The 72,089-nt window shown below is 44.5% G+C and overlaps 1 protein-coding gene across 1 annotated transcript; it reads left to right on the forward strand.

The window, feature by feature from the left end:
• The first annotated feature begins 23,803 nt into the window (after positions 1–23,803).
• TFAP2B (transcription factor AP-2 beta) lies at positions 23,804–51,066 on the forward strand. Its single transcript, XM_059834220.1, is given in 10 exon segments — positions 23,804–23,884; positions 28,687–28,779; positions 28,781–28,979; positions 28,982–29,125; positions 29,128–29,141; positions 34,198–34,258; positions 42,351–42,570; positions 45,162–45,280; positions 47,789–47,930; positions 50,766–51,066. Coding segments are annotated over 10 exon segments (1,374 nt in total).
• Positions 51,067–72,089: the final 21,023 nt, after the last annotated feature.

Genomic DNA, 72,089 nt, shown 5'->3' on the forward strand with positions numbered 1-72,089 from the left:
CCATGTGGGAATGTACAATAAAGCTGCACTGGAATGAGGCCAGAACCTGTTGGGAATCTATCCTGACCATTCAAGCAGCAGCCATGGTGTCTCTTGTGAAAAGAGCATGGCAGACTAAAATGAAAAAAAACCTTGATAGTTTCAATAAGAGCCCTGATCCCTCTGTGAACTTCAGATTAAATGACAGCACGGGCTTCTGTCCTCTATCTTCTCAGCCCCTGGTACCGCAACACTGCAGTCTGCCATACCTGGGTCTCTGTTCAACAGGATCAATGCAGGCAGTTGGAGTCACCTTTTGTGTTGCCTTGATTTTATGATGCTTTCTTTTCTTCAACAGCTTGTTTCTGCAGCTTTATTGTCTTTAGAAATCCAGCTGAGGTGCAGAGGTCTAACAGAATCCACTCACTTACCGAAAAGAAAAGAAAATAAAACCAAAATGACAAATAAGGCAGATTGGCTTGGTCCACAGCAGCTAAGTGGTAATAACCTTGCTAATGTACTTTTGAAACATTACTTTACCACCTTCCACACATCCTCACACAGAAAACATTGGAGGCATAGTTTGAGCTCAAGCCTCTTTGAATCAAGAGGCTTTTTCCAGACTCAACAAGACTTTTATTCCATTCCTTTCCTTGTTTCTCTGACATCACTTTATTGAGACAGTTAGGAAGGATTGGTATTACAGGGTGGGGTTATACTGGCCATCTAAACTCCTTTTAAGATCAGCAGAACCAGACCTTTTCTTCCAAGGGACAATTCATCTCTTTCTATAGTAGCAAATAATATAGTTGTCCCCGTGTAAGTGTTTAGAGCCATTTGAGATGTTTTAGAATATCTAAGACAGCCACAGATTTTTGATAGATAAGACATGAAACCTATAGGAGAACTGGACTCACCTGGAGGAGCTGGAGGATCCCACAAGACAGCACTAGATATCTGTGGGTGGCCACTTGACTTGCACACCAAATGTCTAGGACAGGTAGAAGGCATCATCTGGAAGTGCCTGTCATTCTCCACAGATAATAGTTGGAATGTAACGGTGGCATTTTGCATTGTACATGACTACAACTGGACTAATCACCCTCCTCTCCCTATAATCAGTGGAGAGAAAAAGGCACTGAGAGTAGGCAGTTTATCTCACCTCAAAGTAATGACAAATCATGTCCTGAAAGTGAGTGCTTTTCTCAACTAGGTATAAAGGAAGCCAAGGATAAAAGTGCTCATACACGGGTCTACATCGTAGCTTTCTAGAACTAGTTAGCATGCATTACAACGTGGATGACCAGCTTTAGACTTCTAAACCTAGGGACTATGAAAACTTGCCAAGGGCATTTACATCTATGATATAGGGAGTCAAACCGAATTAACAACATAAGCCTCACCTTCCAAATGCATGGAAGGAAATAGAGCGCTTATGGCATGATGCTGTTCCTTTTGAGGTCAGTGGGGACATTGCCATCATGGTGAGAAAACACGGTAGGAACTAATGAGTCCCTATTTGCTTGCATAAGGAAATCTACCAAAAAAAAAAACCAACCCAGAAAACCTATGATTTTGCTCAGATTTGTCCTTGCTCACAGTAGGAATATAACTTAGATGCCTACTTTAGGCACCCTCTATGCATTGAGGAAAATAGATGTATCTCCATGGGACTCCACCTCCTTAACACACTAAGATCTGCTGAGTGCCTAACAGAACTTTACTGGATGGGTTTTTCACTCCAGCACCTCTGGAGAAATGCTAAAATCAAGTGAATGATTCTCAGAGGTGTCTTCAACAGAAACATCGTGGAACTGTTCTAGAACATGAAGTACTTGAGTGTGAAAGTAGGTAACCACAATTAAAAGTGAAAAGGAAACTCATTGTGCTTTTTCTATTGCCCAAACTGAGGGAGAGAAAAGGAGAGAGGGGGGGGAAAAAGTTTGACTGTGTCAGATACGCAGATTTGAAACACAAAAATGTACTGTAAAGGAATTGAATTGTGGGCCTCTACTTCAAAATGTGAATAACTTTAAATCAGGATTTGATGGAGGTAAAAAAGAGAAGAAAAACCGTTTTTAAATACTTTTCCATTTTTTTCCCAAAAATATCTGTCTTCTGGAGAAGGAGGAATGACTGGCTGTGGAGATTATTCCGTAAAACTGTTAAGAAAGCAGCATTTTATTATAATCAAATTCAAATGTGCGATATTGGTAATCATATGCATACAGCATTATTTGAAATATTCACCTATTCAGGATAAGGTCCAAGGTCCCAACAATAATTTTCTTAAAATTCTTGCAGCTTTTATTATTACAAAATCACTATAAGGCTCTGCTCTGCAAGCAACAAATTATTTTTTACTTGGATTACCATTTGATCTATTAATATTAATAAACCTGAGCCCTCTTGAAGCCCCAGAACTTCCAGGTTTTGATTTAATGACCCCTACATATTTTTGGTAAGGTTCAGTAGAGCTCTGACTCAACTTGATTGAGCTGCCATATAGTCTTACCATTTAGAGACTACCTGCATTTATAACCCCATCTTTCTGGCTTTTCCTTTAGTATGTTAGCATATTTTGAAAGCAAAATTGTTTTTAAAAGGTAGCTGTGAGGTTTGTTGACATTCACAGGTTCTCTGTTATTTATTTTTATTTGTACTTAATAATTTTATTGAGAGAAAAAATAATTATTACTGCCTTTTCTGCTGAACTAGCTATTAGAGCAATTTGGTGTCAGAATGCTTTGGGTTTTTAAATTGGAACTTTCAGTGTCGTTTTAAGCAATGAATTCACTGACATTCCTGTTAAAATCTCAGCCTAAATTCTCACCCACTTATAACTGTACAATGTTCCCATGTTGTCTTTTTTTAAATTTTCTTAGTCCTTGGCTCTATGGAAATGTTGCCACCTCAAAACACACTCATGAATTAGATCAGCCTGAAGGAAGGGCATGGTTTGAAGTTAGTGGGTGCTCACTGATAGCAAATTCAAGTATATTTGTACCTTTTTGACTTTGAAATTAATCTGATCAAAAAAAAAAAAAGTTCTCCCTTTGAGAGATCATGGAATTGTTTATTCCATTCAGATCAAAAACATCAAAGGCGTACAGTAAAGTGTCCGAACTTCCGTGGCCAGGGCAATGAACCATTATGATTTTTGACACCCCAGCAATAGATTCATAGCTCAAATGCTGTCTGAGTATTTGGATCCTGTTGTACTTCAGCCCATTGCTCAGCTTTGTATGCATTACACCTTTCCCACCACGAATCTCAAAACACTTTAAGTAGGTCTCTGAACTTACTTTTTATACTAAGTCCTGACACATTTGACTCACAAAGACCAGCTGTCGGTACTTGGATTTATTTGCAAATTACTCATGAAATAAACACACCAACTAACCGCATGCCTTTCTTTCTAGAGCAAGGTGTTACTCACTGTGAGTACAAAGAGCTCATGTGTTGACTAAGCTTAGAAGGTAAGTCTCTGGCTAGGAGTGACATTCTCGCCTCCAACCTCTGCCCTAAGATTTGGACCTCTGTTCACACAGTCCTCCATTAGTATCACTACATGGCAGAGGTGTATAGCAAAGGGAGTTTTATGCAGATGATGAGAACTGGAACAGCATTCGTATGGCCTGTAAAGGGGAGTGAACCACAGACAAGCAATGATGACCCTGCCACCTACAACTGAAGACTGTCAAGAATTTTGTCCTTCATGCTGCCATCTTAAACCCTAATTCCTTCTAGGTGTCATTCTGTTGCCTTGGAGAACTGGCACAAGGGGTGAATTTGGACCTTTAATTTACTTCTTTTTTAAAGATAAACTCCAACATTCACTGGGGAAAGACTTCAGCTCTCCAAATCAACAAGGAATCTGCTCTATGAAGCTTCTCTTTAACTTTTCCTAAAAACAAAAAGAAATCTGCTACAAAGCAGGCACAATGTATAGTCCTTCCAAATCCTGGACCTCTGTGTAAATATTTCCCCAGCTCATATCTTCCTTTGAACGTGACTCAGTGGCACGGCTGCGGCTCAGAATTTTGCAGTAAGGCTCAAGAAGGGCTGCTCGCTTGTCCTAAGAGCCAATTTCTCTAGCTGCTTCTTTGTTTGTTTGTTTGTTTGTTTCCTAATACCAACAAGCAGTTTTGGTCTTAGATGTCTTAGGTATCCAAAAGGGCTGCTGATGAATTCCAAGGTCATTTGACTTTCATTTATCCTTTGGAGACATAGTTCTGCTGCTCTAATTCTTTATTTTAAGGACAAGAAGAAACAGCATTAATAGAAGACACAAGTCTGCAACACAAGGAAGAATCAATAAACATAATTGCACAGGAACTGTATTTGTAGAAATATCCTCTGCCCTCATTACAGGTTCAACAACACTTCAAGTAGGGAAAGTGGGGGGAGGAAGATAAAGTCATTGTCCTTTGCCAGGTGAAGGTCATTTGGAGAGGTCTGATCTTTTTTTATTGCTATTCTTTACTTTTCTTTATTTTGTACAATTAATTCTGTTCTGTACAGCAGCTGTTGTGATTGTATTTAAATGTGAGTGCGCACTTGGTCACCAACAAACAATGTCCTATTTATTGGTTTGGGGTTTTGGTTTGTTTTGGGTTTTTTCCTTCCACTTAATTTAACTTAATTTATAATTCAGTGGTGAAAAACATAATCTTTTATATTTCTATTTCCTATACAAGCTACCTGTTTTACATGAGTCTATGAAGATAATGACCACATTTGATCAAACATTTCACGGCAATAAAATCTATGTTGATTTAACCCTGATTTGTCTGGTGCTTGAAAATAATTTCCATCTCTGGGTAAATAAGGACAACCTGGCTAGGAACCGGATCTATGACGTTACAGGACCTAGAACTTCCATCCAATAGATAAGACATACAAAGCAGAGGAAAAGCAATAATACTATTCCCATATTACAGCGAGAAGAGTGGCTTATACAGAGCTTAAAGGTGGGATTTAACCCACCAAATCTTAGCTATATTAAATAGTTATCCCATCTAGAATCTGTCAACCAGATTTCATTCTTGGTATATCAAGAGAAAGATAAAATGTTAGGCAATTTATAGTGTCCTAAAGCAGGAATCAAAGCTAGATGGGATGATTTACATTAAACTAGCCTCTCTCAGTTGACCACAGGGGAAAAGTGGCAGGAATCCTAGTCCCCATCCATTGACAATGGATGCAACCTAGAAAACTAGCGGACCTTGGATGCTTAATATTTAGATGACCAGACTAAATTGAGAAGTATGCCTTCAGAAGTGCCCTGCCTGCAATTGCATAGAAAGCCTGGGACAATGCTAGCAATCAAATCCACATCTCCAGTATCAAACTAGTTCTTTAATCTTCTCCCTGCAAGCTTACAGCAATTTATTTCCAAGTCCTACTTCAGCCAAGGATCTGGGTTAATTGCCAATGCTCCCACTCTGGATTTTGATCCCAGTGTTGTGGCACGAAGTTTGACTCTTCCCAGGCAGAAATGACGAGAGTGAAAAACCATGTCTTTAGGTGTAAATAGCATCCTCTTTCAGGTATGACCTGAAGTAACTCTAGATTAGGTGTTTAGCCAAACTTTTCAGAACAAATGGATCTGAAAAGTTTTACTACAAGAAAATTCAAAAAGGGGGGGTTTTAAGCAATTTCCTAGACATTCTGTTTCAAAACTGTTTGGGAACCTGATGACAACCCTCTTTTTGTATTGTTCCAGTGCTTGCAGAAATGACCTTATGAGTAATTCTAGACAATGACACACCAGGGGCAAAGCTGCAAGGGCAGAAACTTCAGAAGGATTTCAGGTGAAAAAGGAAATTATTTAGGAGGCCGTTTCCACATGTTTGAACTTAGTTTAGCCAACTCCCACCTCTGTTCCCTAATAAATGAACTCTCAGTAATTAACATTACCCCTCTAATCTTCTGGAAAATACAATTTCCCAGGTGCTATAGTGAATTCCTCTGATCAGTTCTTTATGTGCTCTTCTCCAAAGTCAGAGGAACACAACTGTGGAAATTCATCAGTATTTTAAATACAGTCACATGAGAGGTTGACTCTCCTATCTCTCTTCACTTTGGTGTGTAAATTTTCCACTCACTATATTAAAACAAAACGAAGAGAAGCCCGCTGAGATTTGCAGAAGTGCAGACCCAAAATACATGTCGATGTGCACAAGTAGCCTCTAGTTTGTAGACACCACAACATACAAGAAGATGAAAAGGAAAAAGTAAGAGGAAAAAAAATCCCTCTCTATCCCATTTTATACACAAACTGCATAGAGAGAACTTGAGCAAATTTGCATTCAAAGTAAGTGACCAGGAAAAAAAGGGACCAAATCTTTAAAATGCTGAGTGTCCTGAACTCCCAGAATTAGCAGAATTGATGAAGTATGTATGGTAAAATTTGTCCATGTGTTCAACAACAGAACTCCCACTTATGGTGGAGAGGCTGGGTGTTCACTTATATTTTGCTGGAAAATACAGTTTAGTTTCTAGGTAGGCACCAAAAGGCAAATCTAACAAAATGGCTGGCCTTTTAATTGCTATTTAGGTTCACCTTCTCATAGAAAGGACATGAAGAAGAAATGAACGGGAACTTCAAGCCATAATGGAAAGCATATTATGCTCTGGGCAAAGTTTATGTCGGTTTTTTAATGGGAAGATATTTGAATTAGTGGTATATAAATGCAGTTTCTCAAGCAACTCAGAATGTCAAGCTTTCAGAGAAAGGATTACTAGGATTATACCACAGCATGGGACAGAGTTCTGCTCATTCAGGATCTAGCACGCTAGGCAGACCCACACAACTACAATCAGGACATAGTTTGCTGTCATTTTATACCAATGGACACACTGGAGGTATGATTCGATCACCAACATACAAGCATCAAGTGACATTTTAGACAGCCCTGTCTATTCTGCCTGGCTTTCCACTGCTTCTCCAGAAGGATCAAGGTCTCACAGCTTTACTATATCTGTCAATCCCTTGTGTATACCTTGGCTACTCAGGGAAACCTGAAATAGTACTAAACATCACCTTTCAGCATGCGTACGTGTACAGTACAGTCTACACACACAGTCTACACGCACAGAAGTACCGTTTTGATTCAGTGGCCCACACATAGGCATCTGCTGCCATTTCAGCAGCCCAGGAGTATTCTGCTTGGTGTCCACCTGCCACTCCAGAAGAGAATGGGCTTCCCTCAGATCCCTGTGGATCCATCTTAGCAATGTATATAAATGCCTGATGAGGGAAGTAAACAAGACAGAACCAGACTCTGCTCAATAGTGTCCAGTGACAGTACAAGAGGTGATGGGCACAAATTAAAATACAAGAAACTCCATTAAAACATAAGAAAAACTTTTTTACTGTGAATTTTTTTGAGCTCTGGATTAGGTTGCCCAGAGAGGTTGTGGAGTCTCCATCCTTAAATATACTCAGAGGCTGACAAGACACAGTCCTGAGCAATGTGCTCAAAATGACCTTGCATTTTCCAGCCTCACTCCGACTCCTTAGATACTCTAGTCCACAAATGCAGGAAACTCTGAAAAGAGCAGCTGCCTCACATCTAGTTACGTCTTGGTACCTGTGCCAATACAAGCCAATGTACTGGTAGCGCATACACAAACAGCTTCATCACCTTATGAAAATCAACTTCTGCATCTAAAGCCTTAGACTGGACATGTAATGGATGAGTCCCATTACTGTTATCACCTAGAGCTATCTAGTTTTCACATTTTTTTTTTTAATTACTTAATGCATTTAACACAAATATTAATGAACCACTCTGGGCCATCATTATGGCCAGCTAAATTAAGGCGTTATCAAAGCACTGAGCTTTTGCCAATTAATATACAGTGTGAAGCCAGTAGTAAAACTACACAGAAAATTCAGAATGGTCAGTAGAGAGCATATTAGTGGAATTGGATACTCTGTGAATAAACTGCTGGAAGCATGCCAGGATATTATCTCCTGATTTGTCAAATTTGGATCTGGGAAATAAGTGGGAATACTTTCCCTTGAAAATTGCTTATGATGTGAAAATAAAAATGAAAGACAACCAACCAACCCTATATTCACCAGAAAAAAATGTTGCACAATGAACTAGGGAAAGATGTATCAGGAGAACAGCTTAAAAAGCAAAATAATGATTTTGATTCAGATTGAAAGGGAGTAGGATGAAGTTTCCCTTTACTCCTATCCCTTAAAACTAAAAGTAAAAGTGCTGTGTGACAAAACCATTTTTAAAACTGCATCAGAAGAATATAATGCTTGTGGTGGCACCACGTGATATGAGTAAGCAAAAAATCTTCCACGCCTGCTTAATGAGACAGGTATATTATGGTAGCAGAAGAAGGTCTGTGGATCCGGTCTTGTCATTTTGGAGCAGAATGAAGAGAGAAATATGACTGACCTTTGCCTACTTTTCATTGTTACCACAACATTCGTTTCTAACTCTCTTTAATCTGCCTTTCACTGAGCCCCTAAACAAAACCACAGCTTTGCACAGGTCTCTAATTTTAGACATAGAAGTCAGGTAACTATTTAGACTGGTTGTTTAGAGCATCTTCATTGACTGTGGAAGAAGCCTAGCTTGACCAAATACCTAACTTTTAAGTCGAAAGAAAAAAAAAAAAAACACTAAACTCTCCTTCAGTTAGAATTAAATGAGGGAAACTTTTAATCACCATTAGTTCAGCTCAGAATTTAATTGGTGCCCTTGAAGAAAGAGTTGTAGCAACCTTATCTGTAGTCCATCCTGTCCTCCAGTTTTACAGATTCAATTCATCCAACAGACTGGACAATGTTTTCAATTGCAGTTAGTTAGCTGGTATTACAGCCTCTGCTCCCGATTCTTGACTGTTATTAACCTGTTTAGCTAGACTCAAGGTTGTTGCCTTGAGACAAAAAAAAGAATCAGATCATCTCAGAAATTGTTGTCACACAGATACATGCAAGAATCTGCGCATGAGGAATATTCCTCATGACAACCAACAACCTCATAGCAAAACAACACCAGTGGGAAACCAAGCAATCACAGATGAAGTTCTGAATCAGTTGGTTGGTTGGTTGGTTGGGGTTTTTTTTCATTAGTGCTGCTAAACAAGGCTTGGACTTGTCTCTGGTCCTGGGGCCAACTGTCATGGTCTGGCCATACCTGTACAATTAAACTTTAGCTACAAACCAAACAGGGAATGGTCCCTAGCCTGGGCTGAAAAGGTGTTTCCAGCAAATAACCAAGGAAGTGATAGGTTCCCTGTCATGTGGTGTCTTCTGCAAGACACACAGGCAGCAGGACCAGATGAACTAGATGCTCTTTCAACTATTTCAAGCAATAAAAACAGTATTTGGGGCAGTCAATATATTTCAGTCTGTATTTACAGGTACATATATTTGCAGCTTTGTGCACATTTTCTTATTAATCGCCTGCCAAAACTTTGGCTGGATTCTACGCAGTATGCATTCAGTTAGGACGATAGGAGATGGATTTTGACTATCCAATCTCAGCTGCTATTAGTGTCTTCTGGGTAGCCTCTCAGGAGTCTGTGATCTCAGCTTTCATAAGTAGCTTCTTGACACTTGTCTGCTCCTTTAGAGTAGTTGACTATGTTTCATTACATAAAATGTTCCTATCAGTCACTTTTGACACATAGATAATCTCAAACTTGGTGCGAAGTGCGGTAAAGACAGCCTGCCCTGAGGAAGATCATTAAAAACTTTCCATAAAATATCTGCACATAATTTAGATCAGACAACTGTGCCACTGCAACTACCAACTGAGACCATACAGTAAGAGGGCTGGATATGAAGCCAAAGCCAGAAGCCAATAAATCATTAGCTTTTGAAGTAAGCTACACATATCTTTTTTATTTTATAATGTTGAAATAATTGTTACAGAATTACGATGTGGATCTCCTGTAGGTCCTATGTCATATCTCTCAGCCTCATATTTCAGGGGTTCTTGCCAGGATCAGAGGAAGGAGGAGAGGACATACCCAGGCTCCAAGTTGTCCATGTGAAAGGCTGCATCTATTGTAGCTGCTGAATAACCCCAAGATGAAAGTAAAAGAGTCCCACCTCGTAGACAAACTAAACCTGTGTATTATTCAAATGACGACGATGATTGTCAAACAAGATAATCTGTTTAACAAACTAATAATAACAATAACAATAACAATAACAATAACAATAATAACAATAATAACAACAACCAATGTGTTTATATTCCAAAATGCTAAAAATTTCTTCTAATTTTAGTTGCACTCTAATAATTCCTGGGATGAGAAACAAAAGTCTGATTCACTGAATAATAGTCGAAGATAGTTCTATAAAGTGTGTCTATTGTTTACAATGGGGAACAATGGGTTTTCTTTTATCTCCTCTAAATGCCAGTTCAAAGGGAACCACCTAGTTTCTTGCTTTCGCCTTGTTACAGAATACCCCAAAAGAGAGATAATTCCTTTTATTTTCCAATATCACACTACATCCTTGACTTATAGTACTCAGTACCTTCAGGCTATCTTAATGACCCTAGTCGGCCTTTACTTGAGTCAATAACAAATCCCCATGGACTTTAGTAGGACCAGGATTAATTCCAGACAACTCTGTTTATTAGCAATATTTTTGCCCCTTATTCTGTAGGATTTTTTCTTGTGCTCCTCACAAATACAAAGTTTGTAGAGCGATACAGCACGACTTTTTCCCTTCGAAAGAGGTGGTTGCATCCATATTGCACAATAGGAAGGGTCTCTGACTTGTGCTACACCTTTTTCGCCCATGCCAGGGTGACTGCTGGTTAGTCCAAACCACGGCTTTGCCAGGAGCTGTTCTAGCAGTGTAAAGAGTATGAGAAATTGGTAGAGATTACAGGGCAGTGCTTAAGCTGTTTACTGTTTTACTATTCCTTCATGATTCCCCAAAATTCCCATTCTCAAAAATGGCAACGACAACAAAACTGGATTGTCTTCAGCCCCTGAAACCCAAGTGACCATTCCCAAACATCTGCTGTCCCACCAAAAATCGTGTCCTACAACCACACTGTATCTCCACTACTTGGATAAGCAGCATTCAGCCTGCTTCTGGGAGGATTACTATGTTTCACGGGAGTCCATATGGAATCACTGATCTACAAATCTCAATTTGTATCACCTGTACATTTTAGATGTGTATGTTACCCACACAGAGTTTTCATTAGGGTCTTTTTCTGTATTTCAGTTTTTGCTCTGCAGAGAATGCAGACGATCAGTATAAGTAGTTGTTCTGAATTCATACCCATGTTGAGAGGTGGCACAAGGAGTGGAAATGTTTCACAGTCTTTTTCAGGTGATTTTTTTTTTCTACTTCTAACGCCTGTTTGTTTTCAATACTCCATTTGAGACCATGGAAAGCCACTGTTTTCATTTGACTTCCAGGTTCACAAAACTTCAAGAACAAGAAAAAACCATCCTGTTTGTTAGGTAAGATTTTAATTTAAAAATGTGTCCAGATTTTGCTCTATACACATGAGTACGTGGGTGAAGATTATCAAAGTGTGTATCAGTCCAGTGTAAGAACGGTATCAAACCAGACCAGCAGGTTCGGTAACCTGTCTCTCACAGCGACCATTACTAATGCCTCAGAAAAAGATAACAAGCACTGTGAAAAAGAACAAAGGAATAACTTCATCTGTGGTTTCTCAATGTCTTAGAAGGTGACAGTTTGAGGAGTTTTCAAAGAAATGATCAGCTGTCTGGAAAATAAATATGTCTCTTTTTTTATAACTTGATGAAGCATAGAAACTAATGTGTTGCTAAAATTTTAAAAATATGAACAGAAAAATCCACATAATTAGATGCTTAACAGTCTGGCACCAGTTCTGTTCCCACTAATGAATTATCTGACTGAGGACTCAATTAATAAAAAAATTAAAGGAGGATAATATAATTAATAGTAATCTATATGGGTTTACAGAAAATAGATGCTGTCAAATGAACTTGTTTTTCTTCCTTTTAATGAGATTACAAATTTGATTGACTTCTAGAGCACATTTAACTTGCAACCACAGGGATGTTGATTACAATTATAACAATTAGACAAAATGCTAAATGCATTAAATGGATCTAAAGCTATCTATTTGAACCTGAAACGGATGAAGAAGAGAAAATAATGACTAAGCATGTAAATTCCTAATAGAGTTTCAGGTTTCAGTTCCTGCCCTAACATGAGTTTATATTCTCGTCAATGAGAATATATAACATCACTGATGGCAATGTTTGTAAGCGACTGAAAGATTGTGGGAAAACTGATGAAGGGGGAAAAAGTACCATGATCTGGATTGTTCAACAAGCTGGACATCAGCAAACAACTTCTTAACAGAGGGAAAACGAATTTCTGTATCTAAGAAGAAAATACATATCTTTTCCCTGTGAGACGGTGGAGTCTGCTCTGGAAAGCAGGGACTCTGAAAGGGAATTGTTGGTCACAGGTGACAATCCACTAAGCTTGAATTTGAGGGCAGAAGGGCAAGAGTGTCTTGTGTCTAAACAAACAAAAGGATATAATGTACTTACTCATAAAGGTCATGTTGCATCTGTCTCAGATGTGAAGCAATGGCAGGTGGAATATTATGCTCCTTTCTGATATGTCCCTTTCAAGAAAGCTGTTGGTGAACTGAATAAACTGATGTGGCATCAGTGACGCCACGCCAAAGCATTGTCTGAAGCTCTGCAGAAAATGACCTGGGGGTCCTGGTGGACACCAAGATGAACATGAGCCAACAATGTGCCCTTCCCACAAAGGTGGTAAAATGATATCCTGGGCTGCGTTAGGAGTCTTGGAAGCAGGTGAGAGGTGGTCATTCCCCTCTACTCAGCACTGGTGAAGCCACACCACACACAACTGTGTCCAGTTCTGGGCTCCTCAGTACAAGAGGGACATGGACATACTGGAGAAATTCCAAATGAAGGGCTGCTGAGATGATTAAGAGTCTGGAGCATCCCTCATATGGGGAAAGGCTGAGAGAGTTGCGACTATTCAGCCTGTGGAAGAGTAGGTTCAGGGGGGACTTTATCAATGTATGTAAATACCTAAAGGGAGAGTGCAAAGGACATGGAGCCAGGCTCTTTTCAGTGGTGCCCAGTGCCAGGACAAGAGACAAAGGGCACAAACTGAAACACAGGAGGCTCCCTCTGAACATCAGGAAGCACTTTTGTACTTGAGGATGACTGAGCACCGCACAGGTTGCCCAGGAAGGTTGTGGAGTCTCCCTCCCTGGAGATATTCAGAAGTCATCTGGACGTGGTCCTGGGCAACCAGCTCTCGGTGGCCCTGCTTGAGCAGGGGGGCTGGACCAGGTGACCTCCAGATGTCCCTTCCAACCTCAACCATTCTGTGATTCTGTGATTCTATGAAGTATAAGAGAATCTACCATATAATGAAAGACACAACAAGCTTAATTTATTCATCTTAATAACCAGGTGATACAGAGAACTGAAAAGGTTTAACAGACATACTCAAACAGAAGATTTTACTGGTTTAAGATTCGAGTTCGACAAAACCCAGAACAGAAAACAGATTTGTGTCTTTATCAGACATAGTGATTAAGAAAGGAACAATTCATTAAGGTAGGCAAAGATTTTACATCCATGACCTTAAAAAGTAAAACCAAGACAGTAGTAGTATTAATTCTTCTGCAAGGTACACTGCAGCTCATTCAACAGTTCAACCGTGGAGATTTTCTGACTCTTTTTCTGTAGGAGTTAGACTAACTGAGCAATTGCAGCTTTTGTTTCTATGAAGCTGTGACTGTCCCCCTCTTCCTGGCCTATCTGTGGCTATTTTCATGACTGACACAAGATAGGTTGGCTGCTCTACTTTATACTAATTCCATATTCAGAGGATACACAAATGGAAACCCCTAGGGAATGAGAGAAGCTGACCAAACAGGCATCACCCTTCATTTGCACAAGAGATTCTACATGGCATAAGGGGTTTTGACACAATGGGGAACTTTGCTGAATGCTATTCTTGCTGCTGCAACATTGATCCCTTTTATTTTTATTGTCAGCCAAGCATCTTCCTGATCTTCATGCCTCTAGGATGTGATCAAGTTCCTTGTGTGTGATAAGGACTGATGATTAAAAGGGAGCAAGGCAAGCTAGAATGGAGCTTCAGTAAAGAAGCAGGTCTGGACCCAGGTCACGCACACAGGAGAAATACCAGTAGGGCTGGGAGAGGGAACCGTTCTCCTGAATTCCAGTCCCCTCTCCACTACACTGATTAAGGTCCCTTCTTTTATATCCCATGTGTTTTAAAGGATATTTCTGCTTCACGTTTTCACTGAAGTCTAATAGATTCATCATAAACTTAGAAACAACCCTAATTATCAGAGATGAAAAAAAAAGAAAAGATTGAAACAAAGTTGGTCACTCAGGGAACTGTGAAACTGCTTTTGTGATTTCAACATGTGACAAAACCCAGTCTAAGGCCCCTGTAACAAAAGTGGGCTGAAACTTTTAATTATCTAGTTGGAGAAAAAAAGGACCATGTTGAACTTCAGTAACGAAGACTGATGTTAGCAAAATGGAGTAGTGATTCTGTGAGCCTTTTTTTAAGGAGCACTGTCATTCTGTCATTACATCTTTAGGAAGGTATTCTGAAACCCCATAAACAAATCTGATTATCAAAGTGCAGGTGCTTGAGAGTTTCTGCTATGTAGGTTCTCTTCTGGTAGCCAAATCAAAGCATTAGATGTTCATTTCAAAACTGGGGGTGGGTGAAAGGCTGAATTTGAATTTTTAACTTTCTTATTTTGATACTGGAGAACAAAATGTTTAATTTCAGAGCTGTTAAAATGATTCGTTTACACTTGCCCATTCCTATGCCTTTCAGGCAGGAAACATTGTTTTTTGTTGTGCTTGCGCATTTATAATGAAAGCAATGATATACAATTACCTTAGGATTACAACTCTAAATTGCATGTTTATACTAATATTACTATTAATATCATATTCTATCACGAGAATGACTATTGCATGAAAGGCAGTGAGGGTGCAGTTAACCTAATTCAAACAACAAGCTTGTGCCTAATTTTTTAGACTATACCTGAACTATGTGCCATGAGTCTAACTGGCACTGAATAGCTTGTATCCATATTATTAAACTCAGTCTCTAAACCAGAGTGGTCATATCCGATCTGCCTCCCGGGAACAGTGTCTGGGCTTTGCTGACCCCCAAACTGTGCCTGGGAGATGCCGGAAATTGCTGACATGGGCCAAAGCCATGCCAGGATCCTATGAACCATTGAGTGTCCAGAAATGTTCCTTGTCACTGTTTTAGTTATTAACCTAGAGGGAAGGGAAGGGAAGGGAAGGGAAGGGAAGGGAAGGGAAGGGAAGGGAAGGGAAGGGAAGGGAAGGGAAGGGAAGGGAAGGGAAGGGAAGGGAAGGGAAGGGAAGGGAAGGGAAGGGAAGGGAAGGGAAGGGAAGGGAAGGGAAGGGAAGGGAAGGGAAGGGAAGGGAAGGGAAGGGAAGGGAAGGGAAGGGAAGGGAAGGGAAGGGAAGGGAAGGGAAGGGAAAAGAGACCTAAACTCCCTTAAAACCACAGTTAATGAGAATTTTAGCTTAGGACCCCACTATTACTTGGGCTAAAGTCCTTGATGGTCAAACTGCAGTATAGGAGCAAAGTTAAGGGAACATCCAGGGAATGGTGTGACTCTGGATATGTTACGAGCAATTTTGGGAGCCTGAAATATGTTTCCCCTATAGATACAGTTTTCTGACTTTGCTATGTCTCCTTTCATGTACCCAGAATTTTTTTAACTCCCTAAAGCATTGCCTATGGTCGTATTATCCGAGCTCCTACTGCCAGAAAGCGAGCTAAGAGAGTGGAGGAATTAAAAAGAAAGTGAGGGAGGGTGATACTGCAGGAAAAAAAATATTCTCAAATCAGATAACAGGCCAGCTCTTAATTTTTCTTCTCTTTCCTTAAAACTGATAAACTCTCTCCTGCCACAAAATTTAAATGCTGTACCTTGAGCATAGATAACTCACTCTACAAGCTATGTCCTAAAATCTGAAGAGTGCATTTCCTCATATAAATATAACTTAAACCTTGTTTTTCAGCCAAATCATATACAAACAGTTTGTATCCACATCAATAGAGCTGAATTAGACAAGTAAAAATGGAATCTCCTAACTTTCTGTCACATTAAACATTCAATAAAACTGAGGCCTCCCTTTAATGGCTACAGTTTGCCTGTCCTTGATTATGTGACCTTTTATTTAAGTACAGTGCCTTTTGTTTGGGAATGGGAACAATAAAGAAATAAAAAGAATACACTTTATTCAGATGAACAAGCCAGTTCCAAATTCAAATGTCAATATCCCAACTCAGGAAACTGAAAGATATCCTTATATGTTTAGTTTAAAATTTTTAAGGAAACAAGTTTAGCAACTTTTCTGTTTGTTTTGTGTGGTTTCTAGGAGGAAGCAGTTTTAAAAAGGATTAATTCACTTTCAAAAGGTGGATGTGGAGAAGAAGGATAACCCTGCAGCAGTGACAGCAGCTCTTGGGACTCCCCAGATTCCCCTTTGTGTTACAAAGGATAAATCATCCAGTGGTAGATTGTGCGGAACGTCTTTGGTTTAACATTGCATCACTCAACTCTTGCTTTTCCTGTCAATCATGGAAAGCCATGGAGCTAGCACTCAGGATCCCTGTTCAAAGAGCAAAGGGAGCTTTGGGTCCTAAGACAAGGAGACACAAGCCAGCAACATGGAGCAGTCCAAGCTCATACAAAGAGACAGTAAGACATGAGCAAGGCTTTGCTCTCTCTGCTTTAGGGAGCCAAGCACTTACTTGAAGTTCACTACCCTTGTCTTAAGCTGAGTACCTACATCAGATCAAAATGAAGATTAAAAGACAGTGGTGTGAGAAAAAAGACCTGAAACATCCTTTTTTCTTAACCTGGGAGATCTGATTGTCATTCCTGCTCCACAGAGTCTGGAGTATGCAGAACAGTTCTGAAGAGGGGATGCCGAAGTTGCATCTAGGTGTTTGGTGAGGCATCCCATCACATTGCCTGAAGGTCCAGGTACTTGTTGACATCATGTACCCAGGTTTCTTGTGAAAAAACATGTAGTACAGAAGGATAAATCACTGAGACATGAGTAGCGTACATAATTAATCTTGGGTACCAGAATTCTCCTCAGTATAGTAATACAGACAACACTTGGAGGGGCTCCCTTTTCCAAATAGCCCACAGGCTGTGCAAGGCTTGGCCTGGGAGAACTAGATTGGGAAAAACTGGACATGAGCTGGCAATGTGCACTCGCAGCCCAGAAAGCCAACCGGATCCTGGGCTGCATAAGTTGGGATTCCTGCTATCAAAGACTGGTGGCCAGGTGAGTACCACAGATAGATGAGTGACACCGGAGCTCATTTTTTTATCATGATTAGACAAATTGGTGTGTTCAGTTTTGGGCCCCTCACTACAAGAAAGACATTGACATGCTGGAGCGTGTCCAAAGAAGGGCGACGAAGCTGGTGAGGGGTCTGGAGCACAAGTCTGATGAGGAGCGGCTGAAGGAACTGGGGTTGTTCAGTCTGGAGAAGAGGATACTGAGGGGAGACCTCATCGCTCTCTACAACTACCTGAAAGGGGGTTGTGGGGAGGTGGGTGTTGGTCTCTTCTCCCAAGTGACAAGTGATAGGACAAGAGGAAACAGCCTTACGTTGCACCAGGGGAGGTTTAGACTGGATGTTAGGAAAAAATTCTTCACTGAAAGGTTTATCAAGCATAGGAACAGGCTGCCCAGGGAAGCGGTGGAGTCACCATCCCTGGAGGTATTTAAAAGACCTGTAGATGTGGCACTTAGGACATGGTTTAGTGGTGGACTTGGCAATGTTAGGTTTATGGCTGGACTCGATGATCTTAAAGGTCTTTTTCAACCTAAATGATTCTATGATTCTATGGAATCCAAAAATTTAATTGTTTCTCCAAATAGAGAATAGAGTTCTGCTCAACATGACTGACTATCTTTCAGACTGTATCAGCATGGCTTTACTGGCTATGGGTGGATATTTGTTATTACTAACTCAAAACAAATGTTGATGTTTTGTATCGTGCTGTTTAATTTGTACCTATCTGCTTCTTCATATTTAAGAATACTCTTGTCCTAAAAAAAAATACCAAATTGCTGAGATGTTGTTATAAAATTTCTTCTCTACCCACCTACTCTTTTCTTTTAAGTTGCCTCCTCTCTGCAATTTTCCAGCCATTTGATGATTTTACAGTTGCTGCCAAAAATAAATAGCACACTGTCCTCTCTCTCAGACCAGAGAGGAAAGACAGAGAAAACCCAAAGGTTTTCTGCAAAGGCAGCAGAAATGCCCTCCTGAAAACTGACTAAATGTCTTCAAACGCACTACAAATTACTTGCTAACAGGACTCAGATCTTCCTAGCAAAAAGTCATCCAAAGCATTCCTTGAGTTTGCCAAACATCAATATAGACATGCTCTTAAAAATGAGAGAGAGACAAAAACAGAAGCATCAAGGCAGCTGATGGGATTTCTGTTCTGTGACTCTTGGATTGACTGTTCATTACAGAGTCACAGAAACACAGGATCATTCAGGCTGGAAAAGACCTGTAAGATCATCAAGTCCAACCATCAACTAACACCACCATGCCCATTAAACCATGTCCCACAGTGCCTCGTCCACACGTTCCTTCAACACCTCCAGGAATGGTGACTCAACCACTTCCCTGGGTAGCTTATTCCAGTGTCTCACCACTCTCTCAGTAAAGAAATTTTTCCTAATATCCAGTCTAAACCTCCCCTGGTGCAACTTGAGGCCATTTCCTCTTGTCCTGTCACTTGTCACTTGGGAGAAGAGACAACACCCACCTCTCTGCAACCTCCTTTCAGGTAGTTGTAGAGAGCGATGAGGTCTCCCCTCAGCCTCCTCTTCTCCAGACTGAACAAGTCCAGTTCCCTCAGCTGCTTCATGTAAGACTTGGTCTCCAGACCCCTCACCAGCTTCGTTGCCCTTCTCTCTGATGCAGAGCTTTTTTACTCTCTTCCTCTTGTATAAATGATCAGGAATCACAGGGAAGACTCTGCTAGCCTTCAGAAAGATATTTCTGTCCCTTCTTTTCACAGGTGGGCAGTACTGGTGGTTGAAATGGCCACACCACCCCTTTCTAGCCTGCCTGCTCTTATGCATGGTTATTAGGATGTTTTGGAGCCCTTTTCAGGGAAGACATTTCAGATTGAGTTACTGTCTCTGTCCCATCCTCCCTGGCTGCAAGCAGTGGTACGAGGAGGTTGGCAGACCCAGGGCAGCAGGAGGTGGGTCCTGATGCCCAGGGGTGATTCCTTCACCCTGATCCTGGCTTTGGGAACAGCCTGTGGCAAAGGGTGGCCCAGGGAGGTCACCACGGATGGGAAAACACACAGCCTCTTCCCCACAGGGTTATTAGATGTGGCAAACTGTTTGGGCCTGTCCATGGCGGCTTAGCACATGTGGTTGAGCTTTCTTTGCTTGCTACAAACTGCTCCTGCTATCTACAAGAGCAGGCAGCAGCAAGAGGGTTTGGTGATGTCCCTCCACAAAGAATGAGCTCTGGTGGTTTTGGGAAAATGTGAAATGATGGGGACAGACTTTTTAGTACAGCCTGTAGCGATAGGACAAGGGGTAATGGTTTTAAACTGAAGGAAGGTAGATTCAGACTAGATGTAAGGAAGAAATTCTTTACTCTGAGGGTGGTGAGACACTGGCACAGGTTGCCCAGAGAGGTGGTAGATGCCCCATCCCTGGAAACGTTCAAGGTCAGGTTGGATGGGGCTCTGAGCAACCTGATCTAGTGGAAGATGTCCCTGTTCATTGCAGGGGGTTGGACTAGATGACCTTGAAAGATCCCTTCCAACCCAAACCATTCTAGGATAGTAGGATTCTATGAAAAACACTGGTTATGTCTGCAGATGTAATAGCGAAACTAGATTTACCAGCAAACAAGACGGGAAGTTTGATTTATTTTAAGATATGAGTCTTGGGTTTTATTCACATAGAAAAGGTATAAAATAGACATGAAATCAATGATTTTTGTAAATCCATGAATAAGCAGGCATTAAATTTCAAGCTACATTTTGCAATGTTATATGAATTGTTTTTCCCTGTGAATTAAATTGCAAAGAAACTTTTTAATAAAAAATACTGAATTCTGAAATACACGTGAGAACATATGGAAGAAAAGTGTCAAGGAAAAAAAAAAAAAGAACTAGTTTGCAAGAAAAGGTACCAAACACATCCAAAAAGAGTGGATTTGTAGGTAGGACTGTCAGCAACCTGCCTTCCCAGGAGAGGCTGCAGCCAGCAGCAGAGGGCGCTGGGATGAACTGATTTATTTTAAACTCTATCCAACAATATGGATTTGCTGGGAGTTGGCTATAAAGGAGTAGAGACTTTATTCTAGAGACCCACACTGGATTGAAAAGGCAGAGAAGGATTGAAAAGCCGGTTTTGAAACAGGATCTTGATTAGGTGCAGGAAAAGTTAAAAAAAAGAATAAAAAAATAAAAAATCCCAGAAACATCATATGAAATGAGAGGAGCATAACTTGTTGAATTAAGCGCCTTTTGGGGTTTTTTTTTTCTGATTTCCAACCGAAGTAGCCATCACGGTGTCGCAGGTCTTCCCCCTCCCAGGGCCATGTTGTTGAACTGATTCAGGGATTTGACCCAGGCTGCGCACTGCCTTTACAAGCGGGGGATAAGAGATTTATTCTAACGATAAGGTAGAGGTTCAAACACTGAGCGGTCTGCTAAATAAAAATCCGTGTAAGGACGACCCTGCAGCCTTAGCCTAAGGGAGGAAACCCTGAGAGCAGCCCCACTTCCAGCCGAGGAAACCTTTGGCTGTTTGTAACTGTGGGTAGAAGGGGGGGAGCTGCTGCGGGGAGGGACCCCCATCAGAGGGCGCCGCTGCCCCGCGCAACGCCGCTCGGCGCGCCCGGACCCGCGCCCGCGGGGCCGCGCTGCTGCTGCTGCGGCGGGGGGGGGGGGCGGGGGGGCTTCCTCCGGCCTAAGCAGGGCTACGTCTGAAGGTATCCCTTTGAAAAAAAAAATACATATATCTATAAAATAGCCCTTTGCAATTGCAGCTGCCAGGCTGAGGCTGCAGTGCCCCTTGCCCAGCTCCCCGCTGAAAAAGCCAGGGCTTTCCTTGGAAGAGATTGTGCCCCAAAACTGCCTGGGAACGTCTATTCCCCCCCCCCCCCCCCCCTTTTTTTTTTTTTTGTTTGAAAGTATAGCTTGCAATGGTCAGTTCTGAGTACGTGGCTCACATGTTGGACCCAGGGTTTATTGCACATTTCGGGTATAAATCGGCGCAAGTCTTCCTCTGTGAAATTCCTAAATTAGCCTTCAGGAAGCTGCGGGGATGGCGGGGTGCAAAACAAGCACCAAAAAATGCAAAGACCCTCCATTCAAATTAATACCCTAAATGACCACTCGAGACACGTTTGTCACGTTTTGCAAGTGCGGGTGAAATGTAATAATAGTGGGACTTGAAAATAAGAACTTACTGTCTATACCATTCTGTCAGCAAAGAGCCAGTGGTCATCAGACCTATTTTGGCTTCTCTTTTTTTCCTCCCCTCTTCTCCCCTCTCCCAGCACATAAAGCGTATTTAATTCAGGGTGCCAGGAAACTGTAAAGCTGTCATGAAGCCCATTCGCTCTGCCCTGTGCCAGCCTTCCAGGCCATGACTCGAAAGACTTTTAACAAAAGTGATAGCAAACTGTCCCTTTATGAGCCTGGTATTTTTCTAAGAGGCTCATTCAGATCTATAGGTGCATGAGGGCGCGTGCGGGGTGGCTGCATGGGTATCTCTGCACATCCACATGCAAACAGCATACATCCCTTCTCCTTTTTCAGCATTTTTTACCCTAGGGCTTGGGTTGAAATGGTCTGTCCAACCCACTCAAAGATGTGCCCTTTTCTCCTCCTCCTCTGCGCAGCGGTGGCCGTGCTGAGAAAAAAAACCCTCCAATCTGCTTTAATAACTTCCAGCAAGACCGTTGTCCAGCTCCTGTTATAATAGCCGGCTGTCATTTGTCTCTTGCCTTTTGAGGGTTGAGTTTTGAGAAGAAGATGTGCGCTTTGAAACGGGGAGGGGAGGGCGTAGAGGCTGAGGGAAAAAGGGATGAATTTATACTTTCTGCTTTAATTTGAGGCCAAAGCGAGGAAAAAAAGAAAAGCCCACCCTTCCCACCAGCCAACCAAACACCACCAGAAGCGTCTCCTGATGAAGTGCTCTTCGTTTGCGAGATTATATATGTATAAAAGCGTCTTTACCTGTAGGACCTTTGAAAGTACAAAGGACACTGCCCTTTCCCATAGGATCCCATGCAGAATAACAAAGATTTGCAGGAACCTTATAGACAGAGCTTGAAATTTCCAGAGACAGGACCTTGAATTTAGCAACACCTTCTTTCTCGCTGTCTCTCTGCTTCTGTGTCTCTCTTTTTTCCCTTTCCCCCCTCCTCTTTCCAGTGCACCAGCCTACTGCAAAGCTCAGTCGGTTCCTTCCAAAGGCAGAGCTGGGCTCCGCTTGCCTGCAGAACCGCTCGCCTCTTTGCGGTACAACGTGTTAAAAAAATGCGGACGATGCGAAGGAAGGTTTGCCGGGGGGGGGGGGGGGGGCGGAATAAATAAAGCTTCAAAATGGTCCAACTCCTCCTCTCCCTTTCCAAACCGAGGGCTAGCCGGGAAATGCACAAATCCAACTCTGGTTTTAATCGTTTTCAGAAAGTAGCTCATTGCTATTCGAATGCGTGCAGAGAAGGGGTTGCTAAACTCCTTTTTTTCTTCTTTTTCTTTCCTTTTTTATTCCCAGAGAAAGTGTTTCCAAGTTATAAAATACACAGCCCAAGTCTGAAGTGTAAGGCTCTCAAGTGAAAATTATTTACTCCTTTTAGATTTGCTTGAATGTGCTCGGGGAGACACTGGTTTGGTGTTTTACTGCATATGAGAGGATAATTTCTGGACATGTAAATAAAAGCGTATTGCGTGTGGGGAAAAGCATAATATCTCCTTGTAAATGATGAATCGCCTGGTGCAAAGGCAACCTCTTCTTTATTTCAATATAAACAGAATAGCAAAAGTATTCATTAATTTCTCCATCCTGTCTATCTATCTATCTATCTACCCATCTATCCATCTATCCAGCTACTAAAATAGCGGATATATGCACTATATAATACGTATATTTGCTCACTGTATATCCACATATATATGTGTAACTGTATAAATATATACAGAAATACGCATTTATATACACTCCTATATAAACTGACCAGCTTTGTATGTATACATGCATATGCAACGTGCAGTATACATGTGCCTACATACGCAAGAACATAGATAATTTACATATATAAATGTGTCCATTTATATATGTCTGTACATGGGAAAAGTTATATGTTCGAGATATATGTGTGTGTATGTGCATGTATATGTACATCTGTGTATGTGCAACTGCGTGTATGTGTATATCTTCATATGCCTGCATATAAGTCTAAGTCTCTATATGTGTGCATATGCATATATATAGTCACATATTTGTCGGTAGATATATGTAACTATGTAACAGAGAATGTTTTTTACTCTCCGATTGAGGTAGACTTCTGCAGCCTATTGTTTCAGACAACAGATATAAGTTGCGATGGAAGAGGAACGTCGGATTTGGTGTCTGTCCCCCATTTCCAATTATAGATGGATCATTACAGACAGAGAAGTACTGAGAATCCAGACATCTGCTCTTCACATGAATGCACTCACCTCCTAGAGAACAGCCTGCCATCATGCTCTGGAAACTGGTTGAAAATGTCAAGTATGAAGATATCTACGAGGTGAGTATATAATATGCATCTGAGCGAGGACTATATGTATATTTAAATATACATCTAGTATATCGATACAGGCATGACTATATCATACATATATAGCTCTACATATACATATAGGCAGATATAGAGATGCATACACCAACACACACAAGTATAGAGACGGGAAACCAAGAGTAAATGCTTAAATGCTTATTTATTTGCATATTTGTATTCAGCATGCAAGTCTTAAACTTTTTTTTTTTTCATGGAAAAGCTGTTTGATGCGATTTAAGACATCAAAGAACTGATCTGGGGTTGGAATGAGGCAACTTAAAGGCAAGAGTTTGATTGTTTAGACCTCGAATTAAATATCATTCGATTAAATATGGACAAATGTCGAGAGAAAAAAAGCTGAAAATAGAAGAGAAACGCAATCTGGTGTTGAGGGAGTGCATACATTTCTGTCTTTTCTTTCTATCTTTTATTTTTTATTTTGCAATTCCAAGCTAAGCTCAACCTGAATTTGGATTTTTTTTTTTTCCCTTTTTCTTGTTTTCGCAATCGGATACGTTCCTTACGACTTTTTATACCTATATACCAATAGAGAAGATGTGAACGTATACATATACTCGCATTAATTAAGCGGCACATACATTCTTGCACGTATGTGAGTACACACACCCGAACAGATACATTCAAAGGCAGCTCCGCATAGTCCGCGGGACACGAAAAGTTGGGTGCTTTATTCAGAGCTCCTCGTTATTTTCGAGGTCAGAAAGCAGACCAAGAGAGGGGGGGGGGGGGGAAAAAATAAATCACAGCGCAAACCCCCTGAAACCTTTCTTAATTTCTCACGGTTTCCTCACACGGATCTTTCCCAAACGGGCTCCGCGAATGCATTTCTTGTAAGTTAAGCAGCGCGCTGGATTTGCTCCGAAACGGGGAAAAAAAAAAAAAAGATGTGTAAGGAAGGGCGCTCTGCAGGATTATAGTTTCATTGTCATTTTTTTAGTATTATTTTTATGTTTGGCATTTGGGGGAGGCATTTGCACGGGGATAGCTGGGCGGGGGGGGGGGGGGTGTAAGATTTTTAAAAGGGCGCAATCTGCCAGTTCCAGCGCGGGGGCTGCGCTCTGGGGAGGCGGCCGGGCAAGGGCCGGGTACCGGGTACCGGGTACCGGGGGCCGGGCAGGGGCCGGGTACCGGGTACCGGGGCCGGGCAGGGGCTGGGTACCGGCTACCGGGGGCCAGGCAGGGGCTGGGTACCCGGTACCGTGGGCCGGGCAGGGGCTGGGTACCCGGTACCGTGGGCCGGGCAGGGGCTGGGTACCCGGTACCGTGGGGCGGGCAGGGGCTGGGTACCGGGTACCGGGGCCGGGCAGGGGCCGGGTACCGGGCAGGGGCCGGGAGCGCACCCCGGGAAGCGCCGTCGGGGCCGCCCCGGTCCCGGCCCCGCGCACCGGCCGCAGCTCTCCCCTTCGGGAGCGCGTTGGAGCTGAACAGCGGGGAAACTCCCGAGGAAGCGGAGGAAGAGGCAGAGGGAGGGCGCAGCTCCGGCTTCTGGGGCCGGAGAAAGGACGGGGCGGAGGGGCGCGGGGAGGGTGTCCGGCCGCCCCGGAGAAACGGCTCCGCTCCAAAAGCTGCCGTCAGGCTGATTATCAAGCGGCAAAGCCCGGCATATGCAGAATGAGCAGAGCCCGGCGGGGGGGTGGGAGGGAGGGGGGGTCCCGCCGGCCATCCCCAGCCGCTTTTCCCTCCCCGTCCCCCGGCACAGCCCGGCCATTGTCTCTGCCGCAGCAGCAGGCGACAAAACATCCCCTCTCCCCGGGCAGCGAGGTCGGGGATTTTTTTTTTTTTTTTTTTCCCCCCCACCCTCCTTTTGAAGGGGATTTTTAAGCCGCTGTGTATTTTACGGACACTCGTGGGAGATTGCGTGGGAGAGAAGCGGGTTTGGGGGGAGCGGTTGGGTGGGATTTGGCTGCGGGTAGGGCATACCCTAACTTGGGGGGTGCGGCTCCAAGTCATTTTGTAACGTGTAGCCTTCAAAAAAAAAAAAAAAAAAAAATACCGCTGTTGACTACTTGGTTTTTAAGAGCCCAAAGCCCTCTAGATCGATCTTTAAAAAAAAAAAAAAAAAACCACCAAAAAATGTTTCTCTCTCTTCTTTCCCACTTATAATTAACAACACGGTGGTGGTAGGGGCGTCTCAAGCCACTTCAGCTGAATCTGTTCTTAAAACAAAAGTGTGTGTGTGTGTGTGCGGGGGGGCTGCTCTGGGAAGTGTGAGTCTATTTAGGAAGGAACGTAAGTTGAACTTTAACAGAAATGGCAGACAGTCCAGTTGAACGGGTTCCTGCAACATCAAAAAGGTTTTATATCGCCCCTGGCTTTGCCTCGAAACCATAAATTTACTATCCTTTAAAATACACTGCATACATTTTACATTTGGGTGAAAATCGGGATATATATGTGCATGTATATATCATTTTTTACTTTCATATCGGGCGGGAGGAACGGGATTCAGAAAAAAAGTGGAGCCCAACTTAAGGCAGATTCAAGTATTTATTTGCGTATTGCGAATAAATACGATCTGTACCATGCACCAGGAGGGCTTAATCTCCCCTGTAATAGACCATATAGTATAGTGACTGCGCATTTCTTCTTCCATTTCTTTAAAAAAAAAAAAAAAAAAAAGGATTAGAAAAGCCTCTTTTTCCTCATTATTTGTTTAAAAGAAACAACCTACAAGAACAAAAGCACCGAAGGCAATCAATTCCTCGTATTAGGAATGTATAATTAAATGTAAAAAAAAAGGAAAAAATAGGAAATATGGGGGGTTTCTTCTCCTTCGCCTCTAGCACTGCTTCAGCTCACTTCCTTGCCCCAGCTCAGCAGTGTCTGCTTGCCGCATCTTCCTCCGCTCGAGTTAATTGAAGTTCTGCCTCTTCCTTGCTCAACTTTTTCCCCCCTCTCCCTCTCCCCCAGGCTCTGCCTCTGCCAGCCCCCCCTCGTCTGATTACATCGAGTAATTCTCCACTGAATGAACGTCATTTACAATAGTAGGGGAGCTCTCGAGCTGGCTGCCAGCTTCACGCTCCATTTGGTCCTGCATTCTCCCTTTAAAGTAGTCGTGTAATATTAATAGTCATGAATATCAATTATTATGAGGCGGTTGTAGAGAAGGAAAGGGAGGAAGGGGTAGCGGAGCAGTCGAGCCTAGCCTTGGGTTGAAGAGGATTGTATTTGGGAGCTCAAAGGGGGGGAAAAAAAAAAAAGAGAAAAAAAAAAAGGGGGAAAAAAAAACCAGCGAGGGAGGGGTAAATCATATATGTAGATAGAGGTTTCCAGGCTCGGTTTTTGGGGGCATTGGTCTTTTTTTGTTGTTGTTTCTCTTTTTTTTTTTTTTTTTGATGGATAGACTTCGAAATATCTCAAGCTGTTCTCCTGTGTCCAACACGTCCCTGTGCAGATCTCCTTGATATTTTTCCCTCCAATTATCAGTATTATCACCATTATTTTATTTTTAGCTATTACAAGACTTTTTTTATTTCCAGATGTTAGTCCACACCTATTCCGCCATGGTGAGTTTTGGATCCATGTTGTACTAGAATTGCATGTTCTCTCTCTCTCTCTCGATCTGTTGTCTCTCTCTCTCCCTCTCTCTCTCTTTTTAAACGCCTTTGGCTTGGTAATTTAACACAATAATTGGAGGAGGCTTGCAGCTGCTTCTCCCTTTTTGCATTGTGTGTTCTCGATTTGAGCTAGGGGAGTTTGGGGGGGAGAGCAGGGGAAAAAAATAAACTTTTTTCCTTTCTTCCCCCCCCCCCCCCCCCAGCCATGTGTGCCATTGCTTGTGGGGTTTTGAGCTCCACTTTGTGGAATAGCTATTTTTCTTGTTTACTTTGAGCCTCGCAGCTTCAGCGCGATGGAGTTGGACAAAACTCCTCTCCCACCTTTTCTCCGAAGCCTCCGCAGACTCCCCCCCCCCCCCGTCCCCCCCACACCCCAAAGACTTTTCATTACAATTAACCCCCACCCCATTCTCCGGAATATTATATTGGAAAAGGAGACAAAAGGCACTGGAAGTTGCTGCAGAAATCACAGCGACTGGATTTGTTCAATACCGATGTTTCATTTTTACTTCATTTGCTTTTTTTAAATTTTTTCCTTTTTTTTTTTTTTTTTTTAGGGGTGGACTCTCTTTATACAAAGAGCCCCCGTGATTTCTGTTTTGTTTTGGGGTTTTTTTTCAAGCCCTTTCTCGGACAGCTTCTTACCTCGGGGGTCCTCCGAGAAGTGCAACTTTGCTTTTGGTCTTTTCCACGTGAAGACGTGTCGGTGATTTTGAGTTTCAGGACTTCAGCAAAGGGAATAAACAGATGTTTGGAAACTTGAGGCAGGACAAGGGGTGGGTTACTTGGAGACATGCGTGGTTTGGGGGTTCTTTTTGTTATTATTATGATTTCTTTTTTAACCTTTGGGTTTATTTGGGGGGGGCTGCTGGAGGGGGAAGCGCATTACTGGACCGAAGTCACAGATCATGCACGCATATGGAGCACAAGTCCTACATTTTTAATTATGACATTTAGCATTTCTCCCTCACTCCCCCCCACCCCTTCCCCTTCTCGATCGTTACTGGGAATAGACACGATCCGGGTGCGGCACGCTGGGACGTTTCTAACGGGGGGCGGGGGCCCATCTGAACCCTAGTTCACAGCTGGTTACGTTTTTATTTCATTTGGGGGTTGTGCTCCTTGTCCTTTACTTATTTATTTTTTTAAAAGGTGCTTTTTGTTGTTGTTGTTTTGCTTTCATTCCGCTTGCAGGACCGGCATGATGGAGTGCCCAGCCACAGTTCCAGGCTGTCCCAGCTATCCGTCTCCCAGGGACCCTACTCCAGCGCTCCTCCGCTCTCTCACAACCCCATCCTCGGATTTCCAGCCGCCTTATTTCCCACCCCCCTACCAGCCTCTTCCTTACCACCAAAGCCAGGACCCTTACTCCCATGTCAATGACCCCTACTCCCTAAACCCCTTGCATCAGCCCCAGCAGCACCCCTGGGGACAGAGGCAGAGGCAAGAGGTGGGATCAGAAGCCGGGTCGCTGCTGCCACAGCCTCGGCCGCCCTGCCCCAGCTCTCGGGACTGGACCCCCGGCGGGACTACCACTCGGTCAGGAGGCCAGACGTCCTCCTGCACTCAGCTCACCATGGCCTTGACTCCGGCATGGGGGACAGCCTTTCCCTGCACGGCATCGGGCACCCGGGATGGAGGAGGTCCAGGTAAGGCACCGCGCTTCTCCCTCCTGGGCAAGGCTGGAGCCCCCAGCCCTCGGCTAGAAAGGCTCAGCAATGGTGGTGCGGGTTGCCATCCTTTTTCTGCGCTGGGATTATAACCGTGATTCCCCCCTCCCCGCCTCCTCCCTCGCCTTTTCTTTTTTCTTTTCCTTTTTCTTGTGAAAAAGAATTTATTTCGCGGCTGGCACGCCCAGGCTGCGCTTCGCAAAGCCTCCCCTGCACGGCCAGGCAGCAGAGTGCAGGGGAAAGGCAGACACACTGCTCTCAATATTCCACGTGTTTCAAAAAGCTGGCGGAGTTTAAACCTGGCTTTTCAAATTCCAGATATTTCCCATGCAATCTCACCGCCCCCCCCCCCCCGCCTGACCAATTTCCTGCACTTCAAGGATTTTGATGAAACTGTCAAATTACTACATTTTTTCATCCGTAAGGGAGGGAAAATATTAAACAAAATCCAAACCAAAAGCAATAACCGGTGATCAGGAACAAGCCACCCCCCCTCCCTGGGTTGAGGTTTTTTTTAAGTATAGTTGGTAAGGTAGCACTGGTTTTCAAGAGTTTTATTCCCTTTCTGGGGTAACAAAGGAGTTTCACCGGGCTCAAAGCACGGTATTTCCCAGCCTTCTCCCATCCCACGCGAAACTCATCATCACGTGTTATCTCCTAAAACCAGAAAGGCCCTTAACAGCTTCGGTGCTGGGTGCTTTGCACCTTGCTGGAGCAGGGCACGGCCAACCCCTGGGGACCCCCGAGCCGGAGGCTGGAGCCTCCAGGGACCAGGTCTTAAATTAGGCTTTACTTGTCGGGGTTTGGGGGTTCCCCTCTATTCCTTTTTTTTTTTTTTTTTGTCCAAATTTGTATATCATATCTATAATTTTATATATATATTGAGACTTGGATAAATAAAGATACGGGCCACTGGATGAGATACGGACTTCAAAGTTACAGAAAGGGGGAAGGAAATGAGGAAAGAGGAGGATGAGAAGGAAAAAAAAACCATCCGTGAAAAAGGATCCTGCCGAACGTTACAGGAACCAGCGGCAGAGAAGCGGGGGGACTGGGTTGCACTGGTGGGAAGCTTGTGCTGGGCTCCAGGGGCAAACCCCGAGCTTCGCCGGGGCCAGTTGCTTTAGAAGCAGAAAGGTTCTGGTTGCCTTTGCTCCTGCCTCCCAGCTCAGTGGCTGGTTTCTGCGCGTTTCCAAACTGGTTTGGAGAGCCGGGGGCAGCCCCTGGCCCCCACGGGCCAGGTCTCAGCTCGCATTCCCGGCTCCGAGGAACCGGCTTGCGAGTTTTTACCTCTGTGATTGCCGAAAGGGGCTCGCTCTCCTGCTTTCCCTCTGCAGCCCAGAGAGGTTAAGTACTGGTTGTGCTTTGATATTTACACTTTCCCCAAAGAAAAGCCGGTAATTGTCGTGCTCTTGTGAGAAAGAGAGGGAAGGAAAGGGAAAGAGAGAAAAAAAAATGGAGAAGAGAAAAGGGAGAAAGAGCCAAAGGAGGGAGAAAGAAAAAGAAGAAAAGACAGAGAAAGAAGGGAGGGAAAGAAGGAAAGAAAGAAAGAAGAAAAGAGAGAAAGAAAGAGAAAGAAAAAAGAAAGAGAGAAGGAAGGAAAAGTCCTGCTCAGCTCAAATAACGCAGCTCTTCCTCCCTTTCCCAATAAAACATCCCTTCTGCGGGCAGGGCACAGCACTCGCGGGAAGTGCGTCCCCCCGACGGCTCCGAGTGCTGCGGGGCGCCCCACGGCCACCCGCGACCCGCTCACCCGGGCGGGCCCGGGATGGGGCCGGGGCCGGGGCCGGCATGGGGCCGGACGAGGCTGTGGGTCAGCAGGGCTGGGGTGCTTGTTTCGGGGTGCTGAGGCCGCGGGAAATGAAACAGGCCCTTTAGATCCACAAGTTTGGTCTCGGGCTGGGGGAGGAGGGGGCGAGGGAGAGGAGGGTGTCCCAAGGAGAAACACGTGAAGGGAGAAGTGTCCAACTGCAAGTTAGCACAGGCGGGAGGGAAAGCAGCCCAGCACTCGCTCCTACCCTTCAGCATTTTCTGTTCTCGTCCCCCCCCACTAGTGGCAGATGAAGTTGGGCAGTTTTCCACCCTGATTTTTAATACGGATTTCTTCTAGATTCAAGGAATCCGTTCTAGCTACAGGGATTCCTGTTTAGGCGACATACACTTCTTATCCACGAACACCAGAGAGAATTTCCAGCAAGGCTCTCAAATAGTTGGGTTGGTTTTCTTTTGCTTTTTTTTTTTCTTTTTTAGTAATCCAAAAAGTTGAGCCGATACCTAGGTATATAGTCGGATAAAGACGTGTCTCTTTGCTTCAGCTTGTGCATGTCTGATCAAAGCCGTGCCATGAGAATGGGTTGGGCTGACAAGGGAGAAGGAGGCAGAGAGTGCGTGACAGAAAGGAGCAGGGGTTCTTTTATAAACACCAAACCCAGACCATGTGTGAACCATTGGCCAGGGGTAGAATTAAGTGATTGTAACACGAGAGCGCTCTGTTATTGTAAACAGGACGAATTGTCTTGCGATTGCTGCCCCTTTCGAGGGGAATTTTCAATCTGCGATTTACAGCCCTCAGACAGGGAAGCCAAGACCTACTTATTGAAAACAAATTTGCATCATCTAATAGGGACTCTGAGAAACACCCAGTTTGGGGTTGTGGGCTTGGTTGTGTTTTTTTTTCCCACGGCTAGGCAAAAGTAGGGGTTTATTAGTAAAAGATACGATAAAGAAAATATACAGGGGGAAACCCAGATTCTTTAGACTCCTTAAAGGAAAACAAAAAGATGGGGGTTTAGGGTTTTCTCTGGGCTCTGTCCCCAGCTCTTGAAGAAGGTGGATGTACACGGTGTGCAGGAAGCTCCGTGCTATCAGATTGGTGGAGGAGGGGAGGGAGGGGAACCTTCCTCTCTAGATTTTCTAAGTATATCTGGAAACTCATCACCTTTCCCCTCCCTGCACACACACCTCTACTCCTCCTCCTCCTCCTCCTCCCTCACGCTGCCGTCCCCTCTCCTACGTGCTAGCTAGAGCCACGGAAAGTTAAGTTGCACCAAAACACCCAAGTCTCTTCTAAAGTAACCCCTGGTATCACTTTTAACTAAAGAAGTCTAGTAATTAAAAGTCTGAGTTGTTTTTCCACGTTTCCGCATGCAGTCCTAATTAAATCTTTACGATCCTCTCTGTGACTATTAACTGCCAGCATGCTGAGCGAATATCCTGTACAAAAACCCAGCAGGAGGGCGTAATTAGATAGAAAATCAGACAGGAGTCTTCTCATTAACTACAACAACTAACCCACGTTGCTGATGGAGCGAGCGGAGTGCACGCACACGCATAAAGCCCGTGCGCAGCCGTCGGCTCCAGAGATAAGGTGAGATAAGGAGGGGAAATAAAAAGAGAAAGGGAAAGATGGCGTTTCGTTATTTACCTCCAGTTCTGCGCCGGGGAGGAGCACCGGGATGCACTCCGGCAGGCTGCAGGATCTGCTCCTCATCCCTCTTTGGGAGCTGCTCGGGGAAAGGAGGGAAGCCTTTGTAATTTTATTTTGTGCCCTTTAGGTATGTAGCCTATTGATTATGGGAGAGAGCCCCAGCCAGGCACAAGCGCACAGCCCAAGGAACCGCCGTCTGTGTGTCTGTGCCCTCGGTTGAGTGGGGAGCCGAGGAAAAAAATCTCCTAGAAAACGTTGTTCCGGCACATTTTTTGGGAAATGTAATTTTCTCCTGAATCGTATTCCATCTTCAACGTCTCTGCTGAGCAGAGGGAGAGCCGGAGATAAGGGCTGGGGCCGGATAAGAGCAATCTCTGCGTGTAGCAAAGATGAAGTTAAAATAATAGGGAAGAAAATCATTGCTTTGCTGTAAAGGTGGTTTTCTTATCAGGGGAAAAATGTGACAACTCCCCAAATATGCAATAACCCGGAAAACCCCAAACCCTAAAGAATAACGGGAAAAAGAAAATAATAAACCCCAGAACCCCGGAGGTCCTCCCCTTTCTCTGAAACCCCGAATTTACCCTAAACCGGAACCTGTCCTAATTCTGCAATAAATTCCCCTTACGACATCTCCATCTCTTCTCTTCGGGAGATGATTTTGCCGTGCCGACCGCAGCTTCAGCGGTCATTTTTGGTTGGTTTTTGGATAGCCCACCTTCCTGTTGAGCAACGAACCCCAACATTTGCTCCGTCCTCTGTGCCTGTCTTTGTTCTCCCCCCTGCTAGAGAAGTTAATGCCACGGTAATAACAGGTGGGCTCCTAAGCAGGCTGGAAAGAAAGGGGGGGGAAACGGGGAAAAAAAGCTTTGGAAAGGAGACCGCGAGCCTTTTTTCCTAGGCAATCGATTTAATAGTTCGTGGTTTTGCTAAGGTAAGGCTCCCCCCTCCCCGTCCCCACTAATTCGGGACGTGGGAGCAAGCTCGGGAGCTGTAAATCTCTGCTTGTGCCCTGTGCGATCTGGGCGCTGCGCTCCCAATCGCTCCGGCTTTAATTAAAAGTCCATAATGTAAACTATTCTATATAAAAAGTAAATGGCCCTTGAATTATTAAGATGTAGCAGGGTTAGACAAATAAACAAACACACCCCCCCCAAAAAAAAAAAAAAAACCCAAAACCCAGGGGGAGGAGGGGGAGGAAAGGGGAAGGAGAATTTAAGTTGTCCTTCATCGTGTTCATTTATGTCATGCGATAGATGGTGCAGATGTTGCCAAATTGCCAGATTTTCAAAAAAGAAATATAAAGCTTTATCGAATGCGAAGAAATCTATGTGATATCTATGTTTTATAAGATAACAAAACCAGTATTGCACCCCATATGCTTCACACCTCTTTTTTTATTAGAAAACGATATAATTTGTAAGGATTTCATTTCCTTGTCGATTTGGGGGAATAATAATAACAATAATAATAATAAAAAAATCCCTCCTCCCCTAGTGAATTAATATAAATGGAAATAAGAGAAACCCCAGTTTGGAATGACATGATTTATGTACGCGATTCTTTAATATCCAGTCAATTTGAATAGTGATGTTTTTATATCCACAGTCAGTTGAAGATGCCAATAACAGCGGTATGAACTTATTGGACCAGTCTGTCATTAAAAAAGGTATGGATTATTCCAACAAGCTAGACAAACTTTTACTGTGTAGCAATATCTTCATGATCTATTTTTACTTTGGGGCGACTAATCCAGCCGGGAAGCAGGCGCACATGGCAGCGAGGCGAGCAGTCGATGGGCTGGGCAGGGAGAGTGAAGGGGAAAGGAGAAGTTGGTACCCCCCCCTCCTTCAAAGGCTTCAGTCACACCAAAGCTCTCAAAGGGAGCACCCAAACGCAGCTCCCCCCGCAGCCCTCGATGGGGACCCTTTTACCGGGGGAAGGGGGGTGATTCCCTGTTGGGCTTAAAAGCGTCTCCCAGGCGGCTCAAACGTGGAGGGGAGAGGAAGAAATGCCTCTGGAGAGGCAGCCCCGACCTCCTTCCCCCAAGAATCCCCCCTGCCCCATGCCCATTTTTTACATCTTTCTACATATGCGCACATGATTTAGTGTAACTGCAGAATCACCCCATACTGTTAAAGGGAATGTGATATTAACAAATGTTTGCAGTCTCTCGTACAGCTGTAAGCAAAATAATTAACTAATTAAACTAATTAAATGTAATTACAATAACTCATTTCGGGCGTATTGCAGCTGCTTAATTTTTTTACATTTCTCTGACAGTCACTCGAAGATGCTTGGCGATTAGTGTTGTGTTATGCTGATAGACATTAAACAGATCACACGCTGCAAATGCAGGGAAAGCTATCTTTAATTATCTAAGGAGTTTCTATTTCTAGATTCAATTTTAAGTACCAGAGACGAGGCTTAGAAATGCTGTCCCTTATGCTTACTATCAACAACACTTATCTCCAGGACTTTATTATTTGTCAAATGCGCACAAATGCTTTAATAGAGATGGTCTTCTAGAACGTAAAGCTGAATAACAGGGAGGGTGTTTATTTAAAATGTGTTCAAGGCAGCATGAGGTCCTTCCCTGTATTTATTGTTTTTTTAATTTAAAGCCTCATGTACAGCCTCTCTCGCACATACACACTTACACGATCGAGTTCTAGTTGGTGGAGGGAGGACAGACGAAAACTTGAAGAGCGTTTGGCAGCACCGTTTATGACCACCGGTTGAAAAGCCGAAGGTGGTTTTGAGAAAAGAGAAAATTATTTACCTGTTAAAAAAAACCCCAGACAACACAACCCCCAAGTTGTTTCGCCTGGTTTAGGTCCGCTTGAACGTTTAGTAGGGTTTGTGCTCAGGGTCTGTAACCTGATGGCTTCTGGGTGTATTTTTCCCCTACTTTGGCACTCTCCCCCCTCCCGCCCCCCCCGGGCACCTCAGGCGCGGTGGTTCCTCTGGGCTGTATTTGATTAATTGGTGCTTGATTTGCGGCCGCGAGGTTTCTCTCTAACGTTGCTGCTCCCTCCTCGCCTTTCGCACTGGGTTTGTTCGCAGAACGCTCCTCTGTTGCTCGCCCAGTCCCAAATACTCTTTTTTACCCCCCCACCCCCCGCCCGTGTCTCGCCCTCCTTCAGGTGACGGTTAGATAGCGAATAGCACTAAAATGCGAATAATTATCTGTAGTGAGCAGAGATTTAGGTGTGCTGGTTGTGTCCGGCCATGGCAACAGTCCCAGGTCGAGCAGCTGCCCCCCCAAAAGCCACAGTCCCACCTGGGGGGTGGGTGACATCTGCTTATTTGCAGCCTTAAGAAGAGATATTCCGAGTTTCTCCATGATGATCAGGATACATATGCACTTGGGAAATTAGGGTACTAAAAAAGATCCTGAGATTTCGGCTGCAGCTGGTTTAGAGCCTCTCCAGGAGTATTTGCTTCCTTAGAAGTAAGGCTGAGCTCTTATAAACTTCCCAGCATGAAGGAATATTGTGAGCTCAGTTTCTTTTTGCAGAGCGAGTTTCCTGGGTGCGGAGGAAGAGAAATGGGTGATAAATAGTAGATCACATTTGTGGCAGACAATATTTAATCAGGACGAGAGAAGGAGGACCACAGAGAGGGTTCAGTATCATTTTCACTTTGTTCCCTGCCGTTTGTAGCTGTGAGGATGTACTTTGAAGTAAGAATAAGTTATTTACACTCTCTAAGTCGTTATTGCAGACGGATGGGATAGACGGACAGACAGACAGGTAGGTAGGTATTGACTGATTTTTGTGCAGTGGAGCGCTCCCCCTGATATATATTTGCCAGGCGAGGGTTGGAGGGGGTTTAATTCACCAAAACCCAGTTTAGTGCCTAAAACGCTTTCATTACAATGGTTGATGTGGACTTGAAGTCTAAACTTCGTGATATCATCCAGACTGTGTCTGTTTCCTTATGGTCTTCCCGGCCTGCAGAGGGAATTACCTGCCTATGCAAAAGGATTGCCAAAAATATTAAGGAAATTATATAGGGATTCATACACGGCCATCGATTTATCTCGCGTATCGATCCCGCACAATAGGTTACATATACACAGCCTCTTGTTGTGTTTGCTATCTGAGCTTACTTGACATTTCTGAAGTAATTTAGTTAAGAGGAAATGAGTTGTTCCCAGTAGAGAGAGCAAACGAGTGGAGTGAAGGTAGCCAGCGTGATAAATGGCTCTTTCATTTGGAGATCTCCAGAGCTCGTTTAAGGCTAATTTTCTGTATTAGCCCCCTTTGAGCTATTAATGCAATAGGCAGGGACCGTGGCCCCTCGTCTCTTAGCTGCCCCATTAGAGCGAGCATTAAGCTACCAAGCCTGAACTCTACTGTGGTGGTGGCGGGGAAATAATGAAAGGTGCTTTTTAAACTCTCCTAATCTAAGCTGGCAGAGGGTGGTTAATACGATTTGAAGGGGGCTGGTCAATGAACAATCAATAAACTAATAATGAGAAGGATGCGGTACATTAACAGTCTAAAAATCCAACGAGACATTAAAAAATCATCGTTAACTCCCAGTTCCATTAAGATTTGGGTGGTGGAAGTGGGAGGGAGGGAGTCGGATAAATCATCAAGATGATAATAATCACCGAGAGCATTAATACCAGATTTAACTCGGCTTTAAGAGCTTACCGGCTGCTCGTTTTGAGGCCTTTCCCTCGATTTCTGCTGAGATGAAGGGAAGGTTTCCGTGTGCCAGGTCCCCTTGTCAGCTGCTCGGCTGAGATTTGGTCTATGGCCAAAGAAGTTGTCCTCTTGCAAAATCGGGTGGCCCGAGTCCCCAGTTAATTTTTTGTGGCTCTGGGGCACGGTCAGTGACCTTAAAAGTATCCTGATGTTATTTATTTACTTGCAGCTGGTTCTGACGATCGTCCATCTGACGATCGCTCCCATCTGATTTAGCTGGAAAGGCCATTTCAACCGTGACACCTTAATTCATTCTCTCCTTGCAAACACGCTCTGGTGTTCGTATTATTTTAAAGAAACACACGAAAGGAGGTGTCTTAACTTTTTTTTTTTTTTTTTTAACTCTTGCTGGTACAGCATAAGATTCCTCCCCACCCCTTCCTGAAGGATCCGGATAAATGATTAACTGAAAACCGCTCCGGCCTCAGCTTTTCAGGCGATAGAGCTGGGAATCGGGGATGTTCCCTCGCTGCCACTCGGTTTCGTGCTTTTTCCTGGATTACCCACTGAACCTTACGATCCCCTTTAATTGAATGCAAAACAATTTCCAGGCAATACATTTCCCTTTGAAATTTAGCCCCGGTTTTCAGAGGAAAGGGACTGCGGTGGAGGAGAGGGAGGGGGGAAGAGGAGGAGACGAGGGGGACAGGAGGGAAGGGGACATGAACCCACACTTTCTGTATTTGTTCATCAAAATTAAAACAAAACCGGGGTCTTTCGGTGGCAATGGGGAAGAGGTTGTCCCTGGACTTTCTAGGTTTGGCTACCAAGTTGGACCAAATCACCAGGGACAACAAAGTCCTGGGGTTTTAGTGGACAAAGAACTTTTGACTCATTTCAGGCTCAGTAGGCAGCCAAAAAGATTTGAAGGCAGTTTGACAGCTGATTAGTAATAAGTTTGCCCGTGACGTTTGTTAGTAAGAAATACAAGAAATATTTCTTCTGATTAATTGATTGATTGACTGATCGACTATCATATTATCCACCAGGGTTCTTGCGGCGATACCCACAGCTTAGGGCCTCGTTATTCAGCTATTTTCAGGACATAATTCTATTTATTTGTTTATTTTAGTGTTGCTGAAATGCCCTTTTATTGCCATTTCCCCTTGTCCGTGTGCAGTTGTGCGCCCTTCCCCGCGTTTGCGGAGAGCCACCCAACAGAGAACCACCACCACCAGGAAAAAACCCCACCCCAACCCTAAGCCTTAATGTATGCACAGAAAATTGTAAACATGTAAAGAACTGAAAGCTTCACGCTGAGTTTCGCCATGCTCCATTTCCCCACCATTTCCTGCTGTCGTTTTAAAGCGATCTCACTCATCTAGAGATCCCGTTTGCAGGAACAGTATGCTTATAATTACTAACAAATCAAGCGGCTACTGTTGCTCTCCCGGTTTATTGATAAGCAGAAGAGAAATGGAAGGGGGAGACATGACAAAGAGGCTGGAAGTAACACAGGAGAAGAAAGAGAGAGAGAGAGAAAGAAAGAAAGAAAGAAAGAGAAAGAACGAGAGAAAGGGATAATAAAGGAGAAAGGAGAGAAAAAAGAGAGAGAAAAGAAAGAGGGAGAGAGAAATAAGAGAAATAAAGAGAGAAATGGATAGAAAAGGAGAAGGTAGAAAAAAGAGAAAGAACAGAAGGAGAGATAAAGGGATAGAAAAGGAGAATGGAGAGAAAAAAGAGAAAGGAGAGAGGGAGAGAGAAAGAAAGAGAAAGGGACAGAAAAGAAGAAAGGAGAGAAAAAGAGAGAGAAAAGAAAGAGAGCAAGACAGAAAGAGGGATAAAAAAGGAGAAAGGAGAGAAAAAAGAGAGAAAAGAGAGAGAAAGAAAGAGAAAGGGATAGAAAAGGGGAAAGGAGAGAAAAGAGAGAGAAAGGAGAGAGGGAGAGAGAAAGAAAGAAGGCAGAGATTTCGGGAGGGGGAATTATGTGTCTGTGAGTGCTCACATACACACAGCAAATGGAGTTTGGGAGGGAAAGAAAATCGAACAGTTTCTGCTGGGATAACAAGGACTAAATGGGATAAAGTTAAAGCAGAATTGGTGGGGACGCTGCGTATATCCGCGTGTGCTGTTCTGTATTATTCCAGCAGTTATGGCAACCCCATACCAACTGGGGAAGTTGACATCGACTAAAAATATACTGCGCCTTACAGTTTATTTACATACAGGCAGGGATTTGACACATGCAGCTGCACACACGGACGGGTGTCTCTCTTCACCCACTACAACCTCCACGTTATATTATCTCTGGTAATGCCTGGGCTACAGCTGAAAAGCTATAGCCACGATAAACATATAGATATGATATAGATAGAGATAATTCATTCCATGGCAAACACTTTTTTGAGGCAGCATTAGGTAATTTACAGAAGATATAGAGCCTAGATAGAATACAGCTCTCTGAAGCTATGAAATTGCGATAGATATGCTTACACCGCCTGGTAAGCCTCTGCAATGAGTTTCGAGTTCTTAGGCTCCCACCGATGGGTATGTTCAGACGGTCCTTTTCGGGGAGGCAGAGGTAGGAAGAAAAGCTGAGGAGCTCTCAGCACAGCAGGGAAGGGAGCCAGCCTGCTTCCCCAAAGCCATTTGCAAGGGAAAAAAAAAATACCGAGCACGTGAAAGTCCATATTTCAAAGGTTAACTAATGTAATGAGCGCTCCAAAAGGCCACAGCGAGAGGGGTGAGGCACGTTTAAGCACTGCACGGGTCCCTCTGTCTTTAAGTGAGCTTGGACTAAGATCAGATGTTCATGGAATTGCTGCCTCTTGTTTAATTTCTCAGTTCACTGGACAGTGACCTGATAAACTGGTCACTAAATATAGCCGCTGTAAAGGTGTACTCGAACCGCTGAGCCCGTCTGTTTGTCCGAGGAAAAAAAAAAAAGCCAGTCATGACAATCTGTCTGGTGGCACCGCTTTAATCTAACTCTTTTTTTTTTTTTTTTTAACTTCTTCTTGATGCCTGACTCGAATGACGTTGCAGAAGAGCGTGCTTTAAATAAGTGATATATCTGTGTATAAGGGGAGGAGAGAGAGACTTTTTTTTCTCTGCCAGCACTGCCTCTGACAGCCCGGACGAGTCCCTTCCTATAGAATCAATGGCAAAAATCCTATTAATAGCAAGGAAAGCAGGAGCGGGCCTCTAACTCTTTTATAACTGTTTCTGAGCCGTTCTCAAACTATTTGAAACCGCCTTTATGAGCTGCATAAAGTGCCCAACTAAAAATAATAGAGAAATAGGAATCCATTTCACTTTCCGATTCCCTGGAGTAAAGCCACTCAAAATAATTTGTTTATACTGGAGACTATATACAAGGCATATGAAGCAATATGTATATCTAAAATCGACATGCCTTTTGGTTTTTAGCTGTTATAGAGCTTTTATTGTGGGGGTCTGGTCTGGGAGTAGGAAATGATCTGTAATAAAAACAGTGAAACACGGTTGTGTCTATTCCATACACTGAGGTTATAAAATTGGCAATTGCCCAGTAGTTAGCACTTGGTAATATATTAGGATACCCGATCTTATTGTTTAGCAGCTCCAGACGACTTAAATATCCCCTCAACCCTAATGGTTTGATTCTCCAGATATGTTGCAAATAAACAGGGGTTTTATGACTTAACTGACATGTATTATAACTACCTAAATAGCTGGCATATGTGCATAATAGAACCCTATTATTTGCCGGATTGGTTTGGCAATTGATTGAGTGGAAATGGGAGCCTGTGCAGTAGTATCTGCTCGACGAGGGTGTGTAATCAATTAGTCTTCTCTGAAACATGCCCGGCCTCTACCCCCAGCCAGTTTCGGAGTATATTTTCTATAAGGAAAGGCGTGTTGCCGCGATTCCGAGAGGAAGCAGCAGTAGCAGCTGTCAGCTCTTATTAACTCCTGCATAAAACATACCTTAAGTACGGTTTGTTATCAATTACTTGCAGAAATGAAACAACTGGGAAAATGCAGCGAGGCTCCCTATGAATTAAAGGGGGTGGCTGATTGAGGAGAGCACCTGCTGTAAATCACGACACTTACACACAATTATGAGGGAGCTATTTCAGTTCATTTGTAAACAAAATTCACGTCGCGGGGGAATTGCTCTCATTTTTAGTTCAGCCTTTTTGTTGTTGTTGTTGTTGTTGATGATTTCTGAGTGTGTCTGGTTGCTATTATAGGAATTTGTTCGTTATAATCCCCTCGGTTACTCTTAAAATAACCTCACTAGTTTCTCAGAGGAAAGAAATATTTCGTTTTCCCGTGGACGGAATAACATGCCTTTATTTTGTTCAGTTTCGCTTTATTGTTTTGTTTTGATTCTTTGCCCCATAACTACCTTTAAATATGTGTTACAGTAACTAGATCAGCTTTATTTAGGGGTGGGAGAGTTCCCACTGCTTCACAGACAGCCCAATAGCATCAAGGTGGTGAACGCCATGGTTAGACCAGTTTTTTTTTTTTCTTCTTTTTTTCCTGGCCTTCATTTTTCTAAAGGAAAAGACTCATTTTATTTCATAAACCAGACTTAATAAAACCACAAAGCAATAACAGAGCTGTCTTCTGCTTGCCGTATCCTCCAGCCTTGATACTTATTTAAGACAGCAACTCCCTTCGTCTAGTGGGTTTATTCCTGGCTCAGCTTAGCGGGGATGGAAACATTAGCCAAAAAAAAGTAAATTGTCCTTTTTTTTTTTTTTTCCCCTCCAGAAAGGCGCTGTCCGTTGTACAAAAGGCATCGGGGGGCTCTGGGTGAGACACAGGCTCAAACCCGAAAGTTGCCAGGTGCTTGCCAATATGTATTTTATTTCCCAATGATCAAAGCCTGCACAGAGGCTGCACTGCACCACCCTTCTCTCCATCCATCATTCATGGAGCAGTTTCCTAGAGGTTGGGGGAGCAGCACCCTTTAGGTTGCTGGAGGTAGCCAGAGATTCCAGATTCCCTTTCATTTTGCTGTTCTGTGCATGTCAGAGAGACTGTGGTTATCCTGTACTCTTTCGTGGCATGACGGTTTCTCTCTCCCCTCTTCCCCTTTTCTTTCGCCAGTTCCGGTTCCTCCAAAATCCGTTACTTCTTTGATGATGAATAAAGATGGCTTCCTGGGTGGAATTTCAGTCAATACCGGAGAGGTGTTTTGCTCTGTACCTGGCCGCTTGTCTTTGCTTAGTTCAACTTCAAAGTATAAAGTAACTGTGGGAGAAGTTCAAAGGCGCCTTTCTCCTCCCGAGTGTCTGAATGCATCCCTCCTAGGAGGAGTACTTCGAAGGTAAGAGGCTGGGGCGAGTGCGTGAACATGCCCATGTGTGGGCATCCATGCATGTACCAGAAGTATTGGGTCAACGGGAAAGATGATGGCAAATACGCGTTGATCTTACTGTCATAGCATGGGTGTGTAACATTCAGGGTAAGGGGAAAATACGCTGTATTCAGACATTGAGGTGAACGTATGGAGCCTAGGGAAAGATTTGGCCTTGTGCAGTTTCGATCAAAGCATCTCAAAATGAAGGAACTGAGACAAGAATTTTTTTCACTCTTGTACATGCACGCGCTTCTCCTCCTCGCACCTCTCTCTTAGAAAACGGACAAAATAAAATGCCATGATGGGCAAGTTGCAGTTAGATGTTGCAGGATGAACTGGATGTATTTCAGGATCTGATGTATTTCTAGGGATTTCCTAGATAAATCCACGAGACTTCCTCTATACAACAATAACGATAAGACAATTAACACAGTGTCACACAAGACATTATTGAAATTGGCAGGGGATTAATAGGCAACCTGTAAGGTAGGTAAGTACCTGGCTGAAGAAAAGCCATTGACAGGTAGCTCTGAAAGCCAGAAACTTAGTGCTTCATCTAGAGAAGGTCACTAGAGGAATTACTCGCAGTTGGTCTTGAGGCCTTTGCTGTTTAACATTTGTGCAAACCACCCACTAGTGTCCTGGTGGATTTTGCTGAAGACCTCAAAATAGTTGGCATTATTGATACTGAGGAAAAAGAGGAGTGAGGAGGCCTGGCTGCCACTCCATCATATCAAGCAAGAGATGGTGCAACAAGAATTTAAGCTCTGAGGTCATCAGTTGGAAAGACTAAGAGGGAGAAAGGCCTTTATCTTCTTGCCAGTGACTGAAGGACTGTGAATTGTCAGTAGGACTTGTCTGTAAGAAAGGTGAGCTAAGGCTCTGTCTTCAGTCAGAACAGGGAAGAAGTCATGATATGGTATGAGGTACCAGTTCCCTCAAGCCAATGGAAAGCTGAGAGGGGATAAGACTTCATTTTCTACATGTGAGCTATACGCAAGACTGGAAGAGAAAGCATAACTTCGAGACAGAAACAAATTCAATGAATTTGGCCCTGAATAAATTTCAGATCATGTTTGAAAGTTGCTAATCTTAGAGGAGGAAATACCTTGCCAACTCCTGTAGCAGCAATTGGGCAATGTTGACTCTGAGGTGTTTTAAAGTGAAGTTGTTTGGGTTTTTTTTTTTTTTTTTCCCCATGCAAAAAACTCTGTGGTGATGTCAGGGGCTCCAGATCCGTGTCTGGAGAGGAGGGGAAAAGTCCTGCTGCATGCAGTCAGTCACCCAAAAATACACGTGAGAATTAGGGTCTCCTAAAATAGATGCTGCTCCACGTGAATGTCTGTAATCAATGTTTAGCTGTGATCCTTGCCAGTGAGAGCAGCAGAGATTTTTACTTACAGATGCTAACCTGCCTGCTCATTCTGAACAACTACAAATGGAGCAGGGAGAACATCTGAGAGATGCACTGCACAAAATATAATTATCAGGGTAAAGAAACATCATTATTGAACTTCAGTGGACTTCTGGAGATGGCCCAAGCCGTAATCATTGGCTGCTGCTGACTTCAGTTCCTATCTTGAATCTAAATTTTAGACAAGCTTTTGGTTCAGAGCAGATGAAATATAGAAAGCTGCTCTCTTGCAATTCTGCCATCCAGCCCTATTTGCTTTGATATAAAATAGTGGGAAGCCAGTCTGGCTTCTCTGTCGTTTCTGGTTTCCTTCCCCTAAGTGTGACTGCTAATTCTTAAACAAATTTTAAGTAAGAACTGAGAGATATTTGGGACAGACTCTGATCTTAAGTGCCAAAACTCTCCCTGATTTCGCAGGTGGCAAGATTTCGCCCCTGGGGGGTTACATATGTATAGGCGTCCGAACAATAGCTCTGTATTTCCCACCTATCGCTCGCTCATCCTTTCATTGTCCTTATCAGTAACCTCCGACAGATATTCCAATCTCCCTTCAGGCAATGAGTTCCCCTTGTATAAGGCACCCTGCCTTCAGGTGAGCTCTGCCTCTCAGCATCGCCTTTCCACACAAAAACACGCTCACACACACGCACGAAATGGTTTAATAAATATTTTCTTCTTTTTCTATTCATCCACGGCCACACACATTCTCGCTTCGAGCCTTTCAGATTTTTTTTTTCTTTCCCCCCCCTCGTTCTTCTTCCCGTTCCGGCTTTTTCCTGGAATAGCTGAGGATTTAATTCTCCTCCTCTACCTTTCTCCTCACTCCACCTTAATGCGAGTTGGTGTCATACAGCAGGAACCCGTTTGCTCTCTGGATCAGAACCCTGTCCGTTAATTATTGCTGTATGGCATTATTTGATTTCCCTGGGTAAAACAGGGAGAAAAGCGGGCTCATCCCCACTCCCATCCCAGAAAGAAATTAAGCAAATCTCAGCAAAGCCGAGCAGAAAACAACACCCCCAAAGTCCTTCACATCGAGTGACACACACACACCCCCCCCAGGCTCCACTGACTGCACAGAGTAAACGTTTCTTCCAGGAACACCGCGGGGTTAACCACGATGTTAATTTCTTTGCAATTCTAGAGCCAAATCGAAAAACGGGGGGAGATCTTTGCGAGAAAGGCTAGAAAAAATCGGTTTGAATTTACCAGCTGGCAGGCGCAAGGCCGCAAATGTCACTTTACTCACCTCCCTGGTGGAAGGTAAGCCGGGGCTCGCAGCTCCCTTCGCACCCCTGCCTGCTCTCAACTCCTCTCTGACACTGTACGAACCAAAAATACTCCCCAAACTTTCGGGATCAGGTGGGAAAACCTTGCGGAGGTGAAATTCAGGGCGGGTTAGCACGACTACCAGCATGGTTAAGGAGCCCAGCCCCGAAAATGAAGTCGCTGCCCGGAGGGTCATTGATTCCTCTGGCTGGCAAGAGTGTCTGCGGGTATATATGTGTGTGTATACGTGTGTATGTGTGTGTATACGTGTGTATGTGTGTGTATACGTGTGTGACTCTGCAGGTCAGCCCCTTTCCTCATTGCTATTCATTTCCAGCCTGTGCTCTCCGACCCCACGTCTCCTCCATCCTCCCGCTAATTCGCTCCTCCAGAGCTCAGTGAGGAAAAATAAGACAGATTTTTTTTTTTATTATTTTTCTTATTTTTTTTTTTTTTTTTTAATTTCTTAAAGAAATCCGAGGAATTGAAGAGTGGCAGAGCCCGGTTTACCTTAAAGTGGCTGGAACTGAACAAAGAGATAAGCTATTCCCGAGGAGGGAGAGGGGGGGAGGCTGAAGTTTCACCTCATTTCAAGTCAACTAACGTCATTTCGGTGCTCGGCGTGTTTCTTTGATTGATTGTTACTGTATGGAAAAGGAAAATTTAGAGCCACTAATATGTTTAGGATACGTGCGTGTTTATGCTAAGAGAAGTTGGATCTTCTCCAAAAAGCATAACCGGAATAGTCTGGATGCAATTATGAATTATATGTATCTACATTACACATACACACCGAGAGGCGTATAAATAATCCACTTATCTCTTCTGCATGTAAGCATGCATAAACATTTGTACTAGATACTCACTTTTCAACTCTTTTGACTAAGTTAGGGGAGCGATAAGCCCTTGCAGCTTGCGGAGCTGAAGGCAGGCTGGCAAAAAGACGGGGGCTGAGAGACAGGGGCTCCTCACATCCCGCGTATAGGTTACGCCGAGTGCGCAAAGCACGGCCTAGGTTACCGATATAGGGTCGCGCTATAGGAGATGTGGCAAAATCAGCCCCACCCCGAGGCTGGCTTGAGGTTGAAAACCCTGTGCGGTTGTATGGTGATGCTAAAACCTACGCCGAGTGGGTGGTAAGGCGTACCATCCCCTCCTCTCCCCTGCTTTCCTTACAAACCCAGGGTTTACCTCCCGAGAGCTCCCTCCTTTTGCAAGAAGCTGCAGGTTTATCTTTTTTTTCCCCGCCACCAGCCAGGCTTTAGCCTCGCTGCTACGGTATCGCCCGGAGCAGCCACGCTCCGGCCGGGATTACCCCGGCGCTGCCCGGGGGGACCCTGCCCGGCGCGGGGTGGGCGCGGCGGGGGCTCCCCGGGCTCCGCCGGCTGCCCTCGCTCTCATTAAGCGGTCGGGTGATTAGCGAGAAGCCTTGGAAAGCAGAAGATGACGTTGGAAAGCAACTCCTGAGCCTTAAAAAGAATGTGGGCCTGGAGTTATTAGCCATATCTGTTTTGCGTGTTGGAAATCTTCCCCCTGCTCCCTCAGGCGGTGCTTTAAAGGGTTTAATGCTTTATTCTAGAGGGGCTGAGCTATAATCTGGTGGAATCCCCCTAGAGTCGGAGGGGTTTTTTTTCCCCCCCCTCCTCTTTTTCTCCTTTCTTCAGCTACTGTCTTCTTCTTGTGGCATAAAGTACATCAGTAGGAGTTGGATGACACGAATCTCTGGAGGCAAGAAACCTGAAACCGGGCAGGCAGGAAAAGTGACAATTAGACTTAGAATAATTGCTATTTTTCACAGAAAAGGTTGCCGTTGGTTGCTAGCCTTCCACCGGGCAGAGAGGAGGAGTTCTTGTTGCGTGACGGTCAGTTAAGCAAGCAGATCAGTAATTTCCATCGGACGAACCGCAGTTCTCTCCATCATTTTACAGATGTGGCGATAATCGTGCTAATGATGCAGGTGCTCCGTGTGTGTGTATAAACAAGTGTGTCTATAATGTCCCGCAAAGAATTGACATTAACTTTATGTCCACATCTGGAACAGTTTGGACGGTGTTCTGGTGTAGCGAAGCAGGAATGGTTTCTTTGCTCTAAAGGAAGTTTGGAGCTGTCTGTCTTTCGGGGTTTACGTTTCCCCTGGCTTTTTTTTTTTGGCTCACTTCATCTGAAAGTGTGTGTGTGTGTATGTAATGTGTGTATCTGTGTGTACTTCTCCCACGGTTCTGCACAACCAGCAGCACGGGTACGTACCACCGCCTTATAGCAAACCCAAACCTCATCAGCTGAAATCCTGTCCCATCGACTTACTTCTGCCCCCAAAACAGGGCTTGCGGAGGGCCAACAGATACCTGGAGCCTGTCCCTAAGGTGCAGGGGATGGTTTCTGACCCCGGCCCGGCCGAGCGGCTCTCTCCCCGGGCAGCAGCCCGGTGCCCCGGCGGGTGGACCAGCCCAGCCCGGGGCCGGCGGTGCCCGGAGGTGCTAATGCCCCTCTCCTTCCCTCCAGGTGAGGCCGTTCATTTAGCTCGGGATTTTGGGTACATCTGCGAAACGGAGTTCCCAGCCAAAGCTGTTTCTGAGTACCTGAACAGACAGCACACCGACCCCAGCGACCTCCACTCCAGGAAAAACATGCTGCTTGCTACAAAGTGAGTGCGAAGTTGTTTAACCCCTCCCTGGAAATCCTCCCCCTCCTTAAACCCTTCCTCTGAGCTCGTTTGGAAAGCAAACGGAGCTTCCAGTCCCCAAACTACACCGGCCCCGCGGGGAGGAAGGATGCTCCTATGGCCCTACGGGCAGGGCAGACCCTATAGCCTCCGCCTCCCTCTGCGGTGGGGTTTCCGCCAACGCGCGCTGTCCCTATAGAGGATGTAGGCGACTGTCCCCTAGCTACCGTGTATCGCTGCCAAGCCACCCCCGGTTCAAAAATCTTTATGGAAAGGGGACCAAAAAAATCTATGTTTGGCTTTCACAGCATGTCTGTCTGTCCCTCCTGCTACTCGCACACACCTGTTTGTCCGCTACCGAATTGCTATGTCTTTTCCACTATGGTTTAATTAAAAAAAAAAAAAAAAAAAAAAACAACAGAAAAAAAACCGGGGAAAAAAGGGGAAAAAAAGGTGAAAAAGGGAAAAAAAAGAAAAAAGGGAAAAAAGGAGGGAAAAGGGGAAAAAAGGAGAAAAAAGGGAAAAAAAGAGGGAAAAGGGGAAAAAAGGAGAAAAAAGGGAAAAAAGGAGGGAAAAGGGGAAAAAAGGAGAAAAAAGGAAAAAAAGGAGGAAAAAGGGGAAAAAAGGAGAAAAAAGGGAAAAAAAGGAGGGAAAAGGGGAAAAAAGGAGAAAAAAGGGAAAAAAGGAGGGAAAAGGGGAAAATAGGAGAAAAGAGGAGAAAAAAGGAGGGAAAGGGGGAAAAAGGAGAAAAAAGGAGAAAAAAGGAGGGAAAAGGGGAAAAAAGGAGGGAAAAGGGGAAAAAAGGAGGGAAAAGGGGAAAAAAGAAGGAAAAAAGGAGGAAAAAAGAAGGAAAAAGGGGAAAAAAGGAGGAAAAAAGGAGAAAAAAGGAGGAAAAAAAGGAGGAAAAAAGGAGGAAAAAAGGAGAAAAAAGGGAAAAGGGAAAAAAGACTAAAACAAAAAAAAAAGAAACCAAAAAAAGAAACCCTCCCCGCCATGTACTGCTCATGATCCTGGGATTGGTCCCCCCGACCCATCTCTCTCCCTTGGGGCTTTCCCTGTGGATGTGCTGTATTGGATGATTTACACTTGCCTGTGCCTCCCAGGTTGCTAACTGGGTGCTTCATAGTTTGCTCGGGTCTTCGGCAGTGGGTGCTGTGTGTCTCCACACCTCTCCGTCTGTCCGGCAAAAAAAGGGAAAGAAAAGGAAAGAAAAAAACCCCAGCCCAAGCAGCTCTCATTTATTTCATGCTCTGAGACGTGGCTTGCCTCCGATGACAGTGTAATTTAAAGAAATATATGGAGGGTTGAAAAATCATTTGCTCAAATTTGTCCAGATGTTTTTTAGACGTGATTGGAATTTGATTGCCCTTTTCCGCAGGGTCAGAAGATATTAATGTCCCAGAACTTTAATTGCTCGCAGACCCTGCTTTGCTCTTTGAAGATGTAAAATGTTGGACTCATTACTGTTTGTTCTCCAAATTCAAAGTTTCCTCTCTTGCACTTTCTTAATGGATAATACACATAGAAGTAGACCTTTATCTTTTCCCACCCTCTGAAACCTTTAACCCACCGGGAATTTCAGAGAAATTCAGAGGATGAGAGCAGAACGCCCTTTTTAAGGGTTTCTTTTTTTCTTTCTTTTTTTTTTTTCTTTTCTTTTTTTTTTTTTTTAATCCTGGCCTTCTTTTCTCCAGTCCCTGGGTAGGCATCTGTCTCAAAGAAACTATTCCTTTGGGAACCCCACCAGCCCCCAGGGTTTCTACGTCACCCGGGCACCTGTTGACATGAAGGTCTTTTGGACCAGAGCAATGCAAAAGAAAGCGCGTGTGTGTGGGAAATTAATTATAAAAATCAAATCCCATTTTTCAAAGGCGTGGGCAAAGAAGCAAGAGCCAGATGTCAACGCTGATGTATTAATTGGGATGCCAACCCCCAAAATAAAATAGGAAATAAAATAGGAAGCGCTAGCTTTGCTCCTCGTGCGATGACTAAGCCACCATGGAGTCCCAAAGTCCTGATCTGTCTTGATGAGGTGGCCCAGCCTGAGCAGTCTCAGAGGAGGCTCCAGTTTGGCCCTTCCCCGCGCCATGTCACTGTGCCACGCAGTAGCTCTCAGTGCACGGTTGTGCTTTCCTCCAGAAACAGCATTGGTGGGAGCTGCTTGGAGCCAGGGTCAGGCTTGCAGGGAGATGGGTGGCTGGCAGACCCATGGCCCATCTCCCTTTCAGCCTGGTTATTTCTACAGCCACCAAGCAGGGCTGGGTTTTTCACAGTGCTTCAGAATCATGGAATTGTTTAGGTTGGAAAAGACCTTTAAGATCATCAAGTCCAACCGTTAACCTAACCCTGCCAAGTCCACCACTAAACCATGTCCCTAAGCACCTCATCCACACGTCTTGTAAATACCTCCAGGGATGGTGACTCCACCACCTCCCCGGGTAGCCTGTTCCAGTGTCTGACAACCCTTTCAGTGAAGACTTTTTTCCTAATATCCACTCTAAACCTCCCACAAGCATCTTTGTGGCTGTGGGAGAGATTTTTATCTCCAAACCTGGTGTTTATCCTGCAATTGCAGAAACCTCTTTCCCGAAGAACATCATCCTGAGCAGGGAGCTGCTGGCTCACCACGGCCAGTCCCCAGGCAGTGCTGGGGGAAAGGAAGGTGGCAAAAAGGTCCCATCCTGGGGCTTGGGATCACCTTGGGCCTGAACCTGCCCCTTCCTCCAACCTTGGTTGTCTCGGAGAAGTGTGGGATGAGCCTAACCACCGCTTTTCTCTCTCTCTTGTCCTCTCTTTGCCTTTCTCTCTTCCGTGCAGGCAACTTTGTAAAGAATTTACGGATCTCTTGGCCCAGGACAGGACGCCCATTGGAAACAGCCGGCCCACCCCTATTTTGGAACCGGGCATTCAGAGCTGCTTGACTCACTTCAGCCTCATCACTCACGGCTTTGGGGCCCCTGCTATCTGCGCTGCCCTCACGGCCCTTCAAAACTACCTGACTGAAGCTCTCAAAGGCATGGACAAGATGTTCTTGAACAACAACACTGCTAACAGGCACACATCTGGCGAAGGACCAGGTAGTAAAACTGGAGACAAGGAAGAGAAACACAGAAAATGAGAGAGAGAGAGAGAGAGAAAAAAAAAAAAGGAAAGAAAGGAAAAGAAAAAAGTTAAATAAATAAAAGGAGAAAAGAGAGAGATAATCTTTTAAAACAAAACCGTCTTAATTTTAGCTTTAAAGATATTGGATTGGGCTTTGGAAGAATTCTATTAGGTAGGACAAAATAATAATAATAATAAAAATAATAATAATAATAATAAAAGAAAGACAATAATTTAAGATCAGAGGAGCACAATGGCGCAAGACCAGTGGTTCAGAGTCTCTTGCCAGGAACATGTGAAGACAACCACCAGGATTTTTTTTCCCACTTCTGTTCTTTCACATTTTTTAAATAATGATTGGGGGGGAGGGGAATATAATAATAATTAATAATAATAATAAAAGAAAGAAATGAATAACTTATTGGAAGAAATCGGAGAAACATTTTTGGTGTCAGTACTTTGATTTCTTGAGCTGCACGGTCTGTCTTGCTATTATTTTTATTTTATTTTTTTTTATTTTATTTTTGAACGACGTCCTGTCTCCACCCTAGCTAAAATGATCTTCCAGAGCGTTCTTTTCTGAGCAACCCCATCGCTTCATTCCCCCCAACTCTTCCCATCTCATCTCACCACCCTGGTTCTGTCTAGACTAGGAAAGGAGGGGAGGCAAGCGCGCAGACCTCTCACAAAGTCATCCCCGCCAGCCAGTTCGAGCTGCGTTCATGGCAGCCTCTTAACATTAGATGCCGTTAGATGGGAAGTTTCAAGTCGTCATAGCTCAGTCGAATTAGCTAACTCTACTTTTTAAGAACTTCTTTGGTTTTCCTGGTCTAGACAGACTCTCTGTTTAGTTTACCAGCGTTTACAGGCGTGTATGTGCGTGTGTGCGTATGTGCGTGCATATGCGTATGCGCACACATAACTTGACAGGGGTGCGTGTGTATCCTATGTATGTTTGTGTATATATATGGATAGCCATATATAAAAAAAATATGTGTGTATAACCACACATATTCATGCATGCAAACATACCTTTGTAATTTAGTACTTGCCTTTGATGGTAAAATGCCTTGTCTATAATGGGTTGCAAAATTTGAAAGTAAGATCTGGTAAAAAGTCAGCGCTATCTGATTTCTTAATGTTCTGAGATCTCCTCTTTTTCTCTAGGGACTTTTATATTCCTAACTATGCCAATGTTTCAGTCCTTAATTTCCTTGAGTAGTGTGTGTGAGAGATACCTTCCTCCATTTTTAAAGAACTGTTAACAACAACAAAAAATGAGTGATATGAGTATGTAATTCTTTCTCAGGAGTATGCACTATTTTATTTTCTTCTGTTTCCTCAAGCTTTGCCCGCTTGGCTTATGAGCTTCTTCAAAGAGGACTAGAGATCCCTACACAATATATCAGGTACAGAGAAAAAAAATCCACAATTCTGATATTCTGATACTTTTCTTTTTCTTTTTTTTTTGCTTTTTCAAATCAAAGCCAGTTGTTTCCGAATTCTGTAGGTGCACTTCTTTAAAGAAGCTCAAAGGGAATAATTTGAACGAGATGATAAAAAATAGAAGTTGAAATCGAGGTGTAATATTGCAAAGAAAATAAGAGCTGTGTTGAATGTTACCGCACTTGCTTGGCACTAGGGTTTTGTACCCAGGGAGGAAAGGGTTGCCGTGTGAGCTGGCTCCTCGTGATGGGAGTGGGGAGGGCCTGCCAGGGAATATCCTGATTTCTGAGCTCAGGCTGAGGAAATCTGTTTCTCTTAGAAAGCTTTTTAAAGAAAAAATGTCTTGTGACTCTTGCTTTAGAACAAGTCGGTATGGTAGGGGGAAAAAACTTCTGAACACCAATGTTTTTCTCGGTGGTTTGGTGTGTGACAGGATGTCTTATGCATATGATTTGTGGGGGGGTGGGGAGGAAGTCTGATTTCTTTCCTCTTTTTTTTTTTTTTTTTTTAACATACATTTCCTTGTCTTCTATGGTAAAAATAATGCTGAAGTGTAAGGATATGAATTTCTGTTTGGATTCTGCCGTATTGGGTAATTGCATGTGTTTCCCGGTGGGGTAGGGTTCGTGCACTAACACATCTTTTTGCTTATGTCAGAACAGTTACTGGGTGTGGGTAAATCTCCTGGAGTCGCTGGCAAAACTCCAGTGGGGTCAGTCCCCCCGCCCCGGGATCCCTGTTAAAGCTGCAGCGCTCAATCCCACCCACCCAAGCAGGCACTCCTGAACTCAGAACAGGGAGAGAGAGAGAAAAGAGAAGCCTTAGCCTTGCTTTAGTTTCTCGATACCATCCAAAGTGGATGGTGAGGGAGAAATAATTCAGCAATACTCTCCACATCCCCCAACAAAATTTTCTTAAAACAGAAAAAAGGAAATGAGCCTCTTGATTGTCACCCGTAGTGTCCTTAGCTACTTCGGAAAAGGCTACAGCTGAGGGTCCGCTCTGCTTTTCATATCTTCGTGCAGCCAGCGAAGGTCTCGGCTCTTGTTCCCTACCTGTGAGTTGGACACGTGTGTGGCAGTAGAAACCCAGGAATAATCCAGCCCCAAGGAGCACTGACCCCTCTGGAGCTGCTCCTCATTCATCTACCTTCAGTTCTTCCGGGGCGGAGTGCTGTGGGGAACCTCATGTGAGAAAATGGGGAAACTGAGGCAGACAGCCTTCTCCATGGGCTGCTGGGATGAGTTGGAGGTAGTCCTCACCCCGGTGGGTCCCTGGCAGTGGGTTTGGCAATTGGCACGCCCCTGCGGATGTCACCAGAAGAGGTGTGGATCCTTGGGTGATGTAGATCTCGTGGATCCCCCACCAGTAGGTTGGGGACCCCCAGATTGAAAAGCAGCCCCCAGGCAGCCCCTGGTCCTCCAAAGCCTACCTCTCGCCAACCACCCCCAATCTCAGCAGGCCCCTGGGGAAGGCCAAGCCGAGCTCCAGTGCAGGGCATGCCCCGGCAGTGATGCGCGGGAAAGGGAAGGGGTAGGTGTGCGTGTGTCTGGGGAGGAGTGAATGGCACCGCCTGCAAGCACATCTCCCTTCTCCGCCTGACGAGAATATTCTGTTTGTTGAAGCAGAGCACAAAGTGTTGACCGTTGCTTTGCCTGCCCTCTGCACAGCCTTTGTGAGGAGCCCGTGGGCCCAGCCCTCCAGCATCACCCAGCCCAGTGGGGCTCCTGGGTGTGGGGAGACCCCGAGTTAGCTCTCAGTCTTCCACCTCCCCAGCTGCACACTCAGGGACATGGGGACCTCCTCCCTGCCACCCCCGAGCTTCCAGCTGAAGGCTTTGGGGAGATGTTGGGGATGCTCCTTCCTTGTCTTTGGGGGGATGTTGGGGATGCTCCTTTGAACTGCAGAAGACAGTATCCCACCACCACTGTGAGTTAATGAGAGGCAACTTCTCATTAACTTCTCCCTGGCAACTTCTTGGGGAAAGACCTGCGCACACATGGGCACGTGCTCACGCATTTGTGAGGGCTTGATCCTGCTGCTGCTGCTGAAATCTCCCCTAGGCACAGGTTTGGTCACCTGGACCAGGACCTAAACCTTGAGAAGGTTGAGGGAAGAGTTTCACTTGACTCCTGGCAACTTTGGATCGGCCCCTCGTGCCTTCTACCTGGAAGAGACAGACCGCCAATGCCAGGCTGTGCTTCGCTCAGGCGAAATAAAGCCAAATGTAAAATTCCCATTGATTTCAGTGGGATGCCCCCCACTTGCTCCCCGAAGTACGGCGACAAAATCCACGAGGTTTCTGATTTGAATGTGAACAGGGAGAAACCGTGGCATAGGAGTAGATCCATCTCCGTTCTTCCCCCTAGCCTAGCGCTGGTCCCATTGCTCGGTGGCTCCCGTCAGTGCTGAGGACTGAGGTCCCCCCAAAACTAAACTCAGCCTCCCAATGGAAGGCATTTTCCTGCTCCCCTCCACTTTCCCAGCCCGACTACTTGTGTTGGCGGAGCACCTCAGACGTTTATCTGATAATTGAGTTATTAAAAGATTTGGTTTCCTCGGGATCATAAATCAATAAACAGGAGGATTAACACGGCAGCTTTGCTTTTTAACTCAAGGGAAAAGTTTGAGGAGAGACCATGAAAAGTTTGTTTTCAAACCAAACAGGTGGGTTGCTGTAAATTTTATTTTAGCCTCACTTTTTTTTTTTTTTTTTAAATAACAATTCTCTATTTTCCATTGGAAAGATCTTTCTTTTCCTACACTCCCTGACTTTTTTTTTTTTCCCCCTGGTTGTTATTCACACAAGGTGTGAGGGAAACAAGAAGCCAATTTTATGGGAATCCTTTTACAACCCGATGATTTCTTTAAAATCGGGTCGTGTCTTGTCCCACCTAATAGAAATTCTCTGTGAGAAGCTGTTTCAAGTCCCTTTGCATCCCAGACCAACCTCCCCCCAAAAATCCCCCAATTTGCATTTGGGGCTGGGAGGGAGGGTGGCTTTAAGACCTTTAGCTGTGCCCAAAGGGCTTATTCCCTTCCCCTGCTCCTCTCTTTCTGACCGGTTTATCACGCAGACCTGCTCGGCTCTGGTTTAATACGTTTCTCGGAGAATTTTGGTGCTGGTTTCAGCTGCTGTAAGCATTGCCAGATCCATCCGGCCAAACTCCCCCTCCCCGCCGGCTTCCCTGTGTGAGAGAGACCGTAGGCTTTTTACAAATAGTATATTTTCTTATACAAAGGGAAAAAAAAAAAAGGAAAAGAAAATATCCCCAAACACACTGGCAAACGCCTGAACGAGAGAGATGGAACATTGTGTGCCAGCGAGAAATAAAGGAAAAAAAACCAACCCCACAAACCCACCCCCAAAGAAATGCAAAGCTCTGAAAAAGCAAGTGAAAAACTGGAAAGATGAAAAAAAAAGAAATTAAAAATTTCTCCTTTTATGCCCCAAACGATCCCTTTCACCTCCTCTTCTTGAAAAATCTGACCATGCGGTGAGAAATATCAGTTTATCGACTCTTCCTGAGAAGAAATGCGGAGAGGCATTCAGTATTGAGTTTGTATATATTTATTTATGCTTAATTTAACGGGAATGTGTAAATATGGCGAGCAAGTAGTTTTTGGGTTATTTATCTGTGAATCTATACCTCTGTGAATGGGTGGGGGAATTTAAAAACAAAAAGTAAAAAAAAAAACAACAAAAAAGAAAAAAAACCACAAAACCAACAAAAAAAATCCCGCTTGACTAGATAGTATCCTATCTGAATCTTTTCTGTTCTTTATAGACAAGCTGTTATGGTAATGGGTAGAAATCGGTTTCTTGTCCAGTGATGACCTGATTTACATAAATAATAAGAATAAGAATAAAAAAAAAAGAGGTTGTTGTGTTTTGTTGTATTTTCCTCTTCAGTTTTTTTGAATGTTGGTGCTGCTTCGATTCTGCAGACGGATTTACTTATAACGCCAAGAAGTCTTTATTTTCCCAGTCTAGGCTTTGGGGAAATTCAGGACATGTCTCTACATTAAAAAAAAAAAAAAAAAAGACAATAAATATTGCTTCTCAGAAATGTTGGTATTTTATTTCTGTCTGACTCAAAAGTGTCCATATTTTTACCACTCTTACCTCTTCACTCTAAGCAGACCTATAATAAACCTCATGTCATGTTAACGTGAGCTTTCGTTTCATTTTGCTTTTCCCAGCCGAATTAGGAGTAAATCTTCTTTTTCTTTTCAAAGTTTTAGCCATTGAAAGAAATTGTTATGTGAGCCTTCGATATCAGGGAAAGGGGTGGGTTTTTTTCCCCCCACTGCTGTGTTACTGTTACCGTACCTTTCGCTTATGTATACGTGGATGTGAGTGTGTGTATGTGTGTGTGTATATATATATATATATATATATACTCTTATATACAGCTCGGGAGTGATGCTCGTATTCCCAACGCGGGATTATTTTCTACATTCAGGTCTCCAGTTGCAGCACCAGTAATTAACACAAGGAAATATTTAAACCAAAGCAACTTCTTCCTCCCCGTGCCCAAATCGCCTTGCTTTCGCTTTGGGATGGGCACCCCTGAAGAAGAGCTGAGGGGGTCTCCGGACCCCCGGGGCTAACGCGGAGCCACTCCGGAGTGACTCGGGGGTTACTCTGCGGTTGGGTGAAGGAGGAGGCGGGGGGGGGCAGATTAGGGATTTTTTGGGTCTTTTTTTTTAAGTGTTATCATGGAAAGGACCATTTTTTTGCTATCGATCAGAGGCTGGAAAGGACTCTCAGTTTAACCCTCCGCGCACTCACCCTGCGAACAAACCCACGCGTGTGCTCAAGCAGAGAGCCCGGAGGGTGGAAACGGGTTTAAAGCATCGCCTTTACTGCGGTGAACTATTTTAGTTAACACCCGCTCTGAAGACTTGCCTGGCTTGGGGTTTATCTCTCGGTTTTTAGGGAGAGCGGCAGTTTACGGAGAGATGCAGGAGCCGTAAGAGGCGGTGGATCGGTTTTTGCAACTTAATATTTCTCTCGGAGAGGGGTGGGGGAATAGCAAAAAATAAAGCCATCCCCACCTCCATCTCCCCAACTACCTCCCTTCTCCCTCTCCTTCCAGCTTGGACTACAGGAGCCGACCCAGCTGATCGCCCAAGGTGTCCAAAATAAATCATCATCATCATCATAATAATAATAATAAAAAAACAAACCAAAAATAAAATTGCAAACGAAGACCCCAAAGTCTGTTTTATGGGGAAGCTTTCGAGGCTCGGCTGCCTCGGCTTCAGCCAGGCTTGGACTCAGCCGTGACCTACTTTCTCTCCGTGGTGTGATGGCAAAAACGCCCGGAGCAAATTTGGGGGGCCCGGGGGGGAGGGAGCGGGTGGGGGGGGGGCGGGGGAACAGCAGCACCCGCGGCTGAGCAGGGGGGAAAACGAGGGGGAGGGGGGGGGGGGCAGCGGAGCTGCGAGCAAAAGAGAAAAGGGAATCCCTCCCCTCCCCTTTCCTCCTTTTTACGGGGCGAGGAGCGGGGACCCCCCACCCTCCCCTCCCCTCCCCAGCCCCCTTGGCCCGCCCCAGGTGTGGGGTGCAGGATGCCCGCGGGCGGGGAGCGCTGGGAAGAGCAGCGATACCGGGGCTCATTTCCAAAAGCCAGGCTGCGTGCCATGCTTTTTGTAGTTTGTTTTGTTTTCTTTTGTTTTAATCGCTCCGATGATATTATTTTTAGTAGAGCATCTGTTTTGCATGAAACCTTTCAAAACAGCTCTGGCGGTTCCCAGCGGAGTCTGGGAGGGTTGTTTGGGGGCCGGGGGGGGGGATCAGGAAGTTTCTCTCTTGTCCAAGAACTGTGCAACAGTTATGTAAAAAGGGGATTAACAAAAATATGCACCGGGGAAAGCTCTTCTATAACTCAGCAGAAGCACCCGCTTGCGGAAACCGAGGGCTCCCTCTAAAACGGGACCCGACGAGACGAGGATGGGCTCACCCCGAGTTTCCCAGGCTCCCGGCGACAGGCTCGAGGTTGCAAATTCCAAGCAGATATATGTATATATTTATAATCAAGTACAGTTAGCTGCCCCGGGGGGCTGCCGGTGTGCCCTGCCTCCCCCGGGGCCGGCTTCCCCTCCCGCTCCCCCGGCCTCCAGCCAGCGTGCCCGGGGCGGGCTGGCACACCGGCGGGCTGGCACACCGGCGGGGCTGGCAACGAACGCAGTGCCCGCAGAGAGGAACCACTGCTGATCTCCTCTGCTCCACTGCAGCTCCCCAAAGCTCTTCAGCAAGCCACGATCAGATTCTTTCTCTCTCTTTCTCTCTTTCTCTTTCTTTCTCTCTTTCTCTTTCTTTCTCTCTTTCTCTTTCTTTCTCTCTTTCTTTCTTTCTCTGTTTCTCTTTCTTTCTCTTTTTTCTCTCTTTCTCTCTTTCTTTCTTTCTCTCTTTCTTTTTCTCTCTTTCTCTCTTTCTTTTTCTCTCTCTTTCTTTCTCTTTCTTTCTCTCTTTCTCTTTCTTTCTCTCCTTCTCTCTTTCTCTCTTTATCTCTTTCTCTCTTTCTTTCTTTGTCTCTTTCTCTCTTTCTTTCTTTGTCTCTTTCTCTCTTTCTTTCTCTCTCTCTTTCTCTTTCTCTCTTTCTTTCTCTCTTTCTTTCTTTCTTTCTTTCTTCTTTTTCTCTTTCTTTCTCTCTTTCTCTCTTTCTTTCTTCTTTCTCTCTTTCTTTCTTTCTTCTTTGTCTCTTTCTCTCTTTCTTTCTTTCTCTCTTTCTTTCTTTCTTTCTTCCTTTCTTCCTTCTCTATTTCTTTCTTTCTCTCTCTCTTTCTTTCTTTCTTTCTCTCTTTCTCTCTTTCTCTCTTTCTTTCTTCTTTCTCTCTTTCTTTCTCTCTCTCTCTCTATCTCCTGGTCTTTCTCCTCTTCTAGCTTCTCCCCCAGCTAAGGTTAAAAATAAATGAATAGCAGCAGTAACCTAGCTCATCAAAACTTCCCCTCCCCACCGGTCTGATGTTATAATCTGCTTTCCCACTCATGACCAGCGGGGACCTTCTCCCCGTCTCTCCTGCCTTGCCCCAGTCTCTTTTTAAACTCCAGGTAGTTCTAGTTTCCATTACAAAACTTCACCTTGATTTATATAGTCATAAACATCATTTTTGTCTTTCGTCCCTTTGGGGTGAAACTCCTTTCTTTTCCTCCTTCTTTTTGCCTTTTTTTCCCGTGTCCCTCCCCACCTGCATGGTATGGCCCACATTTATACGAGACCTCATAAATAACATCTGGTGTCCCTATGATGGAACTAGTCAAATGGCTTAAATAATCCCCAGTACCAACAGAGTCACTGAATTCCTTTGTTTTCCCTGTCTCTCTCGTAAACAGGCATCCACGCATATTTTTTCCCCGCAGCTGGCCGCGAGTCTGTGTACGTGCACAGCTGGACCGGGACACTGTGTCACACGGCGTGTCACAACTGCGCGTAGCTCCGCTTCAGCCTGCGGAGTCGGTCCCGTTCGCACACCACCGCTGTCTTTTATGACTTAAGGGCGGGGGAAAAAAATTACCTCTCGTTTTTGCCTTTGGAATGAAACCCTTGCGATGGGCTCCAGCCGGTGCAAAGGGCCGGTCCCCCCCGGCGCTTCCCCCCCCTCTGCTTTCCGCGCATCCCACCGACCCCGGGGTCCCCCAGCCGGGCCCTGGGCCTGATCCGGGGCAGCGGAGGAAGGGCTGCCCTGATTTCCCTTCCAGCAAGTCACCCCTCTGCCTGTGAACGCTTTCTGGGGCGGGGGGAAGAAGGAAATCTCTGGGGGTTTACGAGTTAAGCGTCTCTGTACTCTCTCCTTAAGAAGAAGACGAAAAAACCCAGAATCTCACGCAATTACGGGATCACCGCAATTACTTTGGAGCTTCCTCCAAACAACACTAGAATGAAATGGGTGTGTGTGTGTGTTTGTGTATTTCTCACCCGAATTTGCAGAGACAATAATCCTTTTATCCCCCGCCCCTGCCCCCGGATCTGCCTCGGATGGGGCGAATGACAAAATCCCCACCACCAAAAAAAAGGAACAAATCCAAAATGAAAAGAAAAAAAAAAATCCAAACAAAGGGTTTAAGACTTGGCAAGGTGTTTTTAAAGCAAAGGCAAACTCTACTCCGAGCGCTGCGCGGTGCGGACTGGCCTCCGCGGCTCCCCAGCGCGGGGCGGGGTGGGGGGGCTGCGCCGGTGAGTACCGGCGCTGTGAAATACGCGGCGACGTGCGCGGAAGAGCCGTCATCTCTCGCGCGGGGGGGGAGGGGGATGCTTTCCTCGGGTGGGGGGGGGGATGCTTTCCTCGGGTGGGGAGGAACATCTCCTTTAAAGCAGAAAGGTTTGCTTCTTCCCAGGGGACCCATGAGTGCGTGCTGAGATTTACAAAGAGATCGCAATTATATCCGTACTTTCACTCGCTTAAAGCGCCGAGGTGAATGAAGCGCGTGTGGACATTTCTCTTCCTTGTAAAAAGCCATTAAAGTACCGGGGGGGTGGAATCTGTTGCCTCATATAACCAGCGCTAACAACAGTTTCTTTCGCTCTTGGTGCACAGAGCATCACCTGGCAGTCTCCGCTCCTGAAAAACTCCCAGTGACTTCACCGAGAGCTGCTGTTGCCTGCAAAGCAAAAAAAAAACCCAAACCCAAAACCCCCAAAAAACTGCAGGAACCGTTCTTCCCAAAAGCCCTGAGCAACGATCGGGAGGAGAGTAAGCCCCGGTCTCATCTATACTCTGTTTTATTCCAGTGCAGAGTGGGTCCTCTTTTGGCTGGGAAAAAAGGGAGCCTGTTTCCAGCACTGCTTAGAAAACCACAGAACAATAACTGGGAACAATGGGAAGGGGTGGCGGTGGGAGACCTGCAAATGGGGACAGAGAGCAGTTTTGGATAAATGCTTTTCACGGAAATAGCCTGGATTTAAAAATCTCTTTAAAATGGGTATAACGCCAGCAGGAAGGGACGAGGTGAAATATTTTAAAACGAAAAGTTCTGCCTTTTTATATTACCGTTTGGCGGTGAATGGGGGAGATGGTTTTGTTCCACCAGTAAAAGAAACACCGGCTTTAAGCTGCCCCCGGGAGCCGCCCGTTCACCCCCCGCTCATCCTTGCGCCCAGAAAAGGCTTTTGCGGGCGGATGGGTGGAGGAGAGTGGGAAAGGGAAGGGGCCCATCCTTAAACCCCTCCGGTCCCGCTTTCCCGGGAGCCGGCGCCCGGCAGCCGCGGGGGAGCCGGGGGCGATGGCCGAGGCGTAGCCGGGACCTCCTCCTCCTTACGCTTCCAAGGTTTCCTTAAACTTTAACTTTGGAGTGACACGAGACGAGCGAAAGTAACTCAGCCCCGACCTGTAAACTCGCATTTTGGAAACAGCTTTTTTCCACCCCCTCTTTTTTTTTTTTTCCCACCCCCCTCCCTGCTCTGGCTTGGGAAGTTGAGGCTGGTTTCGAAAGTTTGGAAAGAATAATCATAAAAAAAAAAGGGGGGGAGGGAGTGTTGGTTAGAGAGAGTTGCCCTCCTGGCTAAAAGGTGATGGTCACAGGGCTTTTCTCACCGAGGTGGAGCAATGCCTCCGCCCCAAAACACAGGCACACGGGGCTGGCGCGTTGTGCAACGCCGGAGGATGGGTGTGAAAAGCCAAGAAGGGTTTTTCCCCTTCCTCTAGCTGTAGAAATCGTGCCTGTGTGGTTGTGTACATCTATGTGCTTGTGTTACTGACCTGCGGGAAATATTTTACAGCTACTTATCTCTCCCGGTGCAGAAAATGAAGGCTACAGGGTTGTTTTCTCCTTGCTGCAATGCTTTCTCCATCTCGCCCTGTTTATATGTGGTTGCCCCAGCCCCGTGCAGGCAGGGAGCCTTCCCCAGTCTCTTTTATTTGCCAAAACCCCACTGACACACGGCTCCGGGAGGCTCTTTCTGCAGCTTGGGCTACGAGCCCTGCCAGGAGGGATGACCCTGCTCGCAACCACGCTCGGCCAAGGCTGATGCGGGGCGAGACTCGGCAGCTGAGGTGACGGCGGAGGGAGGACAGTTGGATTGTCCCAGGTCCCCTGGCTTGACCCTGATGATAGCCAGGGTCAAGGTAATCTCCTGCCAAAGTTGGGAGAGGAGAGAGGAAGACCGAGGCCGGAGCTCATCCTCGCCCCGGCCTCGTAGCCAGCTCCTCCAGCTCCACAACCCTCTCCCCCTCCCAGTGGGGTCTGCAGGGCCCCAAAGCAGCTCCTTCTCCCCTCCGTGCGGGGTGATAAGGAGATTGCCCTGGCCGCTCCGCTTCCTCGACCTCCCCCCTTCCCCTCACCCCCTTCCCAACATCCTGTCAAGCAATAGGCTGTAAAATAGTTATCCAGCCCAGCACACGGGCAAGTGCCGTTTGAGAGTAATTTCTGCCCCGAGCGTTTGGCTGGGGGCAAAGCAAGCGTGCTCTCTAACTGATCAACCTGGATATTTCATTATTCATTAATTTACTGTTTAACCAAATCCCACTCATTATCAGAGGCAACGCTTGGCAGAGCCCAGCGAACAGTAGCAGTTGGTGTCAGGCGTGGAGAATTGGCCCATTTGATCCTGGGCTGTTTTATTATTCAACACCACTGACTGAGAAAAAGGCCCATGAATAATAAAGAGCCAAAGCGTGTTTGAACTGAGAAGCATGACACAGCCTTACAAAACAGCAGTTAGGAAATTAAAGGCGAGGTGGCCCAGGCTTTGCATTTTTTATTCTCACTGTGGGCACAGGCATTGGGATCCCACATTTCTGTTGCTCCTGTCTTTATTGTTGTCGTTATTACTATTTTCCCACAAGCCGGTTGAGAGGTGTAAACCCCAAATCTTAATTGGGATCTTTTTGTTTCAAAGTTTCTCTCTGCTCTGTCCTGATTATCATTTGGTTTTAATAACAACACAGATTGTGCTGCTTTCTTTTTCTCCTTCCCTTTACTCTATAGGAAATGAGCACACTACAAATGTTCGATCTGGATTATTTTGGGTGTAAATCTGCAAAAACACTCACAAGAGAAGGTTGACTGAGCACCCTGGGATGCCAGTGGAACTCAGGAACTCTGCTGAGATCCTGAAAGACCCTCAGGGCTGGGACTAGTCCATCAGGATCAAGTCTCCAGAAAACTACTACTCGGAAGGCATTTTTCATATTTTGACACCACCTTTGTCTCGAGGCACTGACCGATCACCAGCTGAGAAGAAGAATACACCTCCTAGACAGTGACACCATTCAAAAATTTTTTTATGTTAGTAGCAAATGATATAATAGTAATTCTTACTGCCATCATCATGCTTTTCACTCTTCTGAACCCAGATCTTTGCTTTTTGGCCCTAATCCTTCCCTTATGTACGGCAGAAACTCACAGGGGTCATCTCAGTTACGTCAGGATCAAATTGCGTTTTCCAAAACGCTTCCATTTTTGTAGGACACATGAGAGTGTCCTACGGAGTGGTGAACATTTAGCATGTCTTTAAAAAAAGGTGTTCTTCTCTAAGGTGGCTAAAATATGGGGTCCTGAAAAAGAATGAGGAGCAAGCAGTCAACAGCAGCTTTGAAAAATGTTGACCAAGCACAATGGAGCAAAATAACTTATCTGCAGCCACCATAATCACCCGAGTGAACTTGGAGTATTCAGAGTAGCCTAACCGTAATCTCACCCTCTTCAAATAGGAGAGTTTTGCAAGACGTTTTGTCAAAATATTCTTTCTGTGTTGCCCTTTTGATCTTTGTTGATTATGACAATTGCTGTTGTGAAACGCCCTCCTAATTCCTTATGTTGCATTATAAATTATGTTAGAAATAACATCTTTAATGTCATCAGGTTGCAGCAAAGATTGGCTTTTAATCTTTCTGTGGGCAAAGGGCAGGATGCATTTTGCTTTCTTACTTTTCTAAGCCCCTTCTGTCGACTTTGTCAAGAATTATGGTAGGAGCAGTCGTGGCGTTTTAGTCAACGCTGGGCACAACACGTGGTGGTAGGCGTGGAATGGGGGTGCCACCCCCATAACACTGAGACTGGTCCCCCCCCCCTTTGCTGTTTGTATCTGTTCAGACTCAGACACTGCTTAAGACGCTTGGATGATGAAGAGATTGTTCCTCCTGTTTGTGTCCCTTCCTATCTTCTCTCTCATCTTCTCTCCTGCCTCCCTGAGATACACAGAAGTGGGATTTCTGATGGGTGGTAGCCATGCAGGGAATGATAATTCTAAGACCAAGTGCAGGTTATCTGCACATATTAGTTCTGGTCAGGATCAACAAAGGCCTCCTAAATGATTTAGAGTTACTTGATTTGGATCAATTGTTTATTTAATAAAAAAGTGGCCAATTCAACCCCACACCGCATGTCTTTTTTTATTTGTGGCCTGGCTCCCTGCAAAGGCATCTTTGAACAGGCCATGTGTATCCTATTGTGGCGGCAGGCACTTATCCATAGGCTCTGCCTCATCCTGCAGGGTCTTTTTTAGGTTTGGGTGGTTTTGGGTTTGTTTTTGTTTTGTTTTGTTTTGGTTTTTTTCTCTTTCCCCTCACCCCCTGCCATTACTTCTAGAAGAACTGGTGTGAATTTCATTGGGATTTTACGTCTTGATTAAAAAAACCCAAGTCCAAGTCTCTGTCAGGAGTATGTGATTGGAGATTTGGCTTCTTAGTCAGAGGTTTGCCTTAACTTTCTAAATCAAAACCTGCTTTAGAAATTACTTCAGATTATCAGAGCTTCCTCTTAAGTCTGGTTCAGACTGACTGTGGGTTTTAAATACTGGAAAAAATAATAAGGTGTCTGTGCATGTGGTGGCATGTCGGTTGGTACAGAGGACACTTGCTCTATTTATACCTCCAAAGTGTCTGCACACAATCTTTTTTCTATCCTTTTTTCTTGCCGATCTTTCATTAATATTCATGAGTATGGTTAGTGTTCCTGGAATTGAATGTACCGGCTGAAAACAGTCCCATAGCAGCCCAGATTTCTTGTTAGCATTTGTGTGTATTTCATACACCTCTGAGGTGGGTCTTATCACCAGGAAGACCTGATGGGTCTAAGGGCAAGGTCTGTGGTCACTGAAACAATCTTTCTGCTGACTTTAGGAGAAGAAGGATTTCACCTGCACATCACCATTACCAACCTACAAAAGATGGCCATGCAGTCAGGCGGAAGAGACTATACATACAGATCATCTCAGACGACTGCAGACTGCTTGGACAGCGAGTCGCTGCAGTGGTGAGTGGTTGGCCATGTGCTAGGAAACATCCGTGATTTGCTTTCATAACATTTCCATAGATGCGACAGGGGATTGAGTACGTGACCTTAATATTCCTCCGTAAGAAACTCCGTCACTTTCTCCTGCTGAAAGATAGATACAGCCCTAATCTCTTTAGGGTAGGAACTATCTTTTGTTTCAAGTGCCCAGCATTTTGGGAAATGGCACCTTGATTTTCAGTCCCGCTAGGTACTAAAATAAAAACCACCACAGCATGGATTCTTCAGGAGGTATAAAATAAGGATTCAAGGTGATTTTCTGGGAAGGCAACGTTCCATAGGAACAGGAGGTCTCGGTGTTCCTCGGTGAGAAGCGGGTGCTCTTTGCGTCACTGGAAGAAAAACTAAAAACCACTCTGCTGTCAGGATGAAAGAAGAAATCTGGTGTTTCCATGCGTGCATGAATGTGATGAGCAGACGTGCGTCCCAGTGAAGGCTGTTGAGCATAAGCGGATGCGAATGCCAGTGAAGGATTACACCGTAGGTGCAGAATTGCAGGTTTAATCACATGTGATTATAATTGAGCGTGGGGGGAGGTGGGCAGCACTGGTGGTGTAACTGAATGGGGAGCGTGAGGGTGTGATTGTAATTAAGTGTGGGTGTAACACTCTGAACATAACTGAATGTGAGTGCCAGGAGTTGGGTATATAACCAAATGTGAAAGTGTCTGAGTGAGTACATGTTAGCGGAGGGAAGAGGGCATGACTGAAGCTGAAGGTGAGTGTGGCTGAGTGTGTATGCGATGGAGCTGGTGTGTGATCAGAGGACTCTCAGGAACCAGGGTGGCAACAGTAGGGCCACGAGAGACCATCTTCAAGACCGTGTTTCTGGAGTGAGGGGTGTGAGAGGTCAGCGTGGGGGGTGTAATCAAAATGCAGCCTGGATTTTCTAAACTGCAGTGTTAGCTGGGACAGCCCTTCTGCTGGGGTGCTCAAAGTCACAAGCCATCTCGTTGACTTTACTCTAGCTGAACATGCATGAATAAGTGCTCAGTACCAGGAACAAGGACTACAAAATTAGTGGATGTTATTAATGAACTCAACAGTGAACGGTGCTGGGCTAGTTTACAAAACATTGACTACTCGCTCAAAATGCTATAAAATACTATACGTATTTTTTTCTGTGTTCACGCTCCCACTGTATTAATTTTTTTTTTTTTTAATGTCTAGTTTAGCCTGTAAGTTTACTGCAGGAAAGTTTGTACAAACAAAGAATTTCCAATGACTGCTAGAGGATATTTGTGGCAGAGGTATTTTCAAATACTTTTTTCACATGTAACACGTGTTTCTAAGAACTAAATTAATCCAATCAAGGCAAAGAGCTAACACATCATAAACTATGCATCTAATCAAAACTAATTAGCCCAGCTTGATTTTCATATATCAAACATATACAATCAACAGCTCATAGACTCGAGACTAAGATGCCTCAAAGAAATTATTTGGAATGTGAATTCAAATAATGACTAAACTGTAACCTTGAAGACCATGTGTGGATCTAAAAAGAAGTTGAATTAATTCAATCCTTCTTTTCCCCTCCAAACTAGTTGTGCAGCTCTAGTTGTTTGTGTGCCAGAATGATTTAAAATGATGCTACCAGCAACACTCTCATTGCCTTTTACCAATATACGCAAGTTTCCTATTATTTTCACCTTCCTTTTAACGGCTTCTCATTGAGACAGGCACACACTTCTCTTCACATGCCTTAGGGCTTCTTGACACTTCAGAATTTACCAGAATAGCTATTCCAGAATTCTGGAATAAAATTGGCTACATGGGGGCTTTAATTAAACAACTACTTGGGAACCATTATCCAGAAACAGTAAATTTCCAGGAGTAGAAAAACAAGGTGGCTCAGTGAGCAGAGACATGGCACGGGAGCGAGGAAAAAAGGCAGTCTTTTCTCAGCTCTGTTGGAACAGCTGCTTTATCCCTCATTTTTTTATATACGTAAACAGGGATAGAGAGCCATATTCTGGTTGTTTACTAAGGGACTGAAGTTAATCTCATTAGTTTTTTCTTGTCTATAAGGTAGGCACCTCTTTCAGTTGCAGAGGTTCCCTTTATATGGATAGAGGGAGCTTCCTCCAGCAGCTGGCTTGTGCCGTCCTGATATGAGTATCTAGATAGGCTGGAAGAACATCATCTATAGGTCTTTGTTTCTCAGTGGACTTGACAGGGTTCCAGAGGACTCAGAGATGGTATGAGTTGCCTTTTACGCTTAGTGATACGCTTAATGAACTAAGAGGCCATATCTGAAAGAGTTGCTAAATTAGGCACAGGTAAGTGGTACAAAGATAACCATTGCTACTCATTTTATGCTAAGAAGCCCTTTGAGGTCTTCAGATGTAAAGAATTGCACTTCCTCAGCAGTCTCATTGCTACCGTAGACTTTCCTCCTTCCTTGTCCTGTGCTTCTTTGCTTATGTGGATTTAACTTGCAACATGTAGGGGAGATCCCCTCAGTTTGACCTAGGAGGATTCAGTGTTTGTGGCCTAATGGGTAAGAGATCAGTTCAAATTTCACAGTATCTTTAGAGTCACAGGTGTGCTCACCACATCCACTTTGGTCTGATGCCTTCTCAGCTGCTTGGTGCCGCTCTGCTTTCATTTGTACGCTTTGATAGGAGGAACTTATAATTTCTACTAATAGCAGAGGATCTTTGAGTGTAGTGTCCACATTTAACACTTGCCACAATTTGTAATACAGAGGCAGGTCTAGGATGCAAAATAGCTATTCAAAGGGGAATTATACTCCCTCCTGTTTCCTCACTTCTGGTTTCACAGTAGATTAATTGCAGCATGAGGGAGTGAGACTCTTCTTTCCTCTAAAGCAGCCTGGTGGTTTAAGGGACTTTATTGGGAGACAGGGGCCTGAAATCTTTCATGAGGAGCAGCACACTAACCTTAAATCTTCTTCTTCCTGGGCAAAAGCAGCTCTTACTTCAGCTACACTTGGAATAAAAATGGTCATGAACTGGAAATGACACCACTTGTTAGCCACCCAGCCTGCTCAGATCAGAGCACACTTGCTGGACTGGGCCCCTCGGGGTGCTCAGAAGCACCCCACTTGTAAGCGTCAGGTAGACAGCGTGTTAGCTCAGCTCAGGACGGTGGTGATGCAATGCAAGAATAGATCTCTGATTTGTTATTAACTTCCTTATCTGTTGCAGAGGTGAGCTCTTGGATCATGCTCCCAGCCTTCTCTCTGAGGTATGAGAGTCTGAGGACATGGATTCTAGTCTGATCTGTGGGTGTTAAGTCATCGAGTGTCAAGCCCATGGTGTCTGATTCAACAGCCATCCGTCACAGCTAAAGCTTTCAGTGACATCAGCGGCCCAAGACGGGGCCCTTCAAGTGTAAATTTTAAGGAATGAATCACTGCACACTTCTATAAAGGTTCCTGCTGGAAATGACTTGATTAAAAATAACACACTTAGGAGAGGTGTTTCAGCTCCAGCCAGACCTCATTAACAGAATCACTCTTGATGTTCTCCTTGGCAAGCCTGGCGTTAGGTCTGCTTCAAACTTGTTTATGAGGTTGTTTGAGGTTTGTGCAGCACACAAGATCTACAGTTGGAAAAGTGTCACTGCATGAGGCTGTAATCCTCGCTGTGGTCAACGTGTTGAGAGTTTTATATTTCCTGACCGCAGGATCTTTCCATAAAGTGAAGGGGGGAGGGATATTATTGTGATTAACCAGCTGGTTTATTAAAACTTCTGGAAGCCACGGTGAAGCTTTAATGAGATTATTGTGTCCATAAACTGCAAAGTTTCTTCTGCTCTTTCTTGTTACAGGGAAAATAGAGGAACTGGCCAGGCCTTTCTCAGGCCATGTGAAAGGTTATTAGAGACCACAACTCTGGGTGTGAATGGTGGCAGTGAGACAAGGAGAGGCCTTCCTGATGCACTGACCAGCTGAAAATTTGTGAGGTGTTTTTTTCCCCATGGTCTCTGGAGGTGTAAACTGCAGCAGAAGCTTTTGGCAGCCGCACTAGAAACAGGGACAGGATTCCCTCCTTCCCTCAAATCTCCCTGGTTAACCTGCAGGCTGAAACATGAGCAAGTTTTCCACAGGCTGGCCGTGACCCATGGTTTGAAACCATACGTTGCATTTATAGACCCTGCTTTGGCAGAGTCCTTAAGTACCTACGCAACAGTATGTGTGTGTCTTCAGCCTGACCACTCAGGCTGTGACGCCAACCAGAGCCGTGCCAGGCTCCCTTTTTATTTTATAAGTGCGATGGAGCAGCATTTTTCACATGACAGCAACAATATTTAGCATTTGTATAGAAACAACACTCACTTGGCTTGCTTTCCGACATTAAGTAACTCATTGCTCGGCCAGGTAGCAGAACAATATGATGCAGTGCACAAGAAAGAGGTTAAGTGTGGACTGGATCTGGTGAAAAGCAGTAGTAAATCAGCTGTAAGAATTTCTTGGCCTTTCCATCTTGATTTCTTCATTCCTTCTACTAACTTGAAATGAAATGTGAAAAAATTACAGGCTGTCCTAGTAATTTCCTAATCTTCTCCCTGTTTGTTAATTATATTATTCTATGCCTTAATTTCCTCATTTTCATTGCTCTTCCTTCTTTTTTTCTCCTCTACTTTGCTTTTTCTTTGCTTTCATAGCCTATTTGAAGAAATGCAGGATGGCATTTAGCCAACTGTCATTTTGCTAGGAGATGTGGAAAAGACATTGGACAAGCTTCACAAGAAAGAAGAAAATTACGCCAGGTTGTGTCCATTCTGGTGATCCTTTCTGGACATCAAAAAATCAAAAAAGACCCAAACAGTAGGAAACTCAAATGATATTTCTAACATAAGGAGTTTTAAGTCCATCCTCTACAGCAGACAGCTTGGAGCGATCAGGCCCCACGTACTTGGCACCAGGCCCAAATGGCACAATCTAGTCATATCAGTACCCATATGGGGCAGATTATTCTTCATTTGGGTGACTTTGATGCAAAAGCAGACAATATCACACCTTCTGGTGTCAGACTGGCAGTAGACAGTGCCTCCAGTACCCACCTCCTTGTAATCATACCAGTAATGGTATTTTTTCGAACAGATCAGGAGAGAAAGTGGTGAGCCTCTTCAGTAGATACCCTCTGTACATCCTAAGGTGCTACAGGTCCTAGGAGCCATGCAAATGTTATTAAAGCCCTGATTAAACATTTCTAAAAGAAACTAGTGTGTGGTCTGTTTTATAGTGAGTGCAATAAAAATTACTGGACCCAATTTGTCCTTAATAAATGCAGGGCCAGAGGTGAATCCTATTTTTTAGTTGTTACTGTACCAAATATTTACATTATTTTTTTTTTTTCCTTTTTAGGCATCAGCTCAACAATTTCTGTTTATTTGTAACATAAATGAAGGAGAAAGGATGTTGTTAAACGAATAAGCCATTTAAATACAGACATTATAAAAACACAGAGTTGGCTATTAAAGTACTCAGAAAAGTAGTTATGAAGTCTGATTCAGCTTTCATTTCCATCAGTAGCAAAATTCTAATTGATTTCAGTAGGAACAGGGCCTGGCCTTAATTTCTTCAGTCCTGTCCACTGTAAAGTAATTGATTCACGTTGCTGCCCTCTTAAAGCAACACAGCATGTTCCTTACATTTTCATAGAGGAGGATCCACCCTTGTCATTTCATTCTCATTCAAGGATGTGATTTTATTATCCTCACGTGTAAATAACTTTCCTTGTAGAATATATATGGAAAAAGAGGATTTTTTGCAAGTAACCAAGTCAAATTCTGATTATAACCACACAGGGCTGGTGAATTAGTAGGCAGAAACCCCATCACTGTAGGTAGGGCTGAAAACACCCACAGGTGGACTTTCTTTAGTTAGGGAAGGCTAATGGGCAGGAGTCTTATCCTCCCTGCTTTGACATATTTCTGTTCATCAGATTTGTGCTGGATACGATCTTCAACACCCTCAAGCCATCGTGGGAATGAACCTACTTAGTTATACACTCTGTAGTATCCAAGTAAATATAGTTTCCCCATCTCTTATCCAACCACATCCAGAGATCCAGCTCATTTCAAGCACTCTGGGACTGGGATGTAAGTGATTTGACTGCCAAGCAGTGGTGACATGGTACTTCTTCTACATTAGGGATCTCGTACAGTAACAGTTGATAATTTGTATTGTTCATTCATGCTGGCCTTGAGGTGACACTGCAGGTTACATTTTCTCATCCTTCTGACACTGAATCTCCACGGAAAGCTAAAGCTCATGTGCTTGCATGCAGGTGCTATAGGAGCTCATAAGTGGTCTATAAGGAGTCTGCACTGGAGCTGTTAGCGAGGCACAGAGGGTAGGAAACATCCCATGCTTATGGC

This window comes from Gavia stellata, chromosome 2 (genome assembly GCF_030936135.1).
Source record: "Gavia stellata isolate bGavSte3 chromosome 2, bGavSte3.hap2, whole genome shotgun sequence".
Taxonomy (NCBI): domain Eukaryota; kingdom Metazoa; phylum Chordata; class Aves; order Gaviiformes; family Gaviidae; genus Gavia; species Gavia stellata.